Here is a 72,089-nt window from a genome sequence, read left to right on the forward strand (position 1 = left end):
TGGTGACCCAAGATGTTTTCAAGTTGACACTGTAACTCTGTATGAGTGCTTATTTCAACACTGCCACGTATGTATGAGAGTAGGTTCTTTGCCGGGGGACATCCAAAAGGACCACTGACGTTGTGGACAGACCATGTTAAACTCTTCCTGAATGGAACTCATGTTCAAACAAAATGGAACCGCATTATGCAACATATTGGATATGCATGTAACAATGCAAATGAGCAAGTTTCCTGCCATCCACAGCCCGCCTATCCAAGCCTAGTATTACCCTAGAACTAATATTTACAAACACTACTGTTTCATGTTAACATAGGCAGAGCTGTTATGGGGATTTAATGGGTCCTTCCTCCTCCCCCTCCTCCCATCCAGGCTAATGGAAAAAGAAGAAAAGCACTTCACTCTCCCTCAGACACAGCCTTTCAGGCAGTTTTTTTTAAAAAAAAAGGGTACAAAAAGAAAGAAAGAAAAATCCTTTTTTGATCTCAGCAGCCCTTTTGTTTAGTCCCATGCCAGGATTTAATTGAGAAGGGATGTCCTTGAATAAATGTAGAAATGTTCTCACTCCCTGGGAAGTCAGCTTCCAATTGTACAAAAAAAAATAAAGGGGCCGTGCAACGGGGCGAGGGGGGAGGGAGATCCACCACAGCACAAGGTGTGCATTCTCTCACTCAGTTGATTTTTGTTCCCCCTCAACGCCTTGTGGCCATTGTGAAGCAGCTCAAGGCTGACCGGCATGCCAAGCAAACCGTTCTAGCCGCAGGTACAAATAGGCCAGGGCAACGCAACTATAAGTATAGAGTCTCAACAGAGCCAGGGGGTGCCAGATTTAAGAGGTGAAGAGGAAGAGATGAGATAGCATGCATATATTCTGGTGACAGGGGCCGTCAAGATACCAGCGTCTGGAGTGAGGGGCAGGGTTTTGCATCTCAATTGTGTCTCCTATTAAAGCTCCGGACTAGTCCTATTCACTCACTCTCCTCTACCACCTGCCCCCAAATTAGGGGCGAGAGGAGGGATGAACCCTTGGTCCCATTCCCTCCTGCATGCCGTGTGGGAGGAAGAGTGGTCAATAGGCTCATAATTGTGGAGAATGAAAGAATACGGCCAACTTCCTTATGTAGAAGGGAATTGTTCCTACTGCCTTCTATGAAAAGGATAAATCAGGAGATCTGGATGGGGGCAAAAATGCCAGTGGAATGGGACACAGTGAATTAAGTGGAAGAAGGAAAGTCGGTGCCAGAGGCAAGCGGCACGGCACCTCCCAAGTCACCCAAGCACCTTCTGACCCCTTCATTCAGGAACAGAAGTTTCAGTAACTGATGAGCAAGTTAAGCCCTTTTAGGGCATTATACGGTAGTAAACCTGACTTCTCGGGAGCTTGGCAGTAGCTTGGTGAAGAGATTTTAATGGGGATTGGATGGGAAGGAGGGAAGGCTGGAACAAATCCATGCATGTCAAGCTGAAACAGCTGCCTGGCAAATCCAAGTGCCCCTTCCCAAGCTCCTGCCACATCCATAGTCCTGTTCCCTTACTTCTCCCAAGGACACACAAGGTGTCTGTATAGTCCTATCCTCCACATCCTCCTAAAAGCTTATCTGCACTAACAGGCAAGGAGATGGATGCCTCCCGCATCCACGCCTCCTTTTTAATACTTGGTGGCTAATGTGCACGTCTCCCCTCCTACTACATAGGCTAGTTTTCTAGAAGCCATAAAACTTGAATTCAATCGGCCCTTAGAGGGAGAAGAAACCGTCACCTGGTTATCACCCTACAGTCAGGAGCATCAATCACTGGGAAAAAGTAGAGAGGAAATGACTCCAGAAATGAAGGTTTCGCATTTGCAGGCTGCTGAGCTGTAAGTTAAGTTTTCTTTTTTAATCTTCTCCCTTCTCCTGTGCCCATGTTTGCTCCCCATTAATGAAATCCCTCCTCTACTCTGTATTTATAGAAGCAGCTTCCCGTGCATTGCTTGCACTATTGAAAAACACACATGGTTCCTAGCTGGATGCACTTGGCTTGTATACAGATATAGCGTGCAAATATACACCCTGACCTACTCCCATCATTTGTTTGCTGCTTGAATATGGACAAATTAGCCTTGCTCAGCGTGGGGAGGCACTTAAAAACCAGACTCACTACCATAAAGCCGGGCTACAATTATGTGTTCCAAGGTGCAGCTCCACATAACTTCGTAACTTCAGAGTTACTCAAGATGTCCCACATGTCCACTTCTAATCTACTGGATGAATGGTATTGTGCTGCATATGATCTGATAGCTCATGCTTTGATAAAACTGCAACTGCACGAGCCAACTCTGCGTGCAAGATGTACAAGATCAACACCCTAAGTGATCCATCAGACTTTCGCATTTGCTGCCGACAGGACAGTTTCGATCACAATCAACTCGAGAAAACCAGCACAGAAGCTCCTGACATGCAAACCAGCCACCAGCACAAAAGCAACGATTTGTTCAAACATGGAACTAAGATAAGGCGATTATTTCCCTAGGCAGCATGACAGGAGCTGGAATTCTGAGATGGTGGATCATGAGAACTTGGGGTAGCTTAGAGAGAAAGCCTTTCTGAGTTTCTGATCATGTTACCGGGTGATGTGTGTGTTGGTGCTGTCATCCAACATGTCCACACTGAAAATGGACAAAAGGACTAGAACATGATCTTTACACAGATGAATGGCACCACCCTTGCTTAAATTGCAGTAAAATTGGCAGCAGCCAAAGCAGCTCTTTCTGCTCCTGGGTGAGAAGGAGGAGAGTCTTTGCAAACGCTTTGGAGTTCCCTTCTGCCTGCCAGGAAGCCGCCACACCAAAAAGGGAGAGGCGGGGTCCTCACTTGCTGGTGGAGAGCTTTGACAGGGAGCTGCTGGGTGAGGCTCCAGCTTCCCCATCGAAACCGTTCCCACCCGCCTCTTCGGGGCTCCCCTTTTGTGCTCCTGCCATGCATAGGAGGCTTGGGAGGCAAGCTGCACGCCTGGGCATGCAGGGAAAGGAGAGGCTGCCGGCAAAGCCACGCAGCTCCCCCACTCGCTGGGGCGCCCCTGAGAGAGCAGCGCTGTGGCGCAACACGCCACTAAGCTCTACGGGAAAGACACCTCTTGTCAGGCAGCCTTACTATGTTTTCTTTTAACTTGGGCATACATGTCAATTGGATAATCTCAAGACTGAAGAAGAGAGAAGTTCACTTAACTTAATAATATGCATGTATTGAAATTGGGCTTAGAATACTTTCCTATTAACTGTTCAGGACTGGTGAGTTATCAAGTATCTGAAGTGAAAGGAGCATCAGAAGATTTCCAGAACTCCAGGATTCCTTCAGGCATAGGTTCAGCAAACCTTAGTGTCAGAAAGCTTGCTTTCAGTTGCATCACAGGGCTGAAGGGTTTCCTAATTCATGAGCATGTGTCAATGCACAGTTCAGACACTGCCCTAGATTCTTCAGCAGCTTGTATAGGGGAAAGTCTGCCATTGCAACAATACAGACTTTCCCCATTCCGTAGAGGAAATAGTGCCAAGATGCTGTTTCTGCAGGCACAACCATAATGAGCAGTGGAAGCATTATTCGTGAGTTAATGCAGTGGTGGCAGAGAGTGGTTAAGGGTAAAACCAAGGTTTGACATTTTGCTTTTTCTTGCCCAAAACTGCTGTATTTTAGACTGGCACAGATCAGTGCCTGCTGTTGGCCCTAAACTCTGCTTTCAGCATGTGTTGTTGTTAGGTTGACATTATCTGCTGAGTGGAAGGCTTTGATTAACACCCTGGCTAGCTAATTTGTTTCACAGAGGAGAAAAAAATGCTTACAATGTAGGGTCACTTCCTTCTGATTCTGCCCTTTGTCTAAGTGCATAAACAATAACCGAAAGTGCTTTAATGTTGTTTATTATTCCCAGTGCACAAATATTGATCCCCATTTCTTCATCATTCTGCTTTTTATTTGTTCTACTATCTGGTGCTGATTTTTAGAGAGAGAGAGAGAGAGAGGCACTCCTTTCTGAAAGAATGTCTTAAGGAATCTACCACAATACAGAACAGCTAATAGACTATACAATTCCATAAGCATAGAGTTTCTTCATAGTGCATCATTCCTGGTTAAACAGATACCATTTACCCAAATGATTCCATTTAGTGTATTTTTCCTCTTATTGGATTTAGTGTAGCTTTGCAAGATATATTTATTCCCTGGATATAAAAATGTTAGTCAGTCTTGTGGAGACACTTGCTGTTGAATGCCTGTTTTTCTTCTGTGATTATCCAGGACTCTGCTGTTCCTCTCCAGTCTGCGCTTCAGCTGTACTGATTCCCAAGCAGCCACCCAAAGATGAGCCATTTAACTGAGGAGACAGAAACTCTGACTGACATGAAAGGAAACAACAGCAGGATATTTCCACATCAAAGGCTTCAGCTGCGTTTAGGACACCACCTGCCGTTTCCCCCATTCTCAGCTCTGCTTCTGTGTAGCTGATTGAGGAAATGCCCTCTTAGTACATGAGATTGCAAACACAAAGCTGCGAATGCATCACCACTTCTACCCCACAGAAGTAGCCATAGTTCTCCACAACAGAACACGGGTGTTCAGAGCAAACCAGCAATGCAACGCCCTTACAAAAGCATGAGATAATTAAACCAGAACACGACCAACTGCTGTGAGGTTGCCTTGCTTTTAACAGTGCTTTGAATGGAACTTTGTCCAGTTCCCCAGTCGTTTCTTTAGTAATTATAACTCATAGCTCTGATCTGCACATTTCTCAGGTTTTAAGAACTACTTGCAGGTAGCCAACCGAGAAGGTGAGGCACATTTACACAGAAGGCACATGTTGCACCAAATGGTACCTTGAATTAACAGCTCCTTTTATTCCGGTAAAATCAAACTGGTTAAACCTGGCTTTAAGCAAGATGTGAAAACGTAATAAACAGGTGACGTAACAAAACAAGATTCACCAAGTACTGGTTACAGTGCAAAAGGGCAAGTGGTTTGGACTACACCTTTGGGGAGCGCAAGACCTGCCAAAGTCTACGAGTGCAAATATGGCCTGGGCATTCTGTTCCCTCGCATCTGTCCAACTGCACTCTCTTTCCTCTTCTTCTCACAAAATTATCTTAGAAGAATCGGCTGTGCCACTTTCACTTTCTGCAAAAGCTGTGCAAGCTGAAGACTGTCTGGCGAACATTTGCACCACCATAAAACTTCCAACTCAATGAGTACTTTTGGAGCTGGTAAAAGGGGTGTGGAATGACTCCTCCTCCTCCTCCTCCTCCTCCTCCTCCTCCTCCTCCTTCTTCTTCTTCTTCTTCTTCTTCTTCTTCTTCTTCTTCTTCTTCTTCTTCTTCTTCTTCTTCTTCTTCTTCTTCTTCTGCAATCACTTGTAGCCGAGTAAGATTGTCTTCCATGAACATGGTCTTAACAGTGAGTCCGTAAGTGACTGTGGAGGCCAATTCTAGATCCACACGTCCTTCCACAGTGGGGACATAGGTTTCTGAGCAGGAATTGATCATGGTGAGAGTTTGCCAAACATGCCTTCCTCTTAGCACGTTTCTCCCTTTCATCCTGAGTTTGAGCATCTTCAAAGTCCATGACACCTTTGGTAAAAGCTGTTCTCCAACTGGAGCACTCGCAGGCCAGTGTTTCCCAATTGTCTGTGTTTATGCTACGGTACATTTTTTTAGATTTGCCTTGAGAGAGTCTTTAAACCTCTTTTGTTGACCACCAGTATTACACTTTCCATTTTTAAGTTTGGAATAGAGTAGTTGCTTTGGAAGATGATAATCAGGCATCCAAACAACATGAGGTTGATGCTGAAGAATCACTGCTTCGACACTGGTGATCTTTGCTTCTTCCAATACACTGGCATTAGTTTGCCTGTCTTCCCAAGTGATATGTAAATTTTTTCAGAGACACCATTGATGGAATCTTTCGAGGAGCTGGAGCTGGTGTTTATAAGTGGTCCATTTTTCACAAGCATACAATAAGGTTGGTAGTACAATAGCTTTGTAAACAAGCATTTTGGTTTCCCTGCGAATGTCTTGGTCCTCAAACACTCTGAGCTTCAGTCGGGAGAAAGCTACACTCGCAGAGCTCAGGAGATGCTGGATTTTGGCATCAATGTCAGCCCTTGTGGAAAGGTAACTGCCCAGGTAGGAGAAGTGATCAATACTTTCCAACGTTACTCCATTGAGTTGGATTTGTGGCGCTGCAGAGGGGTTATTTTGTGCTTGTTGGTGCAGCACTTGGGGTTTTTGGATGTTGAGCAATAGGCCAAGTTTTTCGTCTTCTGTGAAGATATTTAGCATGGTTTGGAGGTCATCCTAAATATTGACACTACATTGTCATCAGCATATTGAAGCTCTGTGATAGAAGTTATGGTAACATTATGCTTTGCTTTCAGCTTACTCACATTAAAGAGCTTTCCATCTGTTTGATATGTGATTTCTATCCCGTGGGGAGTTTCCCTTTGACAATGTGTAGGATCATGGCAGGCAATGAAACTAATAAATAGAGTTGGGGTGATAACACAACCCTGTTTAACACCTGATCCCACTGTTAATGGTTCACTTTGAAAGCCATTGTTATCTGTGATTGCTGCTACCATATTATCATGGAGGAGCCAAAGGATGTTCACGAATTTATATGGGCAACCAATTTTCAGAAGGACAGTTCACAGGGCATTACGATTTACAGTGTCAAAGGCCTTACTCAGGTCGATAAACGTCATATGCAGGGGTTGGTTTTGCTCTATGCATTTTTCTTGAAGCTGTCAAGTGGTGAAAATCAAGTCCACTGTCCCCCCTAGAAGGTCAAAAATCAATTTAGGGATTCAGGAAGGGTAGCCTCAGATATTGTTAGGAGACAGTTTGCTAAGATCCTTCCAATAATTTTGCAGTTAATAAAGAGATGCCTCGATAGTTTCTGCAATCCATTCTATCACCTTTTTTAAGAAAAGGGTTGATAATTTTGGCATCCCTAAAGTCTGCTGGGATCTCCCTTCTCTCCCAGGTTTTTTTGATGAGCAAGTTCAGTTCCACCCACTTTGAAGGCTTCGGCAGGTATCCCATCAGGTCCGCTGGCTTTGTTGCTTTTCATTTGGTTAATAGCTGTACACAACTCTCTCAGATTTGGTGGAGATACTCCAAGCTCCGTTGTCAAAAGAGTAGCGTTTGATGGAGTAGCAGAGTGGTTAATCTACCTCTGAAGCCCAATGAAACAATCTCCCATCTCCATATGTATGTGGAAATTTTGTAAACAGCTGAACCCATGGCTCTCTATTGTCTAGGGCCAGCATACTACACTTACTCCAAAACAGTCCGGGTACAATTTAACATATAGCAACAGAAATAGGACCAACTATGCTTTAAGCTGGCAACACATTCTAGAGCAGCTGCCCCAATCTCACCCCATAGTGTATAAATAGTAAGTGATACCTGACAGCAAGTACATCTGGCTGCTTTTATTAATTATATATATTCTGTGAACTGCCCTGAGATCTTATGATGAAGGGCAGTATAGAAATCTTATAAATAAATAAATAAAGTTATCCACCTTTCTCTCAACATGGACTCAAGACGATGGTTTTATACCATTCCCAGATGGTTTTCTATACTGGTAACCTGCAACTTAACACACATTTAACTTGTGTGCATTCAATTTTACATCCTTGGCAAATCAATCAATCAATCAATCAATTAAAGGGGCTGGGGGAAATGACTTTGGCAATCCCACCTGCTACTGAATGCAATGTGTTCCAACTATACATAATTTTGGCTTTACGTGCTATTCCCAGAACATAACCCCAGCATAAGTTGAGTGTTGCCTGTACAAGCACTGACTAGACTCACTCAACCTCCTTAGATTAAGCATAGTTGCTATAATCCAAGTGCCTTCAGATCATGCCTTGGGACTAAAGAAAACCCTTTCTTACAAAGGCTTCACTGCTTCACCATTTATTCCTTTCGCTCTTCCTTTCGTTAAAAGGCTTTTAGGCCATTATGCAGGCAAAGTTGCTCTCAAAGCAGTTTACAGCCATGTACAAATATAAATGCATGAAATCTGATCAGTAAAACAATTAAAATATCCAATTCCACTCCATGAATACACAAGCCAGCATACCAACAGAACAACCCAACCAAGCTCTAAAGAACAGCACCCAATAACCTAGATCAGGCTTTCCCAAACTTAGGTCTCCAGCTTTTGGACTACAACTCCCATCATCCCTACCACTGGTCCTGGTAGGTAGGGATAAATGGGATCAAACAGCAGCTGGAGATCCAAGTTTGGGAAGCCCTGACATAGATTAGACCCCCCCTCCCCCCCCCAAAAGGCCCATAGCTGCCAAGTTTTCACTCTTCTCGCGAGGAAGCCTATTCAGCATAAGGGAAAATCCCTGTAAAAAGGGATAACTTGGCAGCTATGAAAAGGCCATGGTGAAAAAAAAGGTTGTTTAAACCCCTATTTAAGTTATTATTATTATTATTATTATTATTATTATTATTATTAATTTTTTGCCAAGTACATAAAGCTGAATGCACACAAGTTAAATGTGTGTAAGTTGTGAGTTACCTGTAATCCAATATCTGCTGTTTAGTTTTAGGAAACTAATGTAGGTTAAGGCTGAATAATCCTAGGGTGGTGGAGGGGAAGGACATCGTAAAACAGGGGAAAGTTTATTTTATGGGAAATGAAAATATCATGGATACATAAAAAGTAAAAAGTGCATACTAGTCTACAGCTATCCTAGATTTGATATTGAGCGCTAAGGAGCAGGGCATGAGCCTTGCAGTTACATTATTAGAATTGTTGCTCCTAAATTCTCTCCAAGTTTTAAATTGATTTGCTGTATTCTCAACAGAGCTCTTCTGGTTGGAAACTCAGAAGATGGCACAGTACTATAATCAGCTACAAAGCTAACGAATCATAGTAAACAATGGATACAAACTCAATTTACTATGCAGATCTGGAAGCCAAATGATAAAGAGGAAATTATTATATATTTATTCAATTTATATCCTGCCCTTCCTCCCAAAGGAGCTCAAGGTAGCAAACACATCAATAGTAACACAATTTAAATTAATTTAATTTAATTTTAAAAAGCATTCTAAAATCAGTTTAAATGGAAAAGGTTTATGAGTGGGGTTGAAGCCGTACACTTTAGATATCTTCATTTAAAAAACGCAACACGCCCCACAGCTGAACAGAGCAATGATCAAAGGACTGTGAGACTCGCTCCCAATGTATCACAGAACAATTATTTTCTCCGAAATCTGAAACTTTTGTTTTTGCACCAAGATGAAGACACAGACAAAATGGAGGCTGTTTGGCTCATTTCAAGCAAACGCCTGATTTCTGTCTATCCAAAAGAGCTACAAAGAGGGGATATATACAAAGAAGTTAGTTTCCTGAAAGGAATCAAGGTACACATAAGCTTCCAGATGCAAAGGAAAGGAATAAGTGCTTTTGAATATACAGGCTTTGCAGATGGAAAGTGGAACCTGAACAGATGCAGAATCTCATTTTAAGCAAAAGCAACCAAACCAACCCGTCAACCTAACCGAAGCAAGCAAGCGGTGGAGTGAGCAAGATGGATTCTACATCTGAGAGGATTTTGGTTGTTGTTGTTGTGGTGGTGGTCATGAACACAACTCTGTGATGGAAATTACAGTGACCCTGAAAAGTTCTGTAAAAGCATCAGGCCTCTTAACGTCCATGAGTAACTCACAAATGGTCTGGGACAGAGTGCAGATACAGGAGGCTACGGCTAATCTTTCTTGACCTCAAATATTAATGATGGGAGTTAATTGCATGGCTCTACTGCTCAAGGATAGCTGCTCATATTTGCAACCCATATGATTTGCAGAATATTTGGCGTCCAAAAGATGGGTGTGACAACGCAGGATGCTTGGATTGTTCTGTCATTATCCCATCTCTTGCATCCTTCCACAGTCTATACAGCAACTTGTACAGACCACTGCTTATAGGAGCTTGACCCAGTATGACTAAATTCTTGAGCTCTTTCTCAGCTAGGCCAATGAAATATTATCTTCCATTCAGCTCAAAAAGTGAACAATCTGATGCAGAAAACACTAACTTTGGCCAGATGCAGCCAAACGTACCAATATACTGAATAGGCCTTACAACCTTCTCTCCAGAAGGTATGTTAATCTCACATTAAAAGTATAAGGATGTTTTTATCTCATTCAGATTTGCATATGCAGCCCTCTAGACCAGTGATTCCCAATTACGGTAGCTAGTTACTGAGGCTCTTTTTCAAAAGCCAAGCCACGGACCCCCTACTTTTGAAAATTTGGATAATTCTATGGTAGTTACCTGTTCAAAGCAATTTTTTGAATAAAATGTGGGGTAGGCCCTAATAAGCAATGGAATTTAGGTCTACTAAAAACAGACCATAAAATCTGTCATATTATCATGCAAAAAGTTAGTTGAGGGAGAGGCAAGGGATGGGGCCGCGGACCCCCTGGGTGTGTTGGGAACCACTGCTTTAGACTACTGATCCTTATACCGTGACTCAGTTCCTGGAAACTGCTTTGGGATATCTTGATCCTATTGGGCACAGCGTATCTAGAAGACAGGCAAACTTTTAAAGATCATCTTCAGAGACATTCAACATCTGAGGTAGCAACAGACTTCTCAGATTATTCTTTTATCTTTGTAACTTATTGTTTTAATACTGTATTTTACTGTTTATTATTGGCAGCTGCCTTATGGTGAAACCTGGAATATTATATAGACAAACATATTTCACATTAAAGAAATGAAAGGTGTGCCCTGAGGCCTCCTGGAAACCAAATGTGACACTGGTAGATTCTGGTTGCAAATGCAAAACATATTAAAAATGCAACCTCTCCAAGAGAGAGAGAAAAAAAACTTCTTAGCTCTTGGAACACAAAATATGCCCCACCCAATATTCCATTACCAATTGAGGCCATTTCCGATTCCTCCAAACCAAAGCAAAAACACTGTAACTTTAAAATAAATGAATTCTACCAATGATAAGCAGGCCGCCACAACAGCACCGAAGGAGAGGAGGGGAGCTAACAAAAATTCTGCTATCTTAGACAACAGTTGTGGCAAATGGCAAAGACTGGGAACAGACGGCTCAGAAAAACTGTTGAGCTTTTAATAACTGTGTGAGTTCAGTATCCATGGAATAAGTGTATTAGTGGAGATAGCATAGCATATGGGTATCTCTCCATGGACTGCCTATGTTGTTTGTACATCTGTCTCTCACCCTCTGTAGGGAGAAGTTCACAGGCAATACTTTTGCTTTCACAGAAGGAAAAACTATGCCATTGCAAGATATATAGATACTCGTCCTCTGGGCTCAAAGAGGACAAGGAAAAGAAAATCAGAAAATGCAATGCCTCATTGACCCACCTCCACCCCCCACCCCCAGCAAAGAGTTGAAAGAAAAAACAAGCCAGGAATGGCTTTAGCAGTGACATTCTACCAGGCATTGCCCACACACTTTCAGGTATGATCCATGTACCCATAAGAATTGGAAAACAAGCTTAAAAAAAATCCTAGGAAGCAGAATTATGTTCATTACTATATCCTGTTAGTTTTCTGCATTTCTGCAAAATGGTACCCAGTTGTTTCCTGCAAATTTTACCTTCCACAACAGTATCAGGGATTAAACTTGGCATACTTGTTTTCAGACAAATACTTCTCAACTCGTAAAATGCATCTCAGGAGTGGCCGGCACTTATAGCCTCACAAACAAAAGGTTTGATGTCAGACACAGAATAACCGAGTGTGATAAAATATAACGTATCATTCTTCTAGCATGTATCTAATTAGAAGCCAAGGACTCCCATGTTGATGGAAGAGGAAGGTTCTCTAAACATTTCTGTCTGTTTTGCAGGTATCTCCACCTTTGGGGCTGATGAAGTTCTAAATTAAGCTTGTTCCTTTAAATATTGTGGGGAAATTCATTGAGTCCCATTATAAGAGAAATGAGCATAATTTTTCCTTTTTGGGAAATGAAGCCGAAGACTGACACTTTCTCAGAATTTATTTGTGTGGCATCAGACCTACAAACCACTGTTTTGATGGCATTCTTTATGAAAGAGATTGCAAAATAAAAATGAAACAGACAGATTTTATAGAACACAAAGCAAGCAGCTTTTGGGCTTGAGAGGGTATTTCTCAGCTCACTTCTTCCAAAACTTGTTGCTCTGTTAGGACTCTATCAACAGAATGGGCATTCCATATTTCCATAAAGTGGAGGAAATGACAACAGCGCAAGCTGATGGTCTAGGTTTAGCAGCCATCAAATCATTCCAGGACAGATTTGTTCACAAAGGCCAGGCAACAGAGACCATTTGTTATGTTTCGCTCAGGTGAGCAAACACAGCAGTCATTTAGGAGTGTCTGTCCTCAGAAAGTCCAGCAAAAAGTCTGTCCCTCCCTTCACATAGAAACAGGAAGATTGCACCTGCCATTAAAGATAGGATTTCTTTCTGCTCTGGATGCAAGAGTGATGCCAGTACGCTCTGCCAAGTGGCATGCCCATGTGCCTGTAATCACATAAGGAAAGCCTGCCCTACCTCTTGAGTGCAGGGCAGGATAAAATAATCATAAAGCTTTGCACTTATGTTCAAAAAAGCACTTTGCAGGTTTTCAATAATTAATCCTCACAAACACCCTAGCCAGTTAAGCAAAGCAAATATTAACCCCATCTCAATGAGCACAGAGCACAGGAGTGAGGTTAAGGGGGGATAGTGATAAACACATATGGAGAGCAGAAGAATGAACCCAAGTGATGCGTTGCCATGCTCTTTTCAATGTAGGGGCAAGCCAGAGAGAAAAAGAAGGGGAACAACTCTCTTTTTCAAGGCAGGAAACGGCATGCAACCAAAAATCAAGGAGCCCATTTCTAGGGGATGAAGGATCATTGAGCTTAGTCCACTCCAACCTGGGCTCAAGATTTCCCAAGCCCCTATGGGGAATTGGTGCGGGAGATGCAGCTAAAGTTGTGGCGACTCTGTCCCAAATCTCCCATTGTACACCACTTCTTTGTACGTGCCTCCTGAATTTTTCACAAGGATACAATTAAGCTGATACAGTGGCTGGGATATAATTGCCGTTTCCTTAGCTGGGCAATATGACCCTGGAAACCTCCATTATACTAATGACTGTCAAACTAATACAATTGTAGAAGATGTTCTTTTTTAAAATATTTTTTTTAAAAAAAATGCATTGAAATATAAGCCCTGTGACGTGCTGAACACATCCTACTAATCCATTCAGCAGCATCACCTAAATAGCCCCCCACTTAATTATAACTCTATAAATGTGAATTTTATAACCATACCCAATGTATTTAAAATAATAGATGAATCATGGGATGTTGGACAATTGGACAGGCTGCCGTGTTGCTGGCTATATCTTCCTACGGTACTTTTGCTGCGATGATTCCTACATGCCCTGCAAGATAGCTCCCCCACCCCACCCCAGCTCAACGCATTATAGTAATCACAGAAATCTTTTCCAAAACATAATGCCAGGAAATGTATGGCAGGTTTCCATTTGTGGGACTTCAGAGAGAAACCTGGGTGAATCAGGCCCTCATCCAGTGACTAGCAGCCCATTCTTTCACTCTTGCTCCCTTTCTATAGATTCCTATGTGTGAGATAGAAATGGTATAGTTAGTGTCTCTGAACACAACATTATGGACCAGTAAGGCCGCTGATGGCAGTAAGTATGCATAAAGGTAAAGGTAAAGGACCCCTGACAGCTAAGTCTGGTCGCAAACGACTCTGGGGTTGCGGTGGTCATCTCGCTTTGCTGGCCAAGGGAGACAACGTTTGTCCGCAGACAGTTTTTCCAGGTCATGTGGCCAGCATGACTAAGCCACTTCTGGTGAAACCAGAGCAGTGCACGGAAACACCGTTTACCTTCCCACCGGAGCAGTACCTATTTATGTACTTGCACTTTGACGTGCTTTCGAACTGCTAGGTTGGCAGGAGCTGGGACCGAGCAACGGGAGCTCACCCCGTCACGGGGATTCGAACCGCTGACCTTCCGGTCGGCAAGCCCTAGGCTCAGTTGTTTAGACCACAGCACCACCCGCGTCCCTTTAAGTATGCATACCACTAGCCTAATCTGGTAAATTCCTTAGCCTGGAGCAAGGTGGCATGGTTGACACTGAAAGCAGGGGCTCCATACCTCCTTTTCAACCTCCATGCCCCCTCCCTTCCCAATAACATCTATCCAATACAAAATGAATGATGAGATACCATGGTGTGGCCTGGCCCTGCAGGCAGCAGCCAATTAACCCCACAACACAGTGGCATCGCATCCCACTAGGGACAGTACCAAAGGACAGAGGGGGATGGGAGACACAGAACTAATTCTGGGCAGCAGTCACATATCTCTTTCAATTGCATTTTTGGGGGGTGAAATGTGTTATTCTGTAATGTCCAGACATGATACCCACACAATATAACTAAGAGGTGGCCCTGTGGGTCTATTTTAGCCCACCAGGCCTCTCTCTCTGGCTTGTGAAGCTGGTTCAGTCATGCTAGACCACTAAGCATGGGGCAGGCAAAGCCAGGACTTGACTAAAAGGAACATTACAGGTGCTGCTGCAAAGTCCCTTGCACAGCACTTCTCAACCACCTGACAACCAGTTGATTGTTGAGCATTTGGGAAGCCTTGTGCACTTTGCAAGCCCTGTGCTCAACACTTCCCAAGCACCTGGCTTAAGAAGCACCGCACAATGGAGTTTAATTTTTAAAAAGAGCACCACCACCCCTGAATATTTGAATACAAACTGCAAAGTGTCCTGAACAATGCTCCAGATTTATAAGTATTTCTGCTCTGCAGAGACTTTAAAAGGAGCCTCTTTTAAAGATGCTCAGGGAGTGCATCTTCAAAGGAGTTTGTGCTACAGTGACCTCCTTTGAAGTGTGAGAGAAATCTATCGCCAGGTGTCATTATGTCATATGACTGACAGGAAGGTGGTTCCTCCCACTAGATGAAATTAGCTGACAATAGATGGAAGAGATAAAAATCTGGCCGTCTGGGCTATAAAGGACCCTCACCACTGGTATAACCAATGCTATTTTCCCAATCACTGATCACAGTCTACAACAGCCAGCTTATAAAATTTGCACAGCCTGTGCCATGTTCTCTCAGCTGTCATGGCAAATCATATATGCTACTCTACACACCATGTAGCATAAGAACATAAGAGTCCTGCTGAATCATGCCAAAGGACCACCTAGTCCAACATCCTGTTCTCACAGTGGTCAAGCAAGATGCACATTGTGATTCCCCGTAAATGATACTCAGTGGCATGGAAGGGAGTAAATATTCATACAATTGCTGGACGGTTGCTTCCTTATTTCTGCAGAACAATGAAGCGACAAATGGCAAAAGGGAATCCAGATGCATCCACTGTGTTTGCACACGCACACAACCAGGTCACTATTTTGCATTTCTAATGTTCCCCGTGCACATCCGATATCAAAGAGGGCTGGATCATAGCAACTGGCCTTCCAGTTTCTCGTCAACCAAGCAGACAACAATAGATCCAATCTCCCCAGAAAGCGTTTTCTAACCTGCTCTCTTGTAGAGCCTCCGAAGCCACAGCCAAGACATTAGCATTACAACCCACACTGATCTTTGTCAATTACGCTACAGTATTTGAGCTCTAACCAGCTTTAAATTGAATCAGGGCGAAATCATCAGTACAAAAAGAGCCCGCACGCCTGCCTTTCAATTCCAGCACTGGGGAAAAGGTGGGGGGGAAGTTATACATTTCATAATGGCCTTCTCCCCCATAATGAACAGGGAAAATAAATTAGATTCCCTGGCTAAGGGTATATTTATGCAATTTCATTATGTGCCCATGAGCAAGCCTGGTTTTCACCAAGATAAAAATTGAGCTCTCGGCAACACGCACACTAAATAAATGGAGTGAGTTAACAGCTTAACAAGCGCCATGGAAAGAGGGCTGAAGAACAATGTCAAAAACCGGCAGCGGGGGGGGGGATTAAAAACATGCACACATACACAGAGGTGGCTTTGGCTCTTTGAATGGTGCCTCTGCCCTATCACAGAGTGCACCTCAGTATAGCTCCTACTGCTGTTGATAACAAAATTGCTGCCTCTAAAAACCCCTAACCAAATGGAAAACAGGGGCATCTCCGGAAATAATCAATTGAATGCAAACATAGAACGAGTCTTGAGGTGATTTATTTCAGCTCCCTTCTCTGTACTGCTGGCAAGCCAAAGCAGGCCCAGTACTGTGACATCCCTTCAACCTCCTTACCCAAACTGAGGAAACCTTTAAAAAAGTGTGTGTGTTGTGTGTGTGTGTGTGTGTGTGTGTGTGTGAGAGAGAGAGAGAGAGAGAGAGAGAGAGAGAGAGAGAGAGAGAGAGAGAGAGAGAATATATTCCTTTGCCTTGTTGAGTTGTTCTTTCCCCCATTTGGTAAGTAAACACACAGAAAGCACTGACTCTGGCTTTGCAGTTGTGACAAAAAATAATAATAATAAATCCTTCCAGTAGCACCTTAAGAGACCAATTAAGTTTGTCATTGGTATGAGCTTTCGTGTGCATGCACACTTCTTCAGATACACTGAGTTTGGGAATTGTCACCTAAGGGATTACAATGCAAAGTCCCAAGATATACAGGGTGCTTACATTTCAAGCAAGATTTATCCCAAATCTGTTTAAATTTCTTTTTTTAAAGAAACTTTATGGGTGTATATATACTCATATAATTAAGGAGGCCATAGGATTTTATGGACCTTCTTCTCAGGGGGAGGGCATCTGCTCTCGGAGCCCTCCTAGTTGTAGCTGTGGATATCTCCAAAGCCACCCATCTTCTGCCATTGTTGCTCCAACAATAGGTGAAGGTAAAGGGACCCCTGACCATTAGGTCCAGTCGTGACCGACTTTGGGGTTGCGGCGCTCATCTCGCATTATTGACCGAGGGAGCCGGCGTACAGCTTCCAGGTCATGTGGCCAGCATGACAAAGCCACTTCTGGCGAACCAGAGCAGCACACGGAAATGCTGTTTACCTTCCCGCTGTAGTGGTACCTATTTATCTACTTGCACTTTGACATGCTTTCGAAATGCTAGGTTGGCAGGAGCTGGGACCGAGCAACGGGAGCTCACCCCGTTGCGGGGATTCAAACCGCCAACCTTCTGATCAGCAAGCCCTAGGCTCTGTGGTTTAACCCACAGCACCACCCACGTCCAACAATAGAGGGTGCAAAAAGGAGGCATTTGGGGGTGGAAGATGCTGGGGACAAATCAGGAGGAAGCGGGAAATACTCCAGTGCCATTGAGACAAATAGGAAGAAAATCCTCCAGGTGGGAAGAGAAAACAACAGTCTCACTCTGCCTCCTTGTGACCACCCAGCCTGCCAGTGGAAGTCCAGCAGGACTTTGGATTGGTTCATCTGCCACAACAACAACACAAACCAATATGAGATGCTACAAGGCAGTTGTCTCCTTTTGAACGGCTAGTCAACAATACAGCAAATTATGTAAAGGGTCTGGTCTCTTTATTATACAAATTTCTTATTCATGCCTTCTTTGGGACCCAAACTCAAAAATCACGAAGCGAATCTAATTGGGACATACAAATAGATGGTGAGCAGTGGAATGGTCTGCGGGCCAAGCCTCCATGCAGGTCTTTGTTATCTCAAACTCAAGAACTTTCTTTAAAGATAGTACATGACTGGTACTGTACTCTGCAGCAGCTCTCCTTTGTACATCCAGGTACACCTTCCCATTTTGGAGGGGCTGCTACGTAGTCGGTACATATAAGCACATGTAATGGGACTGCTCAAAGGTGGCTAAATGTTGTAATAAGGCGCTCACTGAGATCTTTTTGATAACTAAACAATTGCTCCATCTTTCCAACTGGTACTTTTCTTTTTATATATCTTTACTAATTGTAAAGGGAATATTTATACGAGTTAATGCTTTATTACTCTTTTGGAGCTGCACTATTTCTTTTGCACTTTTGTCCATCCAGGATGTGATGTTTTAGCATTCACATTTTTTTATCCTTTGATTTCTTTCTTTTTGTTATGTTTGTACTTTTTAAAAACAAATCAAAAACATTTTTTTAAAAAAAAATTTGATTCACTTTATTTTCAAAAACCAATACATACATATAAAACACAACTTTTCATAAGAACCTTAACATTTGTTAACATTTTATGATGGATGTACCTTGACTATCTCTTGGGGGAAAGCTTCAGTTTCTCTTTTCTGAAGAAGCAAACTAAGACACTAAACTCAGACCTTGGTGACATTGCTTGCAATATATATCAGTGAAAATTATTCTTGGAACACAACCCTACCATTCTGCAGTCCCCCAGCTCCTTTTTTATTTTTACCAGTTGCTGGAACTCTTATGCTTGAATCCTGCTTGTGGGTTTCCCGCATACATCTGGTTGGCCATTGTGAGAACAGGATGCTGGACTAAGATGGGCCATAGGCCTGCAGCTTTTCTTATGTTCTTATGTATTCACCAAAACTAAAAACTTTTAAAGCAACCATTAATTCTTTGTGGGGATCGTTCTCCACCACTGCTGAGTGGAAAGATTGTACTGTTGGTGACATTTAATTTCCTCTGAATCAGGGGGATACAGATCTCAGTTTCAAAGAGTTAAAAGGGGGTGTTATTCCTATGTCTCATGTGTTTGTGATGAAGGTCTCAAGGAATTATTTAAAAGTATTTCACTGCAGTCTTGCAGGAACATGACCTGCTCACATATCACATGGAATCTTTTCAATACTGGGGGCTAGGGGGGAGGAAGCGACAGTGATCAGAACAGCAACAGTTAGGATATTTTTATTCTTCCAGATTTGGGATGCTTGTTCATAAAGCTTTCTAGGCTAAAATAAAATGACCACCACATGTTCCAGATAGCTCTTTCAGCAATCCACAAACATACAATAATGTTGACCTAAAGAGGAGTGCCAACATTGGCATAAATAGGTGCCCTCCCACAAACAGTCTGATTTCCACCCTTTCTTTGAGAACAGTCTAAAAAAGAAAGGAAAATGGAGCAAGGATAATAAAGTAAATGTGCCATTGAATCTAATGCTCACTTCTTTTGGCCAAATAAAGTTGCAAAATTAAGGTGCACATTAGATTCGATGGCACATTTACATTCGGCAGCAAATACTTTTTTGGGTTTCAAGGTTCTGAAAATTGAGGTGCGCATTAGATTCGATAGCGCATTCGACTCGAGTAAATACAGTACTTTGAACAGTGTCCAATCCTTAAGTCTTAGGTACAAAGTCCATTACCTTGCCAGCTCATGATGGGATTGAATTCAAGGGCACTGTGTGAGTTTTGGCCACTGCCCAGTTAAAATTAAGAAGCTTCCTTGTGAAAGCAAGAGAACAAGAACACAAGATTCTCCCTGCTTGAAATTACAGCAAATGGTTTGCCCCTTTTTCTTACAGCCATTTATATTTTTTCATTCACCCATCAACATCAAGAGACATTTCTATAATGCCCACGCTAGATTACCCCTTTTCTGTCTTTTTTTTAAAAAAGTTTGCCCGTTTCAATGAAGCACAAGTGTAAATAATGGAAGGTTTATATGTGAGCAGAATGAGTGTCTTCTACTCCTACGGTACCAATTTTTGTATCTGGAAGGAGTCCTCTCATGTTTCTCATGGGGGTAGGGAGAAAGAATCTGAATCCATCTCTGTTTCATATGAGACATTCTCTTATCTTTGGAAGAAGTCCAGTTGTCCTATTTATCACTCAGTGTGTCGCTTCATTTTGAAGCCCAAGCGCCTCGGCCCAATGGGAGCTGAATGATGAGCAATTTCACACATTGTGCAGAATGTGTGCGCACCTGAAGAATGTTGAACGGTATTACTGCGGGTTTGGGAGGAGGAAGTGCATTTTTCATGTTCCCTAAAATAAAAGGTCGCCTTCACATAGTAAACCAGCATATATATATTTAAAAAAAGGAGCTACCCTTAACATCCCTCTGCACCAAGTTGGTTTTCATATGTAATAAGCTTTTCTGGTTTTGTTTGGCGGTGGTGGTTCTGGGTTTTGTTTCTCATGTTGGGGTGTATTCAAAATGTGACACAGTCCAAGAATTCTGCTATCTCACTCTTACCACTTAAATTCTGTATAACTTGTGTACAACCATTCCGGAAAAAGAAGAAGAAGAAGAAGAAGAAGAAGAAGAAGAAGAAGAAGAAGAAGAAGAAGAAGAAGAAGAAGAAGAAGAAGAAGAAGAAGAAGAAACAGCCTTCTGGATTGAGCTCCAACATGAGCCACAAATTTGTAAAACAGGCGCAATAGTGATCTACCAAGCACACAATCTCTTATGAACACAGGGTTATATCCAATGCAGTAGCTCTGCTAGTGCAAAAGACTTCTGTGCAGACAATGGTACTTCTTCTTCCTCTCCTGTCCCCTCCAGCCCACTGAACGCCCTCCAAATCAGTTCTAGAGAGATGAAAGACCTCCAGAGCAGATTTTGTGGCATTCAGTTGGAGGAAAGGAAGCAGAAATCCCATTCCTCTTATCCAACACTGGATACAACCCAGAGTTTTTGTAAACCAATTTGAAGTTTTCTACAATCAAGCGGCATATAAAATTTATAAAATGAAAATTACAGTCTACAGAGTAGACCCACTGAAATAAATGAACATAACTTATGTCCATTAATTTCCATGGGCCTACTCACAAGTAAAACTTAGCTGAAAACCACCTTTTGCAGATGGATTGTGTTAGGAAAACTGTAGGCTGGGCGCTTCCAGCTGTGTAACACTGGGACTTCTGTTTGCATTCCAGACCAATCCCTGTTTCTCACGGGGAACATTTTTGTGGACACTTCTGGATCTGATTGCTGATAACAAAAAAGGAGTGGAGTGTAATGAGAACATGAATGGTGTGGGTCCTTACCTCAACCCTTATGCATGCTACATAGGTCAACTCCACCTCACCCCATGTGACAAGAGGAATGCTTGGGCTGGAAAATGAAGTGCTTTGAAGAGAAACTACCTCTCTCTCTCTGCTCCCTCTCCCTGGGAATTCATGGCCCTTGCTTGCATGGCTATATTTAAAAACATCCTCAGTGACAGGAATTTGCCGCATGGCAGCCAATAAACTGTCACAAACTATAGCAAGGGAGGTCAGCAGAATCAAATGGTACCGGCCCTCCTGACTGACACTTCAAAGTTCCCTTTCTTCTGCTTGGCTGACTCCCCGCTCTCTCTCTCTCCCTTCCAACCAATTTCACCAAACCCAGAGGGAAATTCTTAATTCCTCCCTCTAAGAGAAGCTGTTTAATCAACCTTCCCATTATCCAATTTGCCTGCAAGTTGAAACCATGGATTGGCACTTTCACTCTTTTTCCCCCGGCCTTCTCTGCTCGTTTGAAGCCACAGCACCTTACTAATCTCACTGGCTTACATGGATAAAAGATCAAAACTGGCTCTGCACATGCCTGCATGACCACACAAAACGCGCTTCTGGGAGCACGGGTTAAGAGAGTTGCTTGGCCTTTTGATGGCTTTTGGATGTTTTGGGATTTCTTCACTTCTCTCCCCCCCCCCCTGGCCCAGCCCCGCATCACCTTTTCCTGCTACTGCAAAGCATTTTAGCACATGCTCCATGTTGCTACTGCCTTCAGTGTGTGTGTGGCTCTTCGGTAACCCTACTGAAAATAAAAGATCCTGGACATTTCCCCCTTTTCCAGTCCTATACTTCGCTCAGGTACAATATGTACGTCCGGTGATTGACGTTGCTACTAGCCAGCTATGCTATTTCTTCAGGCAAAGATGTGTTATTGCTACCCCATTCACAAAAGCAGGGAGTTGGCTGGAAAAAAAGATACCCACTTAGGTCAGTCAGTCACTTCTTGTCATTTAAGTGGCTAACTTGTAGAAGTCACCGGGAAGATAAATCGAACAAACAGAGAATAGAGTCTACCGATGTCCATTACTAGACAAAACAATCGAAACATGCCCCTTCAGATTCAGAAATGCCAGTAAGCCATAGAATTATGGAAGCTGGGAGCAAACAGCAAGAACAACTATTTGTTGGGCTGTCGTCTTCTATAGCAATCCACTCACTGAGGACTCAGATTGAGGCCCACTGGTATCCCCAATGTTTGAGGTATGGTAGGTGGCAGACCAAACCCAGAGAGCCTTTTCTGCAGTGTTAAGCCATAACTGTGGGATGCTATCCTCAAGGGAGGCTAGCCTGGTGCCTGTCTCACTGGTATTCTGGCAGCGAGTGCAGACTTTTACCATGATTTCCCCAAGCTCTTTAACCCCTTTAAACTGCTATGAGTTGGATACAGACTTTGTTTGGCATGTCTCCCCGAGCCCAAACCTTCACCCCATATCGTGCTGTGGTTTTATTGCCTTTGTTTTAAATTCTTGTACTGAAGTTATTGTAATTCTGTGCTTCTATTTTTAAATGGAAGCTGCCCTGGGAGCGTTGATTGGCACTGAAGGTTATTAGGATATGAATGCAAGGAACTAAAACCACAACATTTATTAAAAACATTTTATACCTTTATTAACATTTCATACCTTGGTTTGCGACCGCAATTCGTTCCGGGGAGCCGGTTGCTCCCCGAGTTCGCCGTAAGCAGAGGGGCTCTTCTGTGCGTGCGCGAAGCGCCGATAGAGCGCTTCTGCGCATGCAGCGCAGATCACTTCTGCGCATCTGCGCGCCGCGGAACCCGGATGTAAACACTTCCAGGTCTGCGGTGGTCGCAAACCGAGGTATGACTGTATTCCATATACCTGCCTGTAGGTTTCCCACGGCCACTGGCTGGCCACTGTGTGAACAAGACATTGGACTACATGGGTCATTGGCCTGATCCTGAACATTAATATGTTCAATGTAGCTCACATATCCTGTGATCAAAAATTCCAAACAAACCCTAAACACACAAATCAATTTACATTGCAAGACTAACAGATGCCATACAGACATCCTGAAGCATATCCAACCAGCAAACCTAATTTTTCAAGGGGAGAGGCCTCATTGCAGGATGGATAGTACTACTGACCAAGAGCACTCCTGCATTGTCTAGATTAAACTGCAGCATGTTAGTTCACATCTGATTCCAGGCACCAGTTTAGAATTTCCATGGGCTCTCTAGATTGAGAGGGGCAGGACAGTCTGTCATCTACAGATCTCTGCATGGTCTCTTCTAGTAGTCACAAAGGCCATGCCATTCAGCCATGGTGCCCCAGCACCTCTGGGACTGATCCTCCAGGAAGGACCACACAACCCCTGCCAAGAAGTTCCACCAAATCCAACTCCAGCCACACAGTCCAGAAGGAAACCATGGCAGGTGGCATTGAAAACAGCAGAGAAATTCCAGTACGACAATTCCTCTGTGTAATTCCTAGCACAGATCATCCACCAGGGTGGCCCAGGCTACCTAGTCCTGAAACCAGCCCAGAAACCAGTCTGAAATGCACATAAATACTCTGCATCATCCAGAAACTCAAAGATACCACCACACACTTAACTCCTTGCCTAGTTATGAAATACTAGAGACTAGAAATTATCCCGCATTGTGAGGTTACAAAAAGATGTTTCCTTATTCCCCCGCTGCGCTTCTACAGATCCTCAGTAACATCTGCTGCTAAAGACATTAGGTTTGCAAGCCTTCTCTCTTATCCCGTGCAGCATTTCACGCATCCTTAATTGAGGACTACTGAACACATGTGCTCTGCAAATACATGTATGAAGCCATTTCCATTCCCTGCCAGATGTACACAAGCAAGAGATAGGTGTAGCTGCTTTAAATATGACAATATACACTCAGTCTGTAGCAGCTGAAGTGGCACTTAGATCTTGCCTGCACTAGACTCTTTAATTAGCTGTCCTGATGCTGCCATGAGTATGTCGGAGCTTATGTATAGTCACAACATAACCTGGCTTTGGTTTAGGAAACAGGGCTCTGCAGCTGAAGATTCAAGTGAGGACAGACATAAAATGGATGCAAAGCAACTATTTCCTATGTCTGGACTAAGAATGAATGGGACAGTTGGTTTAACTCCAATGAGTCCTGGCAGACCTCATTTCCTTCAACGAAGATGGGAAGGGAAAGGGGGGGGGATATTTTCTATCACTTAAATCCAAACTGTTGTTGTTGGATAGCACAAAGGATTCTACCCATAATGTTGTCACAGCCTCGTTTCACCTTATCATGGAAGGAAGAATAAATTCACCGGAGGAAAAATATCAGCCCAGGAAGTTGATGCATACCGTTCACAAACCAGTCTGCAAGCCCTGCAGCCTGACAGAATTTCCTGTTTAAAGATGAAAAATTACTAAGTGGCCTTGGGAGAAATAAAAACAGCCTTGTAATTTAGCACTTGGCCGATCACTTGTGGCAAGTAACAATTGGCTACAGGAGACCAGGCACCCCATTATCACAATACGAATTGCTGATGGAGAGGACAAAGTTGCTTGACGAGCCTACATGGTACTGCCCTCTTGGAGCAGAGCTATGGAGAACGCTCTCTCCTTCCCCCTTACAGAACAGAGAACTTGTATGGTGATTGAACCAAAGCAAAACTTGGCTTTTGCTGTGCTATATACCATTTTGACCTTCGGGTGCGGGACTGAATTCTGCACATATACTACCACCCGGCCCGGCCCATTCATGAGACAGGGTGAAGCAGTGTTTCTGCTCAAAACAACATACACAATTTTTCCGTACCACTGCAACCAAAGGGTTGACAGGTTGTGGTAGAAAGGCAAGGAGTGGGTAAGGACTGGATTAAAAGCTGCTTTTTCACTCTGAAAAGCTCAGTATCCATGATATGGAAAAAGAAGGCGTTGGGGAGGGAGAAGTGTCTGTGAAAGCTGGAAGTGTACTTAGAGCTGATTTAATCACAATGACCTCGGCAAATGCCATAGGCATGCATTATCCACCAGCTCTTCTTTATAAAAAAGAAACTTGGTTCCAAACCTCAGTTCACCAAGTCGTATCAGGTTACTTTCAGCACTTCAAAAGAAACAAAAGCACAGCAAATGCACTTAAGCAGCTGAGGAAAAGAGGCCTATGTTTATGCTCGGCACTACAAGCACACTCCCTCGCCCATCTTGGAAAGATTTCTATCGTCAGTACTGTAAAGGTAAAAGGTAAAGGGACCCCTGACTGTTAGGTCCAGTTGCGGATGACTCTGGGGTTGCGGCGCTCATCTCGCTTTATTGGCCGAGGGAGCTGGCGTACAGCTTCCAGGTCATGTGGCCAGCATGGCTAAGCTGCTTCTGGCGAACCAGAGCAGCGCACGGAAACGCCGTTTACCTTCCCGCCGGAGTGGTACCTATTTATCTACTTGCACTTTGACGTGCTTTCAAACTGCTAGGTTGGCAGGAGCAGGGACTGAGCAACGGGAGCTCACCCCGTTGTGGGGATTCGAACCGCTGACCTTCTGATCGGCAAGCCCTAGGCTCTGTGGTTTAGACCACAGCTGTATAGGGAAGCAATTAGCAAATCCTTTCATAGAAAACTCTTGGTTTGCATCCAGCCAGAATGGAATAGGCCACGGACTCACTGTTAAGAGCGTTTTCATGGAAGACAATCTTACTCAGCCACGAGTGATCGCCAAAGAAAAAAGGAAGATATCTGCTTGGCTCAGTTCTGCAGGCTTCCATGAAATCTGGGCTACAACAGAACAGCTTCATAACGTGAAGCTGGCTTCAATACTTATTCCTCATTCTGTGCAGATATATTAGCTATGAGTTAGCCACCAGGCTGTTCAAGGTGCCAATACTGGTGTGTGAAACTTTTACAAAGTCCAGGATATCTTATATCCCCAACCAATCACCATGCTCTGGAGGAGAGGGTAACTGGCAGGTGCCATCACTTCAAGAGGTCCAATCTTGCTGGTGTAAAATTGTTCCTTTAGTGTGACAGCACACACCCTTTGAAACTCACATTACATGCCAAGCAGACACTCTCTTAACTGACTTTTGTGCACCTATTGAAGACGTTCCTCTTCCAACCAGCCTTTTAAATGAAGGTTTTATTATACCAGTTTTTAATCTGCATTGCATTTATATACACTTTTACTGCCAATTGCTTCAGGGTGTTTTATGGGAAGTGACTGATAACAGGGGCGTACCCAGGATAAAAATTAGGGGGGGCAAGGGGCGGGAGGGGAGGGGTCACAGTGGGAATGTGGGCGGGGCTACGTTGCCTGCGCCTACCCGGTCTTCCGAGGAGGCGGCCCCAGGCTCCCGCTCCCGGCGCGAAGCTCCAGAGGCACGCGTGGAACGCGAGCCTGTGGCTGCCTCCTCCACTTACGCTCCCCACTCCTGCTTAGTGCTCCTCCGCTTATGCTCCCCGCACGCCTCTGGAGCTTCGCGCCGGGAGCGGGAGCCTGGGGCTGCCGCGCCTGCGCCCCTCAGCCTTTTGCTTCTAGGGGGGGCAATTGCCCCCTCCTGCCCCCCCTGCCTACGCCCATGACTGATAAACAGGAACATAGAAAGCTGCCTTATACTGGTCCAACTAGCTCATTATTGTGTACACTGACCGGCAGCAGCTCTTCAGGGTTTCAGGCAAGGAATCTCTCCCAGTCCTACCTGGAGATGTCAGGGATTGAACCTGGGACCTTCTGCATGCAAAGCAGATGCTCTACAACTGAGCTAGGGCCCTTCCCCACTTAAATAATATAGTGCATTGTTTCCCACAGATACAAATTAAATCCACGGACCAATGCAATAGTACATATCATTGAGGAAATGTAGACAATAAAGTAATATATACAGAACTGGAAGTAAGTATGTTGTCTGGATGTCAGTTAGATGTGTAATCCTGCCCCCCCCCAACGCAATATTCGTAACGAGCCACGAACAGAAGGAAAGTTCCTGGATGCTGCAAGCCTTTACAAAGCCCCGAAGTATTGTGCCAGAGTATCTCCTCTCTCTCCCCCACCCCATTCCATCCTTTCCTTTCAACTGGAGGGAAGGAGCAGTATGTCAGCTCAATAGTAATTAGAGTGAACTGCAGCTTTTAAGCAGTCAAAGCTCATGTTACCACTGAGACACAAGAATGATCTAATCAGACACTGGGGTCAGATAACCAAAAGAAAAGAAAGTCTTTAAAGAAGATCATAACAGTTTGTATCTGCTCTGAGATTAGGCTGTGCTACCTGCCTGCATCCTAAAAGGCATCCTCTCCGGGGGGGGGGGGGGTCATGTCAGGTGACAAGATGGATAAAGGCATGATGGAGGAGAGAATGCACTGCAGTTAAAACAACACAAATGGAAACAAACACACACCACTAAAATTTTAATCAAACATGAGGAAGCAACAAACCACCCACTTTGATTTAACTCGTCAAGGAAGAATATTTTCTACTTTGATTGCAGTAGCAACTCTCTTCATATGGGCCCCTAGAAACACACGGACATTACTTCCTTGCTGCAAAGACAATATTGTCCTTACAGGTACTTTGGAATAACCCAGTAGTGGAAAGGCTACCATTAGATTCCTGAAACTGTTCCAAAATTGTGCTCCAGTCTGCCAAGTACACATTGAATTCTGGAATGTGCTTTTGCATATAATGAATCATCTTAAACCATGGAATAATGTAGCAGTCATTTTTTTTAATAAAAAAAATGAAGGCTAACCCCACAAATGTCAGTTATCCAAGATGCAAACTACTATTATATTATGACCACAACTGGAAACAATGGTCAGTGGAGTTCTTTTTACACAATATCCTTTTCTACATAGAAAGCATTTCTATAGGAGGGAGGGTACAGCTAGCTTGTTAATAATACTACACTGAATCATGACTGACTCCACATTTCATGCATGTTTCCTACAAAGAAGTGACTTCCGTGGAGTTAAATGCATTATGCGTAAAGTAGCCCCAATAACTGATGAACGGATTGCTCTTTATATAACTGGGGTTTCTTGCCCACCTCTCTCTCTGCTGTTTCATGCACATGTTACTGTCATAAATAGGATACAGGGAAGGTCACTGGATAACTCTTACAGAAGTTGTTGGACAAGTGTCCAAAGGTATCATGGTATTTTTCCCGACCAGAAGCAGATTGGGACTAAGGCATGCAAGCCAGAGACAGCGCTCTCTTTAAAACCATCTTAACTTTAGTGATACCACAAGGCTGGAAATGAAGCCTGTATAACAGAGGGAAAGAACCTGTAGCCTTCTGGGTGTTGCTACCATCATCACTGACCATTGGCCATGGCTGGCTGGGGCTGGTGAGAGTTTGGAATTTTGGATTCTGACAACGTATGGAGTGCCGCAGGCTCCACGGACCTGCTATAAAATCAAGTAACAAGAACAGGAGTCTCGTTTATTTATTGTAATGTGGGTACTTGCATAATTTCCATCCCCTAGCCATCCTGCAGCCTATCCCTGTTTGTGCACCTTGGTAGAAGAGAAGAGGGACATTGCAAAGGAAGCCAGTTAGCCATTACAACCCTTCTAGTGTTAACAACTATTCACTTAAGACAGTCTTCCTATACATTCAGACAGTGATTAAAGCCTTTTTAAAAAATAAAATGACTCATGTTACATTTTTGTCCTGCCCTTTCTCCAGGAACTCGGTGTTTCGAGTGTGCATGGCTTCTTTTCCCACCACCACCACCAATTTTATCTCAACATGGTGAGATAGTTTAAAATGAAAGATCATGACCAGTCTCCAGTGACCTGGTGAGCTCCATGGCTAAGATGGGATTTGAACTCTAAGCCCTTCTCTAACCCTCATCCAGCACTCTTAACCATTATACCTATGGGCTGTTTGTTTGTTTGTTTGTTTGTTTGTTTTCTAATGGGGAAAGCTGCACAGTGTGCACATATCCCACCCTCTGTAAATTGCAGAATTCTTCACAAACCTCAAGTTAGCCATTTTGGTGAATATTCCCATGTTGCATCTTATTTCCCATTGGGAAACTGTGTGTGTGTGTGTGTGTGTGTGTGTGTGTGTGTGTGTGTGTGTCTGCAAAATCATGTGTAGGCTGAGATTTGAAGATAAACTCCTAAGTCCAAGTCTTCCCTCTGGACCCCACACTGTCTTCCTTCCATGAGAGAGTGTGCTGTGCACACTTGCAGCACCAGATAAATTTATTACTAGGGAAGACAGTCATGACTTCTTCCCATATAGCTAAGCATTCCTATGGTGCTTGGGGATATTAGCCCTGGAAGAGTGTTGTTTGGTTTTTTTGTGGGGTTTTTTTACCTCTTCTTTTCAATCAGGTCAGGACCATACAGCTTGTCTATGCTGGAAGTGAACTGCCTTAGACTTTTGTTTGAATTTATAAATCTACTTCCCGGTACTCAAGGAGATACACAACCACTGGCGGAGGAAGAGGAGTGTGGGGGAGCGCACAGCTGCCTCCCCACCCGTGCTGGGTGCCACGCCCACACAGGCGCCTCGCCACGCCCCTGTGGTGCCGGAGCATGAAGCTACGCCACTGTAGACAACACATACTAGAACCCATTATGCAATCCCAGTGCTGAAATCGAAATATACATACCCACTGGGGTATTAATGGTGTGATGAGCCTATCTTACTCAAATATTAACCTCACCCACTGTCCACACTAAATTTGGTATAAACTGTTTATGCAAAGGAGGCTCTAATGATTGAAGTACAGCGGAATAACTGCTTCAAGCAGTCCCATAGTAAAATCTATTGCCCTAAAGGAAGATGGGCATGTTCCAACCAGCAATCAGGCCAGCGTGGAATGGTAAGGCCTAACACCCTCAATGAACCTCACAAGATGAAACACAAGATCCTCAGTCCCCAGCACTCCTGGAGGTCCCAACTTCAGCAGCTGGCGGGAAACCAAAGGGAGAGAGGATGCTAAGGTGAAGATGCTACAGTTGTAAAAGACCAAGGGGACAGCCACTGTGTGAACAAAGAATGATGGAGAGAATTTGAGGAGGCATATATCTAAAGATGGATGCGAGATGATAGAAGAAGAAGAAGAAGAAGAAGAAGAAGAAGAAGAAGAAGAAGAAGAAGAAGAAGAAGAAGAAGAAGAAGAAAAAACATTCCCAATGTAAAAATTAAATAAAAGTTATTTCTAGAATGAAATATAACCCTGAGACATTTTATTCCTGAAAAACAAACTGCCCACGTGAATTACACAGCCTATGTCCCTCTCAGTCCGTACATGCATGTCCACATCCTGCTATTTCCCTGTCTGCAAGCATGTGCAAAAGTAAATATAGAAATGGCCAAGGCACTTTACTTACACAACATGCAGTGGGAGAACACCATTTTGGATGGAGCCAGATTACTTTTTAAAGTGATTGAAATAAAAGTATCACTTACTACAAGGAGGTAGTAAAGGTAAAGGGACCCCTGACCATTAGGTCCAGTCACGGACAACTCTGGGGTCGCGGCGCTCATCTCGCTTTATTGGCCAAGGGAGCCGGCAGCACATGGAAACACCATTTACCTTCCCGCCAGAGGAAGGTACTTTGACGTGCTTTCGAACTGCTAGGTTGGCAGGAGGTAGTAAGAAGGGCCAATTCTCAGGCCATTGCTACATCCACTATTTGCATTTTTTTAATGCATTCACACACAATCACAGTCACGTGTAGTTTGGCCCTCAGTTCCAGAGGGTTCTGCAACCCTAACCAGGGAAGAGCTGCATACTTTTTAACCCCCTCTCCTTCTCTCTGTGTGAATATATATAATGAACACATGCTGCCTTGCTCTACCTCCCAAATTAGAAGCAGAGTGGTGCAATAAATACATACCTATTATTTAATTATTATGTTTCTAGAACTTTTCTTAAACATATATCAACATGTGTGGGAAACTTGTGCTCTAGTACAATGCCATGTATGCAAGCACTTCATGGTAGTAAAGATGGCTGTATGAACCCAACCTCTCAGCTCTTAGCTATACATCTGGGGAACAGCTATGACTGCTAAGACTCTCAACCAATTAATTTTTTTTAAAAAATCTACCTTGCACCAGATGAACCCATTGATTAAAGTACAAGGTAACTTTAAAAATAGCAAGTAAAATCTAGCACCTATTGTTTGCTGGGAAGTATTAAAGATGGGCTCCCCCCCCCTTACAATAACACATCAGAACCAAAACAAGCTTAAGAACAACAACAAAAGAATCTCGCCCTTAAATCACTGCCCTCAATCAATCAACTAAAGTTTCAGTTGATTAATCTACCTGTTAGAGATTGCAGCCATACTCATTATATACACACTCTTGTTTTCCTTATTAGTTCACTGCTTTATTAGCTCATATACACTCGCTGTCAATCTTACACATAGGACAAGAAAAATGAGGTTGGGTAGGAATCATACATTGGCTCCCCAAACAGTTTTCCTACCCAGCTCCACATCCCATACTACCTGCTTTCCTTCTACTCTCACCTCTCTTTAATCCACCTTTCACTCTTCTCTCTCTCTCTCTCTCTCTCTCTCTCTCTCTCTCTCTCTCTCTCTCTCGGAGGATGGGCTGGGCTGGATGCTAGAGATTAGATTGCATCTGTCTGGATATAAATAATTTACTGCTTGATGGTCAGAGTGAATTTAATTAGTCCTTGTTCTCCTGATAGAATCAGCCCACCGCTGCTAGAGCATTTCACTCTGAATTAGCCTGAAAAGGCCTAACGAGGCAGTGCTAATTTTACACACACGACATCCCCACACCCCCAGAGCTTCCCAAAAAGGAAAAAAAGGCATGTTGCAAAGTGTGCACTCCTTACGCAAGCTGTGGGGCTCGTCGCCACTGGGAAGGCATGACTTAAAAATACACCCAAGAAGGGAAAAGTGGGAACAGGGGTGTGCATGCACAGGGTAGCCAAAAGTGGAAGAGAGAGCATTTAAGATGTTTTACAGACAAGACTTCCCTTCTGTTTCATTCAATATAAGCAGCAGCATCACCACCACCACCCTCCAGCTACGGAGGAAAACCAGAAAAAGGTGGGGGGAGGCTTCAGGAGTGGAGGAAGCCCTGCTAGCATCCCTCCACCAAGAAAAGCATTTCAGATGAGAAAGCTCAATGCAGAAAAGGAAGTGTGTTGCACACCAAGCCTCCATCCTCTGTCCAAGGAAAGGCTGGGGGCGGGGGTACCAGGTTGCTTGTTCCATCCAAAAGCTCTGGGTTTCCTGCCTGCTGCCAACACCACAGTGAGAATAGCCAGCATTATCTGAGAGAAACAGGAGCTGAGGTGCAAAAAAGCTGAGGGAGTTTGCCTGTTCCATTTCCCCCTTTCACCCACACTGCAGCAGATCGCAAGAGCACCAGATAAAAGAGGGAAAGAAAGAAAGAAAGCAACATCCAAGAGAGTAGCACTTTGCCACCCCTGCAAAGCCCAAGAGGGGGCATCTCTATCTCTAGCTCCCCACAGCTGATCCTATGCCAAAGAGCGAAAATGCAGCAGGGGCGGAAGACTACCCCCTAGGGGTGCACTACAGCTGCCCTTGTTATCTCTTGGCAGACTGAATATTCACAGAACCTCTGTTTTCAAGCATCCGCGGCTTGATTTAAATGAAGGAAGTAGAGCAGAGGAATTTCCAGCCAGCTTGAAAAAACAGCCAATCCGTTTTCCTTTTCCCGTCCCCCTGTAGGCACCCCCTGACCTGCCCCTCCCTTCCCCAGAACACTCCAGAACTGCAGCTGCGGATGTGAATGTTTCATTTGCCATAAGGAGGACCAAAAGGCAGAGGAGGAGGAGGAAATCCTCATGGCCCAGCAGCATCACTTCTGGGGGGAAAGAGGTACAAAGAAACAGGGCCTGCCAAGAGCCGTGCAGAATATTCCCCAGTCTTGTCTCCATCATGCCAGCTCTCCTGCTACAATGGCTAAAATCAAAGCACAGTGCTAAGTAGGAAGGGATGAAAATCGGTTTTGTTTAAACCTATGTGCCAACAAGGCTGCTCCTTTGACCCTGCCAATCTGTGCCTGGGAAAGGAAATTGCAGATGCTGTGGATCTTTCTCTCTGCCTCATACAACATGCTGTAGAGAGAATCCCAGCATGCCAGGGAGACAAAATTATTGTGCCCCAGGCATCATGCCAGCAGATATTTCCCAGTTTGCTTTTCGTGGCAAGCGCGGTCGGCACATGCGCACAAGCACAAAACCGTGCTTCGGGCACGCGCACAAGCGGCGCTCCAGCATCCGAAAACCTCGACTTACAAAGACGGCCACGGAACGGATCGTCTTCGTAAGTCGAGGTACCCCTGTATCTATAATTTGCCATAAGGAGCAAAAAGTCTGCACTGCTCACCATCCCCCCCCCCGATGTGAACTCCTATCAGGTGCCCATCTCCTATTCCCTTTCACATCCCACCCCTGCAAACTGCTCACACCTGCCTTTCACATACCACTCCCCACCATCACTGGCTACGCCCCCCTCCCTATTCCCCAGGCTGCATATCTCTCCCCTGCCCCAAAGTCCCTGAACAACAGGGCAGAAACATCACAAGGAAATCACTGTTGCAGGTGTGATAAGGTTTGCCCTGTTGCTTTAAGAGAATTAACACAGGTGGGACATGTCTGAACTGTAGCCCACCAGCACTGATCCACATTGAATAATGCACACTTGGTGCCATCTCCAAAGGCAGCCAAACTTCCATGTTTGAATGAGTGTGGGTGTGCGAGGAGTGTGCCTGTGCTTCAGGAGAAAGTTGCAAACAAAAAACCCCGCCTTCATGCCAGCACCTGGCTGGTGATACCAACGTCTTTCCAGGTCACACAATCTCTTCCATTGCGAAGGAGAATATCAGCACTAGCAAAGCAATGTTTGTTTCAAGGAGGGAAGAGAAGAAGGCACCAAACTAATTGCTTTCTGCTGCTACCATTGACTGCAGCAGCTGGGCATGTTTCTCACACCATTCCCATCTGACACTACCTTTGCCCAGGTAACTTGTGTCGGTCACTGCTAGATTGGAGCAATCTCTCCTTGTGACTGAATCCAATTCAAAAACAAAAAACAAAATACCATGGAGAAGGAACAGAGTGCATGTTTTCCCAAGCAGTCTGCTAGAACTCTGGCCTCTAATGAAACACAATGGACCTCAATGTATCGGGGAATGGTGGTCACCAACAAGGAGCAGAAGAGAATGACTACGGCTGCCCTTGTACTCCTACTTACTACAAAGACATATGGGCATGCCGTGAACAAAATAAGACATGAATCTGTCCACCTCAAGAGGGGTGTTGTGGGTAATCCAAGCACAGCCACGCCAGAATAGCCTATTGGGGGGAATGGGATGAAATGCTATACAAAGAGCTTGAAGTACAAGCTGACAAGTGGTAAATATTATATTTATACAGGGCATATAAAATTATTATTATTATTATTATTATTATTATTATTATTATTATTATTATCACCATCATTATTATTGAAAAACTATTGCTGAAATTTATTGATAACAATAATTAGAGAACCCCTTTTAGACTTTTTGTGTAAAAAGGAAAATGAATTAATCAGAGATATTTGGGTAGGAAGATTGGGGAAATGTTACGTAGCAGAAAGCAGATGTCATTATGGATTGAATATTTTGAATAATTTATTTTATATGAAAGACAGATGCAAAATCTGAAGTCCTTTTTATTCTTCCTCTTTTTCTTCCTTTTCCTTTTCTCTTTTTTCCCCTTCCTTCTTTTTTTTCCTTTGGTATTTTATTTTCTCCGTCTCTCTGTTTGTTTTTATTTATATCAGCTTCTTTTAACTTACTGCATTATGAAAAAGTTTTAATAAAATCTTTTTTTAAAAAAAGAAAAAGTTATCATCATCATCACCTGCCTTTCACCATGAGGTCACAACAATGTAAAAAAAAATACAACATTAAAACAGTTTAAAACAAATGAATATGCTGGAGTCTTGATTAAAACTCCTCTTTAAGTTTGCCTTTCATCCACTATTAGTGAACTGCTTGATATTCAAGTCAGCAAAGGACTGGGTGGGGTTCTCCTTCCATCTGCACTCTCTCCTACTACACACACACTTCAATCCCTCTCCCATTAGTATTTTTAAGTGGACCGACCACTTAAAGAGGAAGAGGCATCACTGAGTGGTAAAGCACCTGCTGCACATGCAAAAGCACTCACGGGAGAGCTAGGGATGGCCTCTACCTGAAACCCTGGAGAGCCACTGCAGCCAGCATGTAGACCAGTGTTTCCCAAACCTGGGTCTCCAGCTGCTTTTGGACTACAATTCCCATCATCCCTGACCACTGGTCCTGCTAGCTAGGGATGATGGGCGTTGTAGTCCAAAAACAGCTGGAGGCCCAATTTTGGGGGAAACACCAGTGCAGACAATACTGAACGAAATGGACCCACAGTCTGACTTGGTCCATGCTCCCTGTGCTCCTATTTTATTTATTAAATTTGTACACCTGCAGATCTCAGGGCGGTTCACAACATAACCTATGACCTTCTCTAACCCAGGCAAACAATGATTAGAGCTCCCTGCTTTTCCTCTCCCCAACTCTTCTGGACATGGCTGCCATGGTTGGGCTTGGAGTGCCTAAGAAAACAAACAACCCCCCCTGGGGGACAGGGAAGAGAAGATTTGTAGGAAGGCAGCCACAGAGCTTTCTTATTCTGAAGGCCTTCTGGGCAACTTCCAGGAGCCACCAGTAGGCAGGATCAGAGGCAAAAGTGGCCTAGCTTCTTCACACTCACACATCTCTGTCTCCCATCCCAGCAAAGCAAGAGGCATGACCAGAGTTCAAGGACACATTCCTGCCAGGTAAAGGTGCAAAGGAGGGCTGGTGAGGGGTGTGGCTCAGAAGGTTGTGTTGCTTACAAAGAGTCTCAAGGGCCATTTAGAGGGCTGCATTTGACACACACACACAGGCCTGAGAGCCCCCATCCTTGCTAGGGAACTGCTTGCCCTTCTTTTGAGCCACTTCTCCATTTCTGTTGTGCTCTCTAAGGTGAGTAAACTGGAAATGCTGGGCTGTAATGGGAGTGCGAAAACTGTTGATTATATATTGAGAGAGAAGCCGGGGAGGGAGAAGGAGGGAGAGGGAGGACGATGAATACACACAGGGTGTTCTTTCTACTATCTGCTCCTCCGTTTTCTTCTTGGGCTCATCTGCCATGCAGAACACATCTCTCACTGATGCCTTGCTAAATCTTTCTCCTGCAGCTTGGTCCCCAAAGAGCTATTTCTAGTGCTGAGTTTTATTAAACAAGTTACAGCGAGAGTTGTAGAGGATTCTCCTTCTCCAGTTAAGGGCACAGAGACTTGCTTTGCCAGAGTGCAGGGGCATATTTCTCTGCCAGGGCCACCGTTGCGCACAGGAAGCTCTTTTTTCCGAGAGGAGCTAGAGGGTATTATCCATGGATATGCATGCAGATTCCACGAGAACCCTCTTTTCAAGTTGGAGGGGGAGAATGCAAAGCCGCCTTGGTCCTTGCAGCCTCTCACATGTCACATCCTCCCTTCCCTTTCTAATTAAATCCTGTTTTTCCTCTAAGGACTGTGTCTTGCTGACCGTAATGCTTTGCTGATCCCATCTTCCTCCTCCGACCTACCCTGTCTCTGCTGCGATTTATGCTGTGCATTAGCAATCGCCCTCCCATTGCCAGGATGGCACTTGGAGGCAGCTCTTGAGATCTGCTGCAGCTGTGTCAGTCAAGAGAGCCCTAAAAAATCCTGTTGTTTGCAATGCTACACCAGGACAGCAAATAGGGCTATAGGGCTGTGCTAAAAAAAAACGTGCACCTCCTGAGGTCTGTCGCAGGAGTTCCCAAACAGGAAATCTAAGCTCACTGCAGGTGGAGGGCAATGCAGTGACTCTGGGAGGAGACGGCTCCAGGTGAGCCCTGCCCTGAATTTTAATTCAATCCTACTTTCCTCCCCCCACACCTACAGAAGTGTTGTAGGTGAGAAACTAACCCTTAATCCTAGAGCTCACAAGCCAAAGGGCCAGGCTCTCGTTCAGAGCTGCTACTTGTCCAACTGCATTTTCTTTTTTTTTACCCCTCTTCTATGCACAGGTAAACTGGGCTGAGGCCTCGCAGTACAGCTGAAACCTTCCTGGCTTCCAGGCTATGCACTTCCAAGCAGATAGTGAGCCGTAAATATGGCATTTGAGGTGTTTCTAATCTCGTTACAGGCTTGGCCTCTCCAATGCTTTCCATCAGGGAGCTCTAGATTGAAACTGAAGTGCGTTAGTATAATTTTATCAGAGGGTTTTATTATTATTATTATTAAGCCCGGGGTCTTGCTTTTTGATATATGGCTTTAATTAAGTTTTAAGGCGAAGAATGAAATGTCCAATATTTTACTTCACATGTCATAGTCCTGGGAAAGCTCTTAATCAGCACATTAGAAGAAAAATCTTCCCTGGTCGCTCATGATGAACATTCATGAACTTTGCCTGAAAAAGCCCATCTTCCTGTCATCGCTCAAACCCAGTGACTGGAAGCAGCACACTTACCTGCCCAAACTTTTCTTTCACATCAATAGCCATCGAATCTCTCTTCTTTGTACTTCAGGCAATGCTTGGAAGGCAGAAAGGAACTCAGAAAGCAGCTATGTTCAGCATGACAGGGGCAGCCCCTCCTCAAGGCAAAACTAGAGACGTTCTTGAGCAGGGACTTTCTCCTGAAGTTATGTGGTTCCTCGGACAGTCTCCAGAATGCAATATGTCATCACACTCAAGTCAGAAATGAGTGTCATTTTTAAAGCTGGTTCTCAAGGCCAACCAAAATCTGTGGATCCTTCAAACGCGGGAGGAGAGTGGTGTTTCCTAAACGTGGGCCTCCCGCTGTTTTTGGACTACACCTTCCATCATCCCTAGTTAGTAAGACCAGGAATCAGGGATGCTGGGAATTGTAGTCCAAAAACAGTTGGAGATCCAAGTTTGGGAAACACTGGTCTAGAGCAGGCATCCCCAAACTGCGGCGCTCCAGATGTTTTGGCCTACAACTCCCATGATCCCTAGCTAACAGGACTAGTGGTCGGGGAAGATGGGAATTGTAGTCCAAAACATCTGGAGGGCCGAAGTTTGGGGGTGCCTGGTCTAGTGGGCCATGTTCCTCATCACGGAAGGCTGGTAGCCTCAATCTCAGGAAAGTAATTATTTGTTGATGTCACAGGTGCACTGTGGTAGTTGAGTAAGACATTAAAGAAAGCCTCTAGGAGGAACCAACTGAATGCAGGTGTTTGTCAAAACTGTCTTGAAACTACTTTTATTTCTTCTACTTCTTGTTGGTAAACTCCTTTAGAACCATAAGTGCTGGCAGATTTTCAAAGTGTTGAGGAAAATTGGAATAACAGGGCTGGCCAATACTTGGAGTGCTTCAGTTTCCTAGCTTTTTTTTTTAAGACAATGCAGCCAATGAATGTTCAGAAGCCAACTTCAGAACTCAGAGTCAGACTCAATATTTTACAACCTAGATACTGACAACCTCATCCTGAATGGGACTATTTTAGCCTTTTTCTTATTCTTATTATTCTTATTTATTAAATTTTTATAGCGCCCTTCACCCATAGATCTAAGGGTGGTTCTTATCTTGTATAAAAATACAAGATAAAAACACAAAATAGTCTTCACGGACTACAGGTGGAGCACCAGAGATGGAAGGCACTAGATGCAAAGTCTTCTCAGAAGGAAAACCGGGGCAGAGTTAGAGCAATTGAGTGCCCAAGGAACTGGAAAAATCTCAGGATGAGAGACATAGGTGAAAAGAAAGCTGCAAGGGGAAGGGCAGTGCTTAGCATGCAGAATGTCTCAGATTAATTCCTCAGCATCTCTAGGTTGGGCTGAGAAAGGCTCCTGTCTGAAACCCTGGAGATCCACTGCATCAGTGTTGACATCCGTGAGCTGGATGCCCCATCATCTGACCTGATAGAAAGCAGTTTCCTATATTTCTATATCCCTATTAGGGGACATGACCATAGCAGCAAGTGTTAATTTCCACATAATCACCTAGAGATGCTCATTTCTAACCTCACTGACCTTTTAAATAAATTCTTGGCACCACTTACAACTCTCACTGCCATGACCTTCATCAAGGTTGCAAAAATCGAATTCAGGAATTTTTCTAGAACCATGATACATCTCTCAAAAAAATTTCCACTTGGTATGACAGTGGGAGCACGCATAAAGCAAACAAGGCCTAAAGAAAAGTGGCCCACAGACCTCCTTATACCTTCCTGCTTCCATTCTTCGTGTGGCCAGAAAAGAAACTGAGAAGGAAGGTGCAGGCTGGGGGAGAGCAGTGTTCCTCATATCCCAGAGCATTTTAGGAAGTTTCACCGATAGAAAGGGTGTCTCTTTCCCACATGTGGAACTGCACATCCTAAGTTGTAGGATGGGGAAGAGATGCAGGGTAAATAACAACAGCAATATTTTTTATTATTTGTACCCCACCCCATACAGTGGTATCTTGGTTTAAGTACACAATTGGTTCCAGAAGTCTGTACTTAACCTGAAGCGTACTTAACCTGAAGCAAAATTTCCCATTGAAAGTAATGGAAAGTGGATTAATCCGTTCCAGACGGGTCTGCGGAGTACTCAACCTGAAGCGTACTTAACCTGAAGTATAAGTGTAATTGGTTCTGGAAGTCCGTACTTAACCTGAAGCGAACTTTCCCATTGAAAGTAATGGAAAGTGGATTAATCTGTTCCAGATGGGTCCGCGGAGTACTTAAACTGAAAGTACTCAAACCGAAGCGTACTTAAACCGAGGTATGACTGTATTAGGGTTTCACTAGCAAACGGATCACTGAGATATCACAAGCAGGTCATCACTAAGAGAATGCTGTTGCCTTTTGTTTCTTTACTTATTGGGTTTTTCCTGGAAAGGGGAAATCCAGATTAAAGTGGGGCAGATAAGGGCATTCTGCAGATACTGGGAAGGGGGACAACTCACAACTGTGCATGCATGAGGAACACTGATCTCACAAATAAACACCCACTTGTAAGTACCCACATTTTACCAGTTGGGCTGAAATTTGCACTTGCGGGGAAGAGCCTGTAGGAAATATATGTGTATGGAATAACCTGGACAAAAATAAAGGCCTTACAACAAGCCTAATTATTGCTTACCAGAGACCATGCCTACATGCCGGGTTCCAGAAAGGAGACCGCAGCTGCCTACATTTCTTTAGTCCAAAGAGGTGCAAAACTGCTAGTTGAGCCATATATTCAAACAACAACATTTATTCTGTCACACTGGCTGCCTTTGGATGTCACACTAAGTCAAACTATGGCTTCGCATGAACATGCTGACTTCAGGAGAGGAGATCGCTGCCATGTTGCTCCTCCCCAGTCCTTTTAGTTCCATGCAGCACAATGACTAAGCCAAGGCTTGGCTTAGCATGTCATCCAAATATCCAGGATTGTGGTTATGCTCTATTCTCCCTAACCATGATCTGTAGCCAATAACAAACCTTGCCAACAGATCATGGTTCAAGATGACAGTGCTTAACCACAATCCCAGGCTTGGAGGGCACGAAGAGACAAACCTTGGCTTTGGCCATCATGCTGTGCAGAATTAAAAAGACTAGGGAGGAGCCAAGAGGCTGCAATCTCCTCTCCTGAAAGCAGCATGCTCACACCAAGTCACAATTCGGCTTAGCATGACGGCCGAATGCAGCCAGGATGACAGAATAAATGTTGTTGTTTGACTAGTTTGAATATATGTCTCAGCTAGCAACCTTGCCTTTCTTTAGCCTAAATAAATATTGAGCTGCAAGCTCAATACCAAGACAGAGTCAAGCCCATGAGTGGATGAGCTAGTACGTTACTGTATTTAATGCAGAATAATCTTCTACATATGCCAGAGCAATGTAAACCAAATTCTACTACACAACTTGTTCCAAGCCGTCTCGATGTATGCCAAGCAAACATGATGATCCTTTAAGAGTGGAAGTACAAGCAGAATTTATAGAGGAAATGGAGAAATGGGAGCACAAGGAACGGAAACCAAATAAGTGGGGGAGGGGGGGTCAAATTGCTTGTCGGAGCAAATTAATGGTCCACTTCCCTGTCAGTATCTACAGAAATTGCAAGCCCAACAGGGGGAAGGGAGAACTGGTACAGATATTAGTAACACAGGGCAGCAGGCAACATCACACCCCAAACACTCATGCTGTGTGCAATTCACAGGGTTTATAGAAGCACAAGACCTATGGGGAGACCTTTTCCACTTTCTCTCTCAATTGCTCAGAATTGGTGCATTTGCAAATAAATAAATAAACCAAAGCTGAAGTCAGTTGCAATGCTCTGAGGGACCCTGATCCCTCTAACGCAATTTAAACAAGAGTGGGCAATACAGCAACCGTGAAGAACTCCTTTAGTGCATTGCCGACTTGTGCTAGGATTCTCACAATTCCACATTTTGCTTTCTAAGGGGTTTCTAGGTGCGATTGTTCTGAATGTAACCTTGAAAATGTGAAGGCTATTTATTAAGGATCAGAAAGCAATGGAATAGAAAACAGAATTCCTTGCAGTTTTCCCCTGCAAGATTTCGAAGCACATTTAATTTTATTTCATAGCTTGATTTGAGCTCCTAGCCCACACTTTACTTACTAGTGAGACTGAAACAAATTTCGGAACAAGAGTATCGCAAAAATGCATACAGAAAATATTTGTTGTTGTTGTTTAGTCATGTCCGACTCTTCGTGACCCCATGGACCAGAGCACGCCAGGCACTCCTGTCTTCCACTGCCTCCCGCAGTTTGGTCAAACTCATGTTCGTAGCTTCGAGAACACTGTCCAACCATCTCGTCCTCTGTCGTCCCCTTCTCCTTGTGCCCTCAATCTTTCCCACATCAGGGTCTTTTCCAGGGAGTCTTCTCTTCTCATGAGGTGGCCAAAGTATTGAAGCCTCAGCTTCAGGATTTGTCCTTCCAGTGAGCTCTCAGGGCTGATTTCCTTCAGAATGGATAGGAAATCCATTCTGAAAATATGGCCACTGGCAAAGGTTTGGCACCAACTCTACTCATGCAAATGAAACCCAAACTATTAATCACATTAACAAAGCATGCAAATTACTTATGGTCTTCCATATGATTGTTTGTTTCCATTATGGTCCTCTGTGGCAAACAAGTTGCCAGAACATAGCAGTATAGGAAGCTCCTTATACTGAGACAGACCTTTTGTCCATTTAGCTTAGTATTGTCTACAATGACTGACAGTAGGTTCTCCAGGGTTTCAGAGAGGTGACTCTCCCAACCAGACCTGGATATGACAAGATTGAACCTGGGACCTTCTGCATGCAAAGCAGATGCTCTGCTACTGAGCTACAGCCTCTCCCCTAAAGGATGGACCTCCAAGTTTTAAAAGGAAAGCCATGTGAGAAGCATTTGAGGAACTCAAGCATCTATTCAACTCTTAAGATTAGACTCTACCAGCCAAGGGCAGATGTGCACTCACCTTTTCCTCATGCAGAATTGATTAGTAAGGCACACAAGGGGCAAAGCAGTAAAACACAAGGGACGGAGACACTCTCACTGCAAAACCAAGGTGCTTAAAAATTTATCATTGAATTTGTAGGAATGAACTCAATTAAAAACCATTTTAATGACATTACATTAAAAAGTAACTCGTATTTTCAGTGCCAAGGTTCCTCCCACTGTGCAAGTGAGACTTGAAACCTCTACAAATGCAGCATTAGAAGTGATGGGATGCACACACTCCACCAATTACAGCTTCCATTAGCAGCCACGGCTTGCCTCATCATGTCACAGGTCTCAGTAAGGCAGAGACGGAACTCACAGCCAGGCAGACCTTAATTCTGCTTGCAACGAAGTATGGAAAATGGAGACAATGGAAGAGCACCACCCTAAGACAGGGTGGAGGCACCACTAGTGAACATTTAAGAGAAAAAAATCTTCCTTTAGTTTTCTAGTTCCATGCAGTGGCCATAATTTGCCACCCTCCATAATTTCTGCCTTGCTCTGTGGTCACACCATTGTAGACACAAACAAGGGAACAGTAGCTTTGGCTTGCCAAAACAATGCTGTGAGGAATGATCCACAGGCCAAATGCCAGCACTGTGCCAAATATGCAGAGAGAATGAAAATTCAGTATACCCTACAATAGGCACCCCCAAACTCGGCCCTCCAGCTGTTTTGGGACTACAGTTCCCATCATCCCTAGCTAACAGGACCAGAAGACAGGGATGATGGGAGTTGTAGTCCCAAAACAGCTGGAGGGCTGAGTTTGGGGTGCCTGTCCTAGAACATTCCACCTCCTGACTTTATTTTCATCTTGTAACAACCTTAATCTCATCCCAATTACCCCTTCCTGCTGTTACATATTGTTGAAGGTTCTGATCCACCTTACAGCAAACATTGGATTCATTTGCACTCTAGTAGTCCTGCCCTCCACTGACTTAAAAAAGTCAAGAGGGATCGCTCTTTATCCCAAACATACACTATCCCAAAGAGACACTAGACCAACATAATTGCCCTACAACAGGTTATCAGCAGGTCAAAATATACCCCAGAGACTCTTGCTTTTGAAATATTAGGCTCGGTACTGCAAGGTGCCTTAGCGTTTATGCACCTGTGCACTGGAGAGAAGGTGTACCCACCCAGAGATTTAACACCCTGGGCAGGGACCTGAAGAGTGAGGATGCTAGGAACTCACCGTTGCAACATTTTAACAAGACACCCCCGCAAAAGGCAAAGTGTGGACTGTACTTTATCCGACAACTGGGAAAGCAGGAGACCATTTTATAGAGCACCTGCATTAGATTAAGAGTGTATTGGGAGTTTTGGAGCAAGGTGTAATTAGTATGCTGATTATACCCAATTCTATTTCTCTGCTGCATCTGAAACAGGACCAGTGTGTGGCTGGATGAGAGGATCAATAAACTGAGCTTGAGTTCTCGGAAGATGGAGGCATTACAGGTAGATAGTTCTTGTGTCTGGGAAATAGATCAACTGTTTGTTCTGGATGGGGTTGCTCTCCCTCTGAAGGAACAGGTACACAGTCTGTCACTAGAGGCCCAGGTGACCTCTGTGGCCAGAAGTGCTTTTTACCAACTCTGGTTGCTAGAGCCAGCTGTGACCATTCCTGGACCATGACAGACTGACCGTAGCAGTTAACATATTGGTAATCTGAACACACAACTACTGTAACATGCTTTATGTGGGGATGCTCTTGTATCTGGTCCAGAAGCTGCAGAAGCAGCCAGCTGGTTCACAGGAGCAGATTACTGGTTACAGATTTGTCACCAGGCCAGGTTCAAAGTTCTTGTGTTAATTCACAACTAAACAACTTGTGCTGATCCCTTTCACTCCACCTTGATCACTGAAATCCTCTGATAGGGCACTTCAGGTGGTTCCCCAGAACTGTGAGGTTCAGTTAGCCTCCACTGGAAACTTGTGACAGGCCTTGCCCTGTGGAACTCCCTGCCTCTAGAAGTTCAGCAAAAACCGTTCCTGCCTTCTTTCAGAGATGCCTTCTGAAAATTGTTTACAGAGACCTTCACAATAAGAATTTTTCTTTAAGCCAACCAGTATTTACTGATGTTTTAAATTTTGTTTTATAGGTATTTAGACATTGCTCTTACTGCATATTTTATGCAGTAATATACCTTATTACGTTATATGAAAGAAAGGATTCCAAATTTTGAAAGGATGGGAGGAAATTGGCTTATTTTGCTTCAGTTTTCATCAGAAAGCCATGAGGCGGGTCAAAGGGCTGTGCAGGTCACTGGAATCCTACCTTCCACCAGCTGAGCCCCACCTGAGGTTTTCAGGCTGTCACCAGGCATTGCCCACACATTTTCAAGACTACCTTCACAACCACAAGAGCTAGAAAACTCTTTAGAATGAAAACCAGACTCTCAGGAGGATACGGTGTGCATTCTGCACGTAGTTAGATATTTTGGGTATGGAATTCAGCATCCTGAGGACCAGGGTACAATACTGCTTGTTCTGCATCTATTATTGAAAGGTCCTTCTCAGCAAACCCATTTGAGAACAGGAACAGTTACACCCAGAATGATAATCTTCAATGGGCCTTTATGGAAGGACGGCATTGTAATCTTGGAAGGGAGAGTTGGACGAAAAGAACAGATATAAAGAGGGGGGAAGCACAAACATAATGGAAGAGACCGATTCTAAAAGAATTACACTGATCCACCTTTGTTCATATACTGCAGGTGGGAAGATGCAAAAGGCAGAAACCACCAGGTGCAGGAAATTATTTGTCAAGCTGATTACCAGTGCATTTCAGGCATGCCAGGGGAGCTTTCCTCTGCCAATTACGGTCTCCTATTCTCCTATGCATCACCTGCAACCAAGGAGTCTAGTTTTTCTGCTGTTAAATCTTCTCTATTCTGCTATCACAAAACCCAAACTGTGCTTGTCTGAATAAAATACAGATGTGCGGCTTGTTTCTCATGCAGTGCCTGGATTATTCACTGTTGCAAGACAGGGAAAGAAACATGTAGGTTTGGTACACAGAGAGCAGTGTGACACAGGTGTGTGTGTGGGCATGTTGGCACAGGGGATTTAGTTAGGGGAGGGGGGATATGCTTGGAAAACAAGGCTTGAGAGAGACGATGGATCTTGTGAGAGGTGGAAGTAGTTTGACAAGAGATTTGGCTTCCAGGAAGTACATAGGTATTTCTTATATGCCTTTCTTCCATTTTGTCAGGTTGTACAGCTTTTTCGAACAAGACAAAAACTCGCAAATCCTATCCTAAAGTAGGATAAGCATGCACACTATGAGCAATGAACGCCCTTTCAGGTTGGCTTCAGTGCTGTGAATAAAACTCTAAGCCTGCCAAATGTCTTCAGTCTCCAGCCTCAGAGTATATGAAAAGAGGCTGAAGGTCACACAGAAGGAAAGCTAGCGAAGCAGCATAAGAACGCCCTTCTATCTCTTAGCAACTTGCAGCCCCACACAAACCCTCCTGAGGTTTCAGCCGGCATTACCAATTCCAACCCACCAAAATACTGCTTTAAAACTTGTTCTTTCAAGTCACACACAAACTTGCTGCCATCTATGATAGGAAGAACTTTGTCAGCCACTAGCACTTCTCCCCAATAGCCTTCCTCCCAAATATTGTAGTCATAAGTCTTGTTAAATTCTCCCACACCTAGACCTCTCATTATCTCCGCTGACCTCTCTCTCGCTTTACAGCTAGTGCTACCCTCAAGCTACCGTGAGCCACGCGGGGTCAGGTAAGGTCAGTACTTGGTTGGGACTCGGCTCAAGGACATATAGAACATTGCAGAAACTAGTGGGCCTCAATAAGGCATGCATATTTAAGCTGCCAACACTGTGATAGAGATTCAGTCTGTTTGCAAAAGGAAAAAAAAACAAAAAAAACCTCCCCAATAAATCAGACCCCTGCTTTGCCGTGACCAAATATTTCTCTGAAGGCTGAATCAAATTTTCAGGGCATTTTATAGCTCTAGATTAGAATTCATAATTTGCATCCTATTTGTGACTTTCAAAGCATGCAAATATCCAGTAAATTTGCCCCTAGTTTGTAAAATTATTCCCATTACAATCTCCCTCCTTGTTGCCATCAGTGTTAAATTAGGTTGAAAAATGCATTCACGTAAACCCTTTAGCAGAGGTGTGAACCGTTATCAATCCAAAGGCCATATTAATCTAGTCCAAACCCCAGGGGTTGAATGGGAACAATGGGTGTAGCCACCCCACACATTATTGCATGCATGTACATAAACATCACACACACATATGCAGGGGACACACATATATAGGACACACACCATCACACAACCCCCACTCCACTGAAATATATAAAACTGAATGACAGTATTAACTTTGCTTTGCCTTTCACAGGTTATCTCAGAAGCTTAGTCCATAATTGTCCATGTGTAGACAGCAGATTTCCTGGGACATCAGTACCTTTAATGTATTGAATAAAGCAGTACCAAGTGTTGACAGTGTCGTGTAAGTCTGGGGATTTGTTTTGTTTTGCTTAATCCTTTTGAACATTAATTTTTTCCCCATTAAGACTGTATATCAAACCTTCTGCATCCATTGTTCCAAAGTTAGATGGTTTGTAGTTTTCCCAACGTTGATCTGTCATTTGGCATGCTGCTACAAGTAGAAAGATGATTCAGTATTTGTGTTTCAGGTCTGTTAACCCCTTCCCATTCTTCAGATGATTGACCTGATGAGTGGGGAGACAATTTTCAACTGCACTGCAGTGCTGAGTATCCAGCAGCACAGTAGGAGTGGCAAGTGTGCTGTCCCTACTTGACTCTATGTATGATAGTGAATGTTCCCCCCGCCAGCAGTGGCACCGCTGCCATGGTTGAAAATTTGGCCACAGAGAGACAACTGCGAAAGAACTGGTGGCTGCATCCGTTCTGTGAGATGGGGATTCCTCATCTCCTGCCCTACAGCATCAGTTCAGACTTTCATTCATGTTACAAAACCATTCAGGATTGAAGAACTTTATTTCAACACAGAGAAAATAACAGTTACATAAAGTAAAGATGCCTATACAGACATAATTTAGCTCTCAAAGCTCTTATAGCCCATGTTTTCCCCAAGTGTCAAATAATGTAGTCCAGGATCCTGTTCTCACAATGGCCAACCTGATGACCGTGGGAAGCCTGCAAGCAGGACATGAGCACAACAGCACTCTCCCCTCCTGCAGTTTTCAGTGTTTGGAATTCAGAGTGGAGGAAGAACATGGCAAGAATTTCCCACTCCCACTTGCAGAACCACAACCTAAATGACCTCTCATGGGATCTTTTTAATTACCCAAAAAGTTGCACGAGAGTCAGCCAAATCTTCAGTGCCCTTCACCCCTCAATCCTTTGTACAGTATTCTTTTCCAGGTCCTGGTCACCAGGCAAGGCACACAGATTTAAGGTAGCACCCTGGACAGCTCCAAGTGGAGCTCAGGGTGGAGACACAATGCAGAGGTTTTATTGCTGCTTCTGCATCAGGAAGTACTAGACTGCCAACATAGGGACCCTATCAGGAAGTAGGGACCCTATCAGGAAGTACTAAACTGCCAACATAGGGACCCAGGTGGCGCTGTGGTTAAACCGCTGAGCCTAGGGCTTGCTGATCAGAAGGTCGGCGGTTCGAATCCCTGTGACGGGGTGAGCTCCCGTTGCTTGGTCCCAGCTCCTGCCAACCTAGCAGTTCAAAAGCACGTCAAAATGCAAGTAGATAAATAGGAACCGCTACAGCGGGAAGGTAAACGGCGTTTCCATGTGCTGCTCTGGTTTGCCAGAAGCGGCTTTGTCATGCTGGCCACATGACCTGGAAGCTATACGCCGGCTCCCTCGGCCAATAATGCGAGATGAGCGCGCAACCCCAGAGTCGGTCACGACTGGACCTAATGGTCAGGGGTCCCTTTACCTTTACCTGCATCAGGAAGTACTAGACTGGGACTTGAATAATGCTGCCACTCAGGTCTGCGTAGCTGGAAGAAGCTTCTTCAAGTTAAAATAACTCAGAGGTTGCAAACATAACCTCTTTAGGTCTCAAGTGTGGAGGTTTCTGGAAAGGGGAACCATCGACCAATGATGAGAGTAATTCAGAATGATGCTCCATCAGCTCCCCAGAATCCATGACCTCATCTCCCAAATATGGGATAGTTTGACCCTAGGACCTGAAACCCTGCCGCTTATTTAGCTCTATTGAAAACAAGATATACTGACGCATATACATACAGGCAAAACACTCTTGTGTTATTCAGCTCAGGGCATCTGCAGCAGGAACATTCTCCTATGGGGAAAGCCATGCCAAAACAAGATTTTTTTTTTCAATATAAAAATGAGACCGTATTTTGCTCATATTATTTACAAATTATAACATAGGAAAATTAAGTTGCAAAAAGAGAGAGAGCCTGGTGAATGGGGAATTTAACTGATGAGAAACACCTACATGTTTTGACAAAATGCCTTCAACAAAGATAGTTCTGTATGTTCATCTAGCTCAGGCATCCCCCAAACTGCGGCCCTCCAGATGTTTTGGACTACAATTCCCAACATCCCTGACCACTGGTCCTGTTAGCTAGGGATCATGGGAGTTGTAGGCCAAAACATCTGGAGGGCTGCAGTTTGGGGATGCCTGATCTAGCTCAACAAAGTGATCTTGGAGAGAAATTCTCCATTATGCATCTGCTGGAAGTTTTCCTCTCACCCTTGCCATTTTTATTTCTGCCCTATTTTTGTGTATGCAGAACAGCTTATAAGCAAGAAATCTGGATTATTATTTTTTACCTTCCCCACCCCAACCCAATCAGGACCCTCGAGGAAACTCTAATACCTCCAAATGCTAAAATCAGAAACTCAATGTTATTATTCTATTAACTTATGAATTGCCTTTCATATACGTCTTAAGGCAATTTACAAGCATACAATAAAAACAACTAAAAATAGGTTTGAAAACAATACAAAAGCAACTGAAGATACATATTAAAGCAGCACAAATAAACACCCACGGCAGAGACCTTAAAAATAACCAGTCAGCTGGAAAAGCTTATCAAAACAAAAATGTCTGCAACTGTTTCCAAAAAAAAAGCCCCTACAAATAGTGGGTGCTTTTCGTATCTCAATAGGGATGCTCTTCTACAAAGCAGGGAAAGCCACAATGAAAAGTCCTGCTGTCAAACAAGCTTCTGATATTTTAGGAACCGCGGTGACCTACTGGGTGAGTTGAATGGTATTCGAAGAAATGATGCGAGAGCTGCATATTTATTTTTTTAGTTATAAAGCATCTTATACTTATCATCTTATTTCCTTCCATAAACCCTACGTGGTAAGGTTAGTTGATCAACAGAGACTTGCCCAAGGCTACTGAGGGAGCTTTGTGGCTAAAGTGGCAGTTCTCAGTCTCCAATACCCACCACTCTAGCCACTGGTGCATTATAAAATGCCAAGTACCCAGATGTTTTGGATGCGCATCAAGGTATTCAGAAAGACAATGCGATGCTGGACAAATACCAGGCTGCTGGAAAATTCCATACACGTAAGCCCAGTTCCCTCTACAACGGATTCCATAGCTGGACAGTACAAAGATTTGCCTTGAAGAAAGCACCATTTGGATGCCATTCAAAAAAGGTAGTCAGGCATAAATCATGGCTGTGAGGAGTGTCACCTGGCAGGGAAAGGAAAAGCTTGCCCCTGTAGACTTGTCCATGCCAGCTCATCCTCCTTAAATTCAGAGTCTTTCACTGACCTTGAATCTCTGTTGCAGGATGGCTCACTGGAACAGAGAAGCAATACAGGGCTGCATGCTGGGGGCGGAGAGGGAGGGATGACATGTCCCACAGCAAATGTTTCCATGTTAATAAGCTGAACCCACAGCAGACCAGGCTGGGATGCAATCCAATATGCATATGTTACAAAAACAGAAGGTGTATAAAGAGCTGCATCTTGAACCAAAAAAGCTCCCCCCTCGCTAGGAGTCACACAATAGGTCTGGGGACTGCGGCAATGCCATGCCACATCGGGGGGGGGGGCACTTATTATGCAGTTGCTTGGAGCATATTATTAAACCCTGACCATACCTGACCTCCTGTTCCAAATGAAAGATTTAAACGCTTTGGACACTGGTGCAGCACAGAGGGGGAAGCGCGTTGCAGCAGAAAGGTGCAGTAAATGCTGGAAGGAAACAAGGTTGTTTTGGAGGCAGGCCTGGCACACTTTCTATTACTTGCTAACCAAACCCATCACCTACCTACGGCCTCCCTTTCCTCCCTCGCTGTGGGTAGCCAGGTCAAGCCCTTTTTTCCTGAATGGAAATCCATCCAACTCAGAATTCTATCAGTGTTGGTTTTTAGCACTCCAAGAGCGTATGTGTGCATGGTCACTCCCTACTGAGATTTTGCTTGCTTGCTGTGGCACAGACTGAGCAAAAGACCAAGTTATAGAGATGAAAAGCAGGCATAGAGGACCGAAAATGTGTTGTTCAAGGTCACTCTGCAGCATTCAGCTTAAGAGAACAGAGCCCAAGTCTTTGGAAGCAAGATTTGCACTAGCCAGTTTAAGCAGACTGATGCTGATCAGGACCTCCCCTATCAATGTACCCAGTCTACAGTGCAACTGCCACCCATCAGTGGGTGCTTCCACGCTAGACCTTTTTTTGGGGGGGGGGGACAACAGGCCAGTAGCATGACCTACTGTGAAATTCTCCCCCTCAAACTAAGACTCCACATAAGAGAAGTTTGCCTGCACTGCAGATAAACTGGATTATTGATTGCTGCTTCTCAAATGGTGCACCCTGACCCAAAGATGGGTCCCAATGTGATCTTGTGTGAACTGCACAATAAGGAACTTTTTTCATTCCACTAAGCCAGAGGTGCCCAAACTTTTTCCAAAGAGGGCCAGATTTGATGAAGTGAACATGCGTGAGGGCCGACCAAAGTTGTTGAGATTTTTTAGGATTTAACTTGTTGAGATTTTTTTAGGATTTGATCCCAATAATCTGCCACAGGGGACGGATAAAACCGGCTGGGGGCCGGATTAGGCCCCCAAAACGGACTTTGGACATGCCTGCACTAAGCTGACGGCACACCATTACCCATGTATGACTTTTCCCTTCCCTATCAAATGCATAAAATATATTCAGACGCATACTGCCCATGTTATCAGCTTATACCAACATTAAACATTAAAAGTTAACTACTGGCATGATATTCTTATGTTTTCTGTAGGGCTCAGGAGGGAGAGTAAGTTCACAGGTGGTTCCCACTTCAGAACGTTTGTGACAGTGCACCTAACACTCCAGGTGAGAGGACTGGCAACAAGCTGAAAGAGAAGCTAATGGCCCCGCCAGGCTGGTGGTTTCCTGCATCATGTCATTGAGGCAACAACAGTGCACTAATGGTTAGGTTTATACTAGGCCATCCACACATCATTCAGCTTTATTAGTTGTTCTGTGGTGCTTTTCAAGTTATTGCATTATTGCCAACTGGAGGGGCACTCTTGCACCAAAGCGCCAAAAGGGGGGCCAATAACACACACACACACACACACACACACACACACACACACACACACACACACACACAAAACCTATTATAAAAATTTACAGGATTTACAACAAAGTTATGTGACGTGCATTGGTTGGAAATGAAGCCATATGTCCACCCCAAAAGTGCATTGGCAGCGTGATCACTATAACTGGCCCAACACCATCATGACCACAAATAATCACAAATCCACAAAAAGGCTGTCTGATGGGGCCCCAAGAAGAGCTTACTTGCATCTCAGGACAGCCTTGAGTTTGTTTCAATGCCCAGGTGAGTGTGAGTAGGATCTCAATAGTACTGGCATTAGACGTGGAGAGAGGTGGAGGAGGAGGAGAAAGTTATAGAAAAATTATTTAGCAGAACGGAACTGATTTCCAAGCTGAACTGCTAGCATGCACATTATTGGATTTCACAAGCTGCACTCTGGTGCTCCTGGGTCTCTCTTAGTCTGTTGCCACCCAGGGAACACTTGTCCTTTATTTAGCAAACCAGCCTCTTAACCAGCACACAAACATCTCCATGAGCTTCAGCTTCCTCAGCATACTGTCCTATCAGCTTGCAGCACACATCGTTTCATTGTACCTGCATGCATGTGTGCATACACACACAAATGAGAGTACACACACATACACAGATCACATGTCATTCCAACGCATGTATTTTATATCCCTCATAAAGACACGGCATTCCTCTTGTAAAGCTGCAGAGCTTGCGTAGTCAGGGCTGTCAGTTCAGAGGCATGTTGCAAGTTTTTGATATGTAGATTTTGGCAGTGGGGAAAGGATGTACCTCGCTGTGACTTTTATGTAATATGACAGCTTCTAGAAAATAAAGCACTTGTTGGAGGGGTGGAGGCACAGAAACAAAAGGAATGGGTGGAGTAAGCAAGGAGGACAAAGGCTGACATTCTGAAAACCCATAACAGCTTTCTTCTGCTATGTGCAAGGGGGAGAGGGGGAGAGGGGGAAGGGGGAGAGGGGGAAGGGGGAGAGGGGGCGAGAGGGGGGGGAGACTATGCAAAAGCTGCTACTGCCAACTTTTTTTCTTTTACTTGTTTGTTTTTGCCACACAATTCTTATGTAACTTAATTCCTCGTCTGTATTAGTAAAAATATTTTTATCCCACCGTTCCATTTTTGAAAATGCTCATGGTTTCTTCCATAAAAACAAAGCAACATTAAATCACAATAGAAGGACAACAAGAGTAAAACAGCAGGCAAACATAAATTCAGATAAAGACCAGGAGATAAAAAATTTAGCAGATTAAAATCTAGCCAGTTAGCATATCAAATGACTGACTCAGGGGGGAAAGGAGTGGGGTGGGGTTACACTGTCAGAAAGCCTGCAGGGAGGGAGTCCCAGAGCATGGGAACAGAGGAGGTCCTCTCCCAGCAAAATGCAACTGAGATGTTTGTGGAACATGCAAATTCCAAAGGACTTGAGCAAACAGGCTCCTTTGGGAAAAGCCAGGCCATAAGGTATCCTAATCCCAAACCACTTAGAACTTTTAATGGTTATAACCAGCAATTTGAACTGGACCCAAAAAGCAGACTAGTAACCAGTTGTCCCATTGTAATAAGGGAGAGATATGTTCCCAGTCAACAACAAGCTGCCCACAGAATTCTGGACCAAGCAAAGCTCCCAAATGACTTTCAAAGGCAACCCCTCACTTAAGAGTGCGCTGAAGAAGCCTAGTTGTTATATAACTGAGGCAACCTTCTCTAACCTGGTGCCCTCCAGATGTTTGGAGCTGGGTACACATTGCCGGCTTAAAACACAGGTACAGTAACTCATTCTTTTTCTCAATTCAGATTGGAAGGTGGTTGGGCAGATGGGATGTAGGGAAATGTAGTTTTCCATGCCAAATGACAGGGCAGATAGCCAGAGATTGTGGCTAGCACCATGGTGTACACTTGCTTCTGAATACAGCAGTGGGAGTGAAATGGGTGCAGAGTAAACAGGAGTGTGTTCACAGCCTTGGTCTACTTCTGTGCTGGCTGAGGCTGATGGGAGTTGCAGTCTAAATTATCTGAAGGACACCATGATGGGGAAGGCTGAACCAAGGCATTGGTTAACATTGCCAGATCTGATTCCCCCCCCCCCAAGGAACAAATACAGCTGGCACACCACTTAAGCTTAGTTGACATTTGAACATCCAAGCTCATGGCTGGGTCAAAGGAGTATCCCACAACTGACAATCGCCAATCCAAGGAAAAGTGGAACATCTACTCCTAGACTAGCAGTCCAGAAGGATGTATGCTCTTACGGCATGGCGAACTACTGGAAGATCCAGAAGTACCACTGAGACACACTCCCCCTGTTCAGTTTTACCATGGTGACCCAACTCACTTCCATCTCATTAATCAGGTGGACTGTGGAACTACTGAAGAATTTAGCAAAGTTATTTACACAGACTAAGGTAATGAAAAGGAAGTAGAGCCAGGAGGGGTTGGGAATATGCACAAGGAAGGAGAGGGACTACAGAGTGAGTAGAACACTGGAAACAAGCGTTGGTCTGCAGCCAAGTTCTTATCCTCCCTCCCACAGAATACAGGAATCTCCTCCCAGGCCATTCCTGGTTCACACCACAGTGCTGTGTGAGCAATCCCTACATAATAGCTGTGATGGGTACATTCCATAAAGTAAACAGCACTTTCTCATTCATAAAGAAACAAACACGACCTATTTCTGAATAGGTCTCAAAGTGAAGCTGTTAGAAACACTTTCTGATTGAATCCCCATCCCTCTGGAGGCACAGCTAAGCCGATCAAACTTGATGTTCAGGCGGCTGCCTCTTTGAATGCATGTCCCCTGTGATTGAACTTACCCTCTCTGCCTAGACTAGCATCCGTCCTACAGACCTTTTTTCCCCCTTCTTCCTGGGCTCTTGGGCTCGTGTTTTCAAATTAACTTTGCATATATAAATATGGTATAACCTCCCTAATTAAAATGACCAGTGCAGAAGCAGGGAATGGGGAGTGTTTGTGGATCATACATAAATTACAAGTTCAAAGAAAGAGAGGAATTGTTCACATCAACTTGGTCCTATAGGAGGGTCCCACATTGAGTTTGGGTAATCATGACTTAAATGGCCAAGTTTCGCATTTATCTTTGCAGCCCGGAAGGTTTTTTAAAAAATAATAAAAATATAAGCAAATAACAAAGTTCCGCTTTGATGAAGCTGGGAAACCCACCTAATTTTTGCAACACGAAGCCAAATATTACGAGTTCTGGCTGAGCATATTTTTAGATCTCCTGACGATGCCACTGCAAATTAGACGGAGGACAAGAGTGGCATTTAGTTCACTTACCTCTGTTGCCAGCGCTTCCTGATGAAAGTACAACAGTAAAGGAAAATCAAAGATTAAGACAGAAGATCTCATGACAGCTGGAACTGGGTACTAGTCTGAGGAAAGTGTGATGAGCCTTTAAATGGAAGTCTCTAGCTGATGTAGGAGGCAGTGACTGAGGGCCAGTTTATACTACCTTCTCTATCATCTGATGATGTGTAGATTGTTGCCTATGAAGGCTCATGCCACAATAAAATGTGTTAGTCTTTGAAGTTCCACAGCATTTTACTCTTTAATATCTGGGTTATTCGGTCCCCCCCCCCCAGATAAGCCTGACTTATCACACCCTCAGTTCTGGTTTTGTCAAATTAGGGTTTGAAAATTCAAAAGCGAACACTTGCAAAATCACTTCACCGCACAAACATACTGCAACTGAGAAAGGATTTGGTCCTGGCTGGGGGGGGGGGGGGAGAGCCAATAAACTACTACAGCAGCATCGCAAGAGCAAAAAGCCCCATAATTTCCTGACACTCATAGTGCAGACTCAGGCTCACTGAAGAGCTAAATTTCCCTGCCATTTATTGCATGATCATGGATGAGAGAATGTCTCAAGGAATTCTGGGGGGAAACCCACACACATTTTCAAATGAAATATTGTACAAGGAGAACTTAAGAATAAAAAACTTATTATTATAATCTCAGCTCATGACATGGTGTTCCTGCTATAGAGGGTATGTTCACACGCCACTCAAAAGTCTAAAAATGAACTCTCTGTAGCAACATGTGCGCATTGGAAGCAAAGTCATCAGAAAATCAAACAATTCATTCATAATTGTTTGCCTCTTCCCTTTGTTGTCTCTTGAGAGGCTCCTTAACTGTGTGGCAGCTCCTGTTGCCCAATGGGAAGCATTAGAAATGTGTTTGAGACACATAGCATGGTGTATTTCAGGTCCTTTGAACAGCCACCCTTGGGGTCACTAGGTAAGCTGAATTTGATAGCTGTAAAGTTGCTCCACTTTTACCATCAGGACTAGATCCACAATAAAATATCTGCAAAGTCACAGTTGTTGCCACCATCTACTGAGTTACCAGAGCAGTAGGTAGGGTACTTAAGTATAATGGCAGAAGGGAGAGAGATCCGAGGAGTCAATATGCATCTATCCCCACTAAGTCCATCTGAAGGTTTACACATACCTGAATAAGCAAATCAAAGTAGCAACATGGGACTAAAATATTCAGAATCCCATTGAATCTGGTTAGCTAATCAAAAATATAAGTCACGAAGAAATGGATAGAATGTTGGTTCTAACTCCAAAGATTTGCCCTTTCTAGTAGGACAGCCGTATCTTACATGCTGCGTAGGATTCAATTTAAGAAGAAACAGCTGAGTCAGGAGTCAGAAGCCTCTCCCTGCCCTGCACAGCTTGTTAAGTCCAACTGAAGACACATAACAGATAAATTCATTGGATATTTTTGCCTGCAGAATTGATGCAATGGCGTGACCTGACTTAGGATAGTGTACAGGGTTGCGGGGAATCAACCAATCATATCAACATGCATTTCTGCCCTTTACAAAAGGTAAGGCAGGAAGCTTGGGAGTCTGGGTGCGTCAAAGGTTAACCAACTGACGGGAGATGCATTTTTGCCCCTTAGGAAAGAAGGCAGGCTGAGGTCTGCATGAAACTAAGGTTGGACATATACTTGAAAAATACTCAGAATATCCTGCAGTTTAACCTCCCTCTTTCTGTGACACACGGGCTCAGTTTTCAGCACAGGTGTGGAATAATCGGCTGGTTTAAAAGTCACCTTCAAGCCATCATGTATCTTTTTTTTTTTACATTTCCCCCCTTTAAGGAACAGATTAATTATATGTACATGCGTGGTCAAACTGGCCAGCAACCTTTGTAGAAATATTTTCACATCTAATTTAGGCAAGCTGCACCCTCTCTGCATCAGTTTCCCAATTATTAAACAAGGAATACACAACATTCCCTAATAGCAGTCATGGCTGAGAAAATGAGTACAATGGGGGAAAATTCTGAAGCTAATGTTACGATTAATAATGAGAAGTAATTTTCTCTTGGATATCTCCACCTTTGTATGTATTAACATGGCCACAGAGGCTTCTGCCAGTCTCCAACTACAGCAATAAGCAGAGCTAAACCGGATTCAGAAGGGGGATTTTGATGAGATTCCAGAACTGTGCAAACTTACTACATGAAAGCTAGCCCTTGCCTTAGTGCCACCCCTTCCAAATGCTCTAAATTAATAACCAGCAAGGAGTCAAGGGCTCTCTTGTGTAATCATCACTCTGCTGCCGGCCTGCAGACGTTCCGGAGGAGGAAATGCTTGCATTTGTTGTATCAATTTTTATCTGTGTCATCACCTGTTGCCAGGAGAGTACAAGCTCCCCACTGCCCTGCTCCAGGGCAGGGGAGCTGAGGAGCATGCATAAATCAGCACACACTTTTTGCACTCATTATTTTCACTTGGCTATAGATGTGCTCACACGGTTGCTTGCTAGCTAGCTAGCTGCCTGGGCTTCCCTTTTTGCCAAACGTGGCCCCCCATAGGTGGCCCCGGTGATCATGTCAAATTTATTCCTCGAATAAAGTTCCAAAGCAAGTTTCAAGACATCAGCTGGAACTCACAGGACATTATGCTAGGACTGCCGATCTAAAGGTTCTCCTTTGCATTAGTCCGAAGGCTCTTCATTGCACTATCCCCTCCACAGCATACTTGTAATGCTCGGAGTAATGGAAGAATATAGGTGATTCTAAGGTTCCCCTTGCCCCTTAACAGTATTAACAGGCCAGGAAAACATCTGTGGCTCAATTACATTGTCTCTTACATGCCTGAAGGGGAGCACCAAGCTTCTGGGAAATGGGATACATTAGCCAGGTACAGTATACTGTAGTACTCAGAGGGTAGTAGCCTCTATGCCTCACTGCCATGGCATTATCCTGATTGCTATCTGGACCAGATTTGAAATTGTTTTTATGTGTGCTTTTTTTTATTTAAAAAAAAGGTTTTTATATGCTTAACTGTTAATTGCTTTTCTATGCAATTGCTTTAATTGCTTTTATGTTTGTTTTATATATGTATCTGCAGTTGTTTGATAGCAGGTTTTTATTGAATTGTGAAATTACTTCCAAGATGCTTCATAAGAAGCAATTCATAAATGTAATCAATAATGCTGATACTAAAATTATAATGCTGTCTTGTATTCTCTCTTTGTCCCTCATCATTTTATTTTAAAAGGTGAAGACAACATTAATCCTATTGACTTAAAATTTGATGCTGGCTCACGTATACTAAAAATAGGAAGACAGAATAGGAAGGCAATGTAGAATCTTCAACCGCTGCTGGGATTCTCTATGCAAAACACGAGAACACAGACAATAATCCCAAGTACAGTGCTGGTGGGATTTCCCCCCTGAAGGACCCTCCTGTTTACTGAGATCTCTATCAAGCAGGTGACCAGGGCAAGGGCCTTTTCTGTAGTGGCACCCCAATAAAGAAACACATTCTGCGGAGAAGCTTTCTTCGGGGGACTTATTAGAGGGTGATCTAGGAAGCCCAAGCCCCACACCTTTTGCACCAGGCCTCGGGTCTACTGCCCCTCGCCTACCTTCCTAAACCAGTGTTTCCCAACCTTGTACCTCCAGATGTTTTTAGACTACAACTCCCATCATCCCTAGCTAGCAAGACCAGTGGTCAGTAATGATGGGAATTGTAGTCTGAAAACATCAGGAGGCACAAGGTTGGGAAACACTGTCTTAAACGTTAGAAAGAAGCATTTATCGCTTATAGCAGGCATCCCCAAACTTGGCCCTCCATATGTTTTGGGACTACAATTCCCACCATCCCTGACCACTGGTCCTGTTAGCTAGGGATGATGGGAGTTGTAGTCTCAAAACATCTGGAGGGCCGAGTTTGGGGGTGCCTGGCTTATAGGGTGGCCTTCACCCTGAAAGCTGGCCTGAATCTGAATCCATACCTATAAATCTGCATGGAAATCTGTGTTATGGGTCCCTGACACCCAACTTTAAAGGGCTAGCAACATCCCCAGTCTGCTTTATTATAAGCCACCTTGAAGACTTCCAGTGGAAGTTGGGCTATAAATGTTGTTAAACGATAAATAAGTTCAAGTAGACCAAAAGCAGGAATATAAACTATTTGATTCTGCTTTGGTGGAACTTAATTGTGATGCATGAAGAGGGCTAAGTCAGGCATAGGCAACCTTGGCTCTCCAGATGTTTTGGAACTACAACTCCCATGATCCCTAGCTAACAGGGCCAGTGGTCACAAGCAACTGGGTTGAGCACACTAGTTCTGTGCCTCTCCTAGCACTGTTCCCTCTTACCCTCCAACTACTGCAGGGCAACTGAATGAAGTGGGGAGCCTCCTGTACTTGTGGGTGCTTCCCACCAAATGGAGGGGGCCTCCCACAAGTAGACGAGGCTCCCCCACTTCAGACAAGTCACCCTCCACGAACTGCAAATTGCAACGGTGGTTAGAAGGCGCAGAAAGCATGGTTGCTACCGATGGAACTACCCCTGCACGTATTTAGTAACGCCTGAAGAGTGCTAATGACTAAAGCGACTAAGGGGAAATAAAAGAAGAGAGGCTGAAGAAATAATTTTTGGAAATCACTGATCACCCTTTATTAGTTTTCTAAACAAAAGGAGTTAGTCAAAATGTTCCACTCGCTGGTGCTGCAGCCTCATCGGTAGCACTGCATTTAAAAAAAAACCCAACTTCATTGGTGGGAGTAGGGCAAGGAGGGGGTGAGAATCACTGAACTACATGCAACTTATCATCCTGCCATATCTTGCTCTCCTCCAAACTCTCAAAAAATTAGGAAGCAGATCTCTTCTAGAAGTTCCCAAGTCTCATCTTTATCACTATTAGAATTGTCAGTTACTCTAACCAAGACTGACTGCATGCTAGGCTCCTGGATTTATATGTCCATAGAATACATTGGCTTGCAACCAATTAAGGTCAGCAGATATCATTACCAAGTTCAGATGACTGGTTTAGTTTTAAAGACAAGCACATCAACCTCCATTTCTGGAAGCGAACGTGCGCCGCCAACTGGGCTGGTAACTTCTCCAGCTGTGGCTTAAACATAACACCTTCAAGCCTCCCAGAACTGCTGTTCTGAGCCTGCAAACAGCCAGGTAATTAATACTGGGTTTCCCTACATTCTGTGTGGTAGAGCCGTATGTTAAATAACCTCCAATTCTTTGTTTTGCTGCTGGCTGCACAGAGATAAGAGAGGTGGGTGAAGATGGAATAGGAAGATAAAGAGGGAGGAAGTGAGAACCCATCCTCTGAAAAATTTATGCAAAAAAGAAAATTTAAAAGAAAAGGGTAATTGACAATATGCTGTGAAAGAAGCAAGAATGGTAAAGGAGGCAGAGAAGACTAGGTTTGAAATCTCTTCCCCAAAGAGAAAGGAGAAAGAGGGGGGGGGAGAACACTACATCCCTCATATATATGTTGTTTAAATAAGTATATTTAAGTTTGAAATTGCCCACAGTCGGCAGAGCATGAGACTCTTAATCTCAGAGTTGTAGGTTTGAGCCCCACTTTGAGCAAAATATATCTGCATTGCAGGGAGCTGGACTAGATGATGTTCGTGGTCCAACTCTACAATCCTATGATTCTATGACACTGAATTGTAGAAGGTTGAGTTTTAAATAATAATAATAATAACAACTACTACTACTACCTGCAGGGAGGAAAATGCCAACAACCTAGCTTAACACAAGCCAGACAACATCACTGGAAGGAAAAGGCACGCCTCAAATCTCTTCTCCCCTCCCTCAAACACGACTCCTTTACTTATTTTAATTTCACACTGAAACTTCTTCTCTCCTTCGGTGAGGGGTTTTTATACTGCTTGCGCCCATGCGTGCGTTTTCATTCCAGTCTTTAAATGAGGTCTTTGCTGAGAATTTACAATTCCCCTGTGGCTTCAATCTTGCCGAGATTGCTTTTTTTAAGACTGTTAGGCTTTAATTCTAATAAGCCGTCTCTTTATTACAGAACCAGGCCACATTGCCTTGACACAGCAAGAAAAGAAAAGAAAAGAAAAGAAAAGGGGGGATCTTTCATTGGGAAGGAGGAGGAGGAGGAAGAAAAAAGGGAGATGGAAGAATGAAGGAAGTGGAGGAGGCACAAAAGAGGAGGGGGAAAGGAGCACAAGCAAAAATTGTTTGCTTAATTCTGAGGAGCCTGGCAGGGGAGTGAAAGGAAAGCAATTGAAAAGAAGAAAAGGACAACTAATTATTTAACAAACATCACAGTAAAGGTTAGAGACCAAATTTCAATTACCTCTCCTCAAATTCCATCAACATTGCTCCTTAGATCATCAGGGAATAATAATAATAATGGCAGGATTGGAAAAAAGAAATGGGGAATGGGGAAAGACAAAAAGGATTGTTTTTAGTCCTGTGCAATCACCTGTCACTATTAGCTCAATATATCCCTCCCAATTAACTACGTGTGTATGCACCAGGCAGGATAAGAGGGTCAGTGTAAACACCCCCAGCAAGAGATGTAGATGCTCCAGAAAAATGAAAGTTCAATTTCTATACAGCACAAGCATGTTTACTCAAAAGGAAGTCCCTCTGATTTCACTGGACCTTACCCCCATGTTAACGTGCACAGGATTGTAGCATAAATCAGGATGGTGTTTTTCTAAGAGGATGAGATTGCAAATCCTGTCTTCTAACAATATTTTAATTTAAAGAAAGGTTTCGCTCCCATTGCTTTTAAGAGTCAATTTCATTGCTTCCCACCCTGCCAGTTTCCTGCCTTCGTGGAATTGTCCTGAGCATGACTGAAAGAGATTACAAATGGGTATGCAAAAGTCTTGCAAGACCTGGCCCATATCACTCTGTTTTGTTCTCTAGAAGAGCAGACTCATCTTTTTATTTGACTCACTGCTAATACCGAAGGCAATCTGAGTTAGAACAAGAGAATTTAACATCGATTTAAACTGCTCTTTACCCATATGTTGGCTAGCATATCACCTAAGCAATGTTGCAAAATTATAATGCAATTTTTATTTTTTTAAAAAAAAATTAAGTGTATTCAAAAATCACCTTAATTTTATAGGCTACTCGCTACCTTGGCACTTCCAAATCTTAAGTTTTCATTTCTCTTGTTAAGTAGTAACTGACAAATAAGCTGACAATCCCAGAACCATACAATGTGTACAACCCAGTCATATACACCCTGGTTTCTCATGTTACTGAGACCCTTGACAGAACACAAGGAGAGTGGATTTTTTCTCCCTCCTAGGAGGTCAGTGTCTTTTATACAAGCTGATAAGACATGCAAGTAGCATCTGGAGAAGGACCTGCTTAGTTCATTTCCTTGCATCAATTCCAAAATAAATGCCTAGTTTGCACACAATGCTAAGCCATTGTTCGTTTAGCTAACTATGGTTTATTTGAACACGTGAATCCAGCACATTGACCATGGTTTGCTTTTGACCAACAAACCATGATGTAAAGTGTTGTTGACTTGTTTTAACTCTGGTGTGGTATAATCTCTGAAACCAACAATCTTAGCCATGGTTTGTTTGACCACCAAGTCAGACACTCAGCAAACTGCAAAGATGTGAGGCAAGAGCATCACAAAAAAAAAACAAGTAATAATAATTAGTATTATTATTTATACCCTGCTCATCCGGCTGGTTTTCTCTGTCTACTCTGGGTGGCCTCCAGCACATAAAAAGCTTAATAAAACGTAAAATATTTAAAACTTCCGGATACAAGGGTGCCTTCAGAGAGGCTTGCTCTCCAACGAGCTTGGAGAAACAAGTCATGGTGTGTTTGCTCAGCTCTGAGATAACCCAAGGTCTACTGAACAAACCATAGTTAAACCACAGCTTGGCATTATGTGCAAATGTAGCCAAAGCTGGCAGATCCCAACTCCTTGCTTGTTGTGCTCTCCCAGCCTCACAGGGCCTCTCCACTGGTCTCCAAATAGCAGTTGTAGTCATCCCTATATACCTTTCTTCTCCCTCTCTCCATAGCCACCAATATAGGTTGATTCTTCCTCATCTACCCTCTTACTATGAGCCCAACTTGGCCCTCTGCCTTTTTCTGGGCACATGCACATAGTACAAGTCCACAACACTGCTTAAAGGTGGCTTCCACTGACAATAACTGGCGGGGAACTGGGTTTTTTAAAAATGGCATCCTGTGCTGGGTTCAGTGAGTGGATAGGACTGCAGCCAAGTGAGTTCCACCAGCCAAAGACACCATTCCGCCACAGTTCATACATAGACACGAGAAAGTGGGGAAAGACTGTCATCCTTGCAAGGAGTAACCAATGCCCACCAATTTCAAATAGATCAATGGCTGTTGACATTGGAGTACCGTATGTTCTAATGAGCAAGACAGCACACAGCATACAAAGGAGGAGGAGAAACCCTCCCTGACCATTCCCTCTAAAGTGGATGGCACTGCTCCTCTTAGTATAGCGATGAAGCAGAGCCACACAGAGAAAAGCAAATAGCTTCAGTAAACCTGGAAGATACTTCAGGTATGCCAAAGGATTTGTTTTTTAAAGGGGAACAACCAAAATTGAAATATTGTAGCCTGCGCATGCACACATATGCATGCCCACAAACACACACAAACCAACACACAAACGCCTTAGCAGCATGATAGGAGGGTACAGGTGCAATACCTTGATTTTTAAGAGGCAGGCCTCTAAAGGGGGAAGGGAAATATGAGGCAGGAGATGCACGCCATCAGCCATATACTGTAGACCCAAACCTTAATTTCCCCCAAAAGTCTCCCTTACAGCATGGGGAGGCCTACTGAGTGTCCAAATCAGAAAAGTGTGGTTTAGCCGGTGGGGTGGGAGTTAAAAAAACAACAACTAAAACCACACTAACTAACCACATTCTAATCTCCTCTTAAAACCACAAAGGTTGATAAGAGGCCAAACGAGGGCCCAAGTTAGCAGTAAGCAATGTTTTCAAAGCCAGGACATGCAATCAAACTGCTCAACACGTAGCATTCATTTTTAGGGCTGAAATGCTTTAATCTTGCAGATTAGTTGACTAATAATGATTGTTGAGGGTCAAGTTTAATCAACAGGGCTGTCAATTAAGATTACGTGTTTTATCTTTTTAGACTATTTCGGGTCTGGTGTTACTGAAACAAGGAATGAGATTTAAGATAGGTTCTTTCCTTCTGCAGTAAGAAGTTACTTTGGCTAGCCACAGGATAACATCTATCTGAAGTTTTTTTGCGACTCAATCAATTAATTTACAAGTATAACGGGTGGCTCCTCTGAATCCTCTCTCCAAGGATGTGAGAGGTGGGGATATTGGTTTGTTTTGCTTTGTTATTATGTATTTTGTATTTTCATTTCATATATTTATGTTGTGAACTGCCCTGTGACCTTCGGATGAAAGGCATTTCATCTGATTTAATATAAATAAATATGTAAACCATTGACAATTATTTCATTGGCTGCCAGTCTTTGAACTTTTTCTTTTTCTTTAATTAAAGCAGCACTGAACAAATTTTGGGTAATGGTATCTTTTTGTGGGACCCAGTTGGCGTTGTGAGTTAAATCACAGAGTCTAGGGCTTGCAGATCAGAAGGTCGGCGGTTCGAATCCCTGCGACGGGGTGAGCTCCCGTTGCTCGGTCCCAGCTCCTGTCCACCTAGCAGTTCGAAAGCACATCAAAGTGCAAGTAGATAAATAGGGACCGCTCCAGCGGGAAGGTAAACGGCGTTTCCGTGCGCTGCTCTGGTTCGCCAGAAGCAGCTTTGTCATGCTGGCCACATGACCCGGAAGCTGTCTGCGGACAAACGCCGGCTCCCTCGGCCTATAGAGCGAGATGAGCGCCGCAACCCCAGAGTCGGACACGACTGGACCTGATGGTCAGGAGCCCCTTTACCTTTACCTTTTTTATCTTTTTGGAAATATCAATCAAAGTATCATTGGGCGTATCTTGGGATGTAAGATGTAACAACCACGGCCTTTGGAAGGAGGCTGACAAATCTAAGCACCCTACCTCTGTTTTATTTATTTTTCCAAAGCACAAAGATCGACTCTGCTGCCAGAAGGCCAGCGGCTGGATCCCTCCTCACTGACTGTTCCTGGTGACCCAAATCTAGTCACAGTGGCAGCAACATACATCAACAGGTGACCCTGGATGGAAATCCACATTCCCCATTAAAGAAGTTTCAAAGGGGCCCAAAACAACATTGCAATTAAGTATGGAGATTGTTCCTTTAAGTGTACTCTTAAATCCCACTTTTCACAAGGTAAGGAAAAAACAAACCAAAGAGGGTATGTCAAGTTAATGAGATTTCTTTGGCAGTCATATCCAGAAGAGAACATACAGTGATGCCTCACAAGACGAAATTAATTCGTTCCGCGAGTCGGGTTGTATTTGGAAAATTTCGTCTTGCGGTTTTCCAATTTAAACAAATCAAAGCAAAAAAAAATGCAAAAAAATTCGTCTTGCGAAGCACGGCCATAGAAGAATTCGTCTTGCGAGTCAACCAAAAGATCGCAAAACGCTTTTGTCTTGCGAGTTTTTTGTTGCGCGAGGCATTCGTCTTGCGAGGTACCACTGTACATGATGAGTACCTAGGCAGAGAGGCATAACCTCTTTCCACACAGCATGAAGGCTGAACAGGGTGCAGAATTCAGATAAATGAAGGCCCACAGCTAAGTGATGGAGCATGTGCTTTGGCAATTCTAATTCATTTGGTTTTAAAGCTCAGGAAAGGAACAGTGCTAGAGTCCCAGGCTGGCAGCAGTGCTTCGGAATGGGATGGGTTAACTTGTGGACTTTAATGGATGTCATTGGGATTCCAACTCCCATCAGCCCCAGCCAACACAGCCAGTGGCCAGAGACGGGTGTCTGTCCATCAACATCTGGATGGCACCAAATTCCTTGTCCCTGATATATAAATAAGGATAGATACCAGCATGCAGCAAAGTTAAGCGACATGCCACCCACCGCAGAAAGTGGCAGGATTAGCCAACTGCTGCCTGAGTGCAGCACATCAATTTGCTGCCGAATTGACATGTACAAGAAGCAAAGGGGTCTGCTGGGAGCAGGGTAAGAAACATTTTCTCTCAGGTACAGGCTAATGCTGCGTCCCTTTCCGAGTTCTCTCTTCTGCTGCCTGTAATTATTGTACCATGTGTGAGAGAGACATTTTACTATTCCCAACATCTCCAGAGGACTGCATTAAAACATCCCCCATTCCACGGTGCCTCCACATTTGCCGCCACTGCAGCTTCCCCCCTCCATGAGGAACATAAACAGGATTTACGGCTGGCTGACATTGGGGATGTTCCCGTTGTTGATGTTTTAATTCTTAATGGCAGCGCAGCTGCATTTAAGGTAAGAGGAAAGCAAAGAAGCCACCAAGTATAACAGTAACCATGGTAACTTCATGGAAGTTAATTTTTTTTTAGGGGAAAAAAACTTCTTTTTAAAAAATAAAGATAACGAGGTCCCTGAATCAAGCTTTATGAGCCTCGTTGCTTCAAAGATAGAGACGGAGCTATCTCAGGACTCCTAATTACCTTTGCAACATATTGTAGTGAGGCAGATTATAAACAGAAACACTCCTTCTGCAAACACAACCCCCAGCATGCTGCACAGAGAGAATCCAATGCACAGAGACAAAAGAGGCACAAAATAAAAAGCCACAAAATAAAAGTAGGATTTAATACCCCTTTGCTGAAAGCAGGGTAACCTATAAAACTGGTGGCGAGTACAAGAAATTTGCAGCGAGGAGGCCAAGCAAGCCCAGCGACACAACCACGGCTGCCCACTAAGGAGAGAAATGGTTCTCTTTATGTATTATTGATGGAGTCTGTCGCAACACAATGGGAATCGGCCCGTGTATTTTCTCCTTGCTATAATGCTGCTTTAACTCACCGCAGCAGACAATGTACTTTAATGCAGATTACCTGCAGAGTATTTCAGCGCAGAACAGCATGCTTCATCCGCATCTGCCACACAGATAGGTGCACAGCGATACAATGTGACCCTGGAGATAACTACACAAACACACACAGTGTATGCAATGCAGCGCAGCTACCCACCAGCTAAACCAGAGCAATTCAGTTTTCAAGATGGTGGCATACCCCTGCATTGCAAGAGCACTTTAGACAACAGGACTTCTACAACCCTCAAACTAACTTACTAGAAAATTAACCTTTGGCACCGCAATGTTTTCAGTCCACAGGGAATTCCACCAGTTGTCCTGCTCTGGATTACTTTTCTTTCTAAAATCAAATTTTCAAAATATAATCAGTATACAAATGGAAGCGATGGAGGATAACACTCTGCATAAGTTGGATTTTGCTTTTCTTCTCTTCTCAAAGACTTGGGAATCTCTTTGCTATATATGACAGATTTGGCACGAGCCAAGACTTTCTGCCCCATCACAGAACAGAAACATTGGCAGAGGAAAAGCCTGACCTTTAAGTGGTCCCACATTCAACAGAACTTGCATACTTGGCAGTCTGCTCAGATTGCACCACAGAAAACATATACCTGATAAGCCAATAACAGCCAATGTTAATTGCCCCACATCTGCTTTCAAATACCCCCACATCATAAAATGTATATCCAAAGTTTAAAGCACATTTAAACACATTTATAAAGCACATTTACAGAATTTTATCCATTTTGAAAATAAGTAAATAATGAAAGCAAGACTCTGATGAACAGTGTTCTGTCTTATATTAAGTTTTACCTTTACTCCAACGCGTCACCAGATTGAAAACTGTGAAACTAATGCATTTCTAAATCATACATTTTAATTTTTGAGAGACAAACCCAGTAGGAAGTAGAGCCTTATCTTAAAATTATATAGAATATTTTTGTTAAATTACATAATTTCAATCCCTGATTTTTTTAATGGCACAGAGGTCTTCAGCCTCCTGTTGTCTGAAATTAGTTTGATATAAGGATGCAGAAGTTCCTGTTAGTATTGTGCCTCTTTAAGGTAATAGTAAGCTGCTTGCTGATTACTCCATATTGCCTTGACTGGGCCAAAAGACAAAGTAACGACCCACACCTAAAATTATCCAAGAAACAGTATGCCTTGTATTAATTGTCATTGCTGGCTGGGTTCAACTGGACATTTCTTTCTTTGTTTTCCCACTTTATAATGTATTTATTGGTTCCATTGGGGAACCTTCAGACATGCACTATGCCATTGGCAGTGCCCTGCAATGTGAGGCAATCTACGCATGAAACAGAACTGCATGATGCAGCTTTTCCTGGACTGCACTATTTCCATTTACAAGTGTGTCAGCCAAACACCCTGGAGATTTGAAAAAGCAAAACCCTAGTATGTCTGGGACAATGCCACCCTAGATTCCTTTGCTCCAACAGGCTAGTGTGCTATGGGAAGGAGATTCTTGCATGGTGGAATCGTCCACTATGTGATTTCTCCCACCTGCAGTCTCAAGTGGTACAATCCAGAAAAAGCTGTTCCTCATGTTCCTGCTGCATGTATAGATTTGGCTGATAAAGATTCCAGCACAGATTTGGAGCCAATGAGGGAGCAGATTTCACCAGTGAGAAATAGATTTTTTTTAATCCATTCTTTTGCTTGTCTTAAGGAAAGAGAGGAAGTACCAGCAAAGAGGAGAGAAATAAAAACATAAGACAACTGAGGCAGTGGGGCGCCGAATTTCGGCGCTGCACAGGGCGTTGCTGAAATTTCAGACCCCTAGGTTTGCCACTGCACAAAGAACACACCAGTTTTCCTTAAGGAGGCTTGGCCCTTTTCCTGAATCACTTTGGGGTGGAGGGAGGGTTCAAACTCTTGCTGCCATTCTTCATTTCCAAGCACCCAGAGTGCTTTTTCAAAGAGAAATGTCTAGAAATGCTGTTGAAGCTTCTTTCCTGTTGTGATGATCCAGCCTCTGGCAAGACTGAAGCAGAATCAACTTCTTAAATTTGATTGGTGGTGCTGGGGGATATGTCATCCTCACACCAAAGAGAGCATGGTCACAAAGTGTGACAGAGTTTTGTTAACAAGGCTTCAGGGAATGTAAATAAGCACCCCCTCAAATACAGTTCAAGAGACGGAGTCCAGTTTATTCTATAGCAGGATCTTAGAGGCTTTTCTGTCTTCTGAGTGTGCAACTCTTTTAATTGTCCATTGAGCAGAAGAGTAAATCTGCCTGCTGGTTTCCTGCAGTTAAGGATTGCTTGTCCTCTGCTTGGTGAGGTTACAAATGTGTAGGCTCACTTGGGTCCACCTGTGATTCAGGAAGCGGAGGTGAGGTTCTGTTTCATCCTCTGGGGTGACTGCAGAGAAGTGCTACACAGGCAAGATTTATCAATGTAGCAGGGAAGAGGCAGGGATCTACAATGTTCTTGCAGGAAACTACTACACTATGCTCACTGGAAGGACAGATCCTGAAGCTGAGGCTCCAATACTTTGGCCACCTCAGGAGAAGAGAAGACTCCCTGGAAAACTTCCCTGACTTCCCTGATGCTGGGAAAGACTTCCCTGATGCTGGGAAAGATTGAGGGCACAAGGAGAAGAGGATGACAGAGGATGAGATGGTTGGACAGTGTTCTCGAAGCTACCAACATGAGTTTGACCAAACTGCTGGAGGCAGTGGAAGACAGGAGTGCCTGGCATGCTCTGGTCCATGGGGTCACGAAGAGTTGGACACGACTAAACAACTAAACAACAACAACTACACTATAGTTGCCATCATGAACCGCCTTCCCTCCCCACCAAACCGGAAGCCTAAGTTTTACAAAGGAAAAAAAAGAAGTGCAGTAAATACTCAAGCAGTCCCCACCAGTGTGAAATTATCTTAACACATTGAAGAGCTACAGTTTTGCAAAGAACAACACGAGGGATGGCACAACCCACCTACTAAGACTAAAGTTGGCAAAATCTAAGTGCATACAGATGGTACAGAAGTTGAGATCTCAACAATGTACGTGTGTGTGTGCTGTCCTTTATTTCACTTGTAGTAGATCTAGTATACACAAGTAAACCCCCTCCCCTCGAAAAAACAACAACAACCAAGAGAGAAAATTGTAGGAGGACCATAAAGCAACCATCTGTTCCAAAAGCTTCGGTTTCGTCCCATCTAGCATTACTGTACTGTATTAACTAACAACCTTACTCAGACTAGTTGTGACCTAGAGGGTTCTAACACAGCTTCCCAGCTAGCAAAGGAATTTTTGTTGCTTTTAAAAAGAACAAAAGAAATGTGCAAAGTATTTACCCACAAGCCAAGCTTCAATGGTCTTACTTGTTCATGCGGTCAAAAGAAAGAAGAATAAAAATTGCCCACTTTTTGCCTCTAAAATCCTCCGGTGATAGCCAGTGGAGGTGCTTCTGGATTATATACATTCTATCAATCAAATACGCAGTTAATTATTGTATGGTGCTTAATTATTATTTGCATGGCCCTACAAAAAAATTAATGACCGACAAGTTGGAAGAAAAGCAACAGGAGTAGAAGCTAATAACTAATTGCATACCAACACTGTCAGACTTTTGACTAGTTTTCAGGGCACTCCAAATGCATAATATTAGAAGGGTTTCCACATGTTAAAAAATGTTATGTTCTGCTGCTTACAATCTACCAACATGACCTAAATCTTTAAGCAAAGTTACTTTTCATTTTCAGTTGCCAAAAGTAAAACTGACAAATTGATGAAAGGAATAAATTGCTTTGATTAAGCAGAACTCTTGTGCTGTTTTCACAGTGTATGCACAATCTGAATGCTGGTTGTTTGAAATAAGATTTATTTATTTATTTATTTATCTATTTATTTATTTTTAGGAAGCCAACTCTTAAAAACTAAAGCTTTAAAATGGAAAGGAAAAAAACCACTGGGGGGGGATCTGGTGGACATTCAGGGTAACTGGGGAGATCCGGATACCTCAATACAGTCAACAGATGGCAGTTTCTGATCCTCTCTCAGCATAAGTTACAGGCTATCCTCTTGCCTCCCTTAGTAGTTCCTTTTACTGACCCAGGTCCTGAAAATACAGGTGTATCCCCAAGGTACATTCATCACTATATGTACACAAACCTGACCCTCTTTAAAAAATGTATTAAACATGCAGACCTTTGCAAAGGTTGTGTCTTTTCCTACATCCCACACCTGCAGAAAACGAATATTTTTCTTCTTTTACTCTACCTGAACCAACTATGGAGATCTATGCACAAAAGCAGCTTTGCTAGATCAGGCGTAAATTGAATGTGCTTTTTTTTTTAACCCACACTGAATTCCATTCAATCAAAAGCACATTTTTGATAAAACTTTCATTTGCGGTAACTCCACAGTTCTCTAAACAGGGAAGGCCAATTTACAAATAGGAGGTTGATATTCTGTGCACATATGAGGAAATAGTAACCTAGGAAGAATCAAGAGTGCTTGGATTCAGTGAACAGGGTGAAAATGAAGGGGAAGTGTTCTAATCCTTCTTTGTCATTAATGCATTGAAATTCCAATTAAAATCTATGAGACTGTTCCCAATACGCAGCCTGTCAACAAAAGCCAGTGTTCTGATTCACACAGCACATACTCTGGAATTTGTTTCCAAGAGATGCAGTGATGGCCACAAACTTGAGTGGCTTAAAACTGAGGATTAGACAAATGCATGGAGGATAAAGCTACTAATCACGATGGCTATATTCTGTCTCCACGGTTCGAGGCAGCATCCTCCTGAATGCCAAATGCTAGGGATCACAAGTGGGGAGAATGCTGTTAATATTCAGGCCCTGCTTTGGTGCTTCCCATAGGCTAGTTGGCCACTGTAAGAACAGGATGCTGGATTAGAAGGGCCACTGGTCTGATGTA

The sequence above is a fragment of the Zootoca vivipara genome, chromosome 2 (assembly GCF_963506605.1).
Source record: "Zootoca vivipara chromosome 2, rZooViv1.1, whole genome shotgun sequence".
Taxonomy (NCBI): Eukaryota; Metazoa; Chordata; class Lepidosauria; order Squamata; family Lacertidae; genus Zootoca; species Zootoca vivipara.